General features: G+C 32.8%; 2 protein-coding genes across 2 annotated transcripts; one reads left to right on the top strand and one right to left on the bottom strand.

The window, feature by feature from the left end:
* Positions 1–14,419: 14,419 nt before the first annotated feature.
* LOC142632286 (SKP1-like protein 1A) lies at positions 14,420–16,856 on the bottom strand. Its single transcript, XM_075806720.1, has 2 exons — positions 16,526–16,856; positions 14,420–14,674 (listed from the first exon to the last, which is right to left on the bottom strand). Exons 1-2 carry the CDS (start codon positions 16,844–16,846, stop codon positions 14,501–14,503), a joined length of 495 nt encoding a protein of 164 aa, XP_075662835.1. The 5' UTR covers positions 16,847–16,856; the 3' UTR covers positions 14,420–14,500.
* Positions 16,857–24,994: 8,138 nt separating this feature from the next.
* LOC142631666 (pre-mRNA-splicing factor ATP-dependent RNA helicase DEAH1-like) lies at positions 24,995–49,171 on the top strand. The gene is made up of 28 exons (XM_075805897.1): positions 24,995–25,265; positions 26,310–26,414; positions 26,502–26,632; positions 26,857–27,072; positions 27,201–27,272; positions 28,007–28,093; positions 28,617–28,650; positions 28,798–28,852; positions 31,455–31,514; positions 31,672–31,743; positions 33,413–33,476; positions 38,191–38,270; positions 38,477–38,544; positions 38,638–38,695; positions 38,887–38,944; positions 39,234–39,302; positions 39,568–39,636; positions 39,813–39,902; positions 40,276–40,362; positions 40,639–40,754; positions 41,359–41,425; positions 41,897–42,937; positions 43,277–43,339; positions 43,966–44,089; positions 44,220–44,320; positions 46,668–46,730; positions 46,836–46,908; positions 48,690–49,171. Exons 2-28 carry the CDS (start codon positions 26,315–26,317, stop codon positions 48,734–48,736), a joined length of 3,165 nt encoding a protein of 1,054 aa, XP_075662012.1. The 5' UTR covers positions 24,995–25,265; positions 26,310–26,314; the 3' UTR covers positions 48,737–49,171.
* The last annotated feature ends 1,978 nt before the right edge of the window (positions 49,172–51,149 follow it).

The following is a 51,149-nucleotide window of genomic DNA, read 5'->3' as shown; positions in this document are numbered from 1 at the left end:
AAAAAGTGTTTGGGGGAGGTGAAGAGACAGTTTCTGTCAAGAGAGAACGAGAGAAATGAAATCTAATTTCGTACTGAAGCTATTTAAAGAAAACGTGTCTCGATGGATTGATAGGTACTGAGAATCTGTCAAGCACTAATTCTCGACAGATACATTTGTCGAGCACTAATTCTCGACAGATATATTTGTCAAGGTACTATCGAGAATTTGTTGGCGACAAAAGTACCTCGATGGATCGAATAGCTGTCGAGAAGCTATTGGCCAGACAGAAACTTTCTCGATGGATCAAGAATCTATCAAGAAGCTATTGAGACAAATTCTAAATAGCTTGATGGATCGAAGATGCGATAGGATCTATCGAGAAAAAGAAGTTCAGGGGTCTCGATGGATAGCTAGCTGTCAAGAGGTGTCGAGAAGCTGTCGAGCTTGATAAAAATAGATTTTTTCAAGAAGGAGAAAAGCACGCAAATGAATGTAATCAAGCAAACTACTCAACCAAAGATCCAACCAACATGTTAAGCTCTTAAAAAAACTCTCAACAAGAAGAACGTAAAGCATTTAAGATCCAAACACACACACACACACACACACACACACACACTAAACAAGTCTAACCAATTTTTATATTTTAAAAATAAGTCAAGATAGTTTAATGAGCATACATTAACATATGTATTCCTTGTGATGCCTAAATCACATTGTACCTGTACATGTATCAGAAGTAGCAATGAATTTTTGCGTGTTGTGTGTGAAAAATATCGCAAGATTGCACAAATTTCTCATGTTATGACGATTTGAGATATGAGAAAATCAATTTAGCTCACACACAATCATAATTGCTTGATGGGGACTATCACCTTCGAGGTACATCCTATAACTCTCATATCCCTTAGAAACAAGCTTGCAACTATATTTAAAAGCATTTTGATTCTTTTTGCTTTTGAATTTCTTTGCATATTTTTTTCTTTAGAGCTTGTCATGCATGGGCATATTTAGAGAGAGAAGAAAATACTCAATTATGTTAAACTTTTGACATTGCACTTTTGCTATACCGAAGCATACAGATGTCATTTCATGATTGGCGGACAATAGTGGTGAGATGATTATTTATGCATTTCTCTTAGGATTTTCTATTCATTCTCGTCAAAAAGAGTGATATGAGTGTTAAGTACAAGAGATTACTTAATATTACTCATCACAAACATGAGTCACAAAACTCACTTGCTTAATTGTGCTTTGAGATGCTCATCTAAGTTACAAATGATACAAAGTTTATAAAATTTTATTTCAATGGTCATCCAAGGTACACAAGTATCAATGTACACAAAACACACATTATTTTTGTATTTTTCTGATTTTTCAAATCTTTTTTATTTTTTTTGAAAAAAAAAACTGAAACAAACAAACAAAAACATATTAACACAAAGCATAGAATAAAACTAGACTGACTCAAAAAAACAAGAAAGCAAAACACACAAGTAATGCATAAAAAAAATAGAGGGAGAGAGAAAAAGTGACTACATCACTTTGAGCATTTTTCCTTCCATATCTTGGAAGAACTTTTCCTTTGTGCAAACCCTTGAATCGGAGGTGAGGGGGAAGAATTGAAATCGTTCAAGTTCGAAAGGAACATGAGAGCCTTGAACAGATCTCCAAGAGAAGCAAAAGAGGATAAAAACTTATTCTGGTTTCCAGATAAGATCATATTGTTGCTTTGTTGAGTGGCTAACCACTTGTAGCAATTATGTCGAGTATGTCTTGTAGCTCTACAATGATGACAGAGTTGCTGCTTCTTTTGTTTAGACTTTTGGTTATTACCCTTCTTAGTCCTAGAGTTTTTAGTCTATTTCTTTTCAAGTTTAGGGGGTGCTCCTAAGATAGATTTATCTTTGTCTATGATCTCACTAGCTAAAACAGTTTTAACATCATTGTTCTTAGAATCAACATTATTAGCGGGTGAAGTAAACACAATAGTGCTAGAAGAAGCAATATTAGGAGAAGAGAAATCCTACCCCAAATCGGATTTATCAGAAGCAGATTTTTAAACACGAAGCATCTTATCAAGCTTTGCACTAGAAGTCCTCTCCAATTGAGCTCTAACTTAAAACAGCTCTGCTTCAAGTTTTTTGGCCCTCTCAGCTAGTAAATTGTTCTCAAATCATAACGCTCCAATGGTCTGATTAGCTTTATCAACCTTTGTGGAGAGCTCTTCTCGATCAAGTTCCACATCACTTAGCTTCTTGGTGGCCAGCCTATACAATTTCTCGCGCTTTTCGGAGACCTTGTATAGTTTTGCATAGGCTGTATGGATGTTGTCCTGCTCATCCATCTTCTCAAACTTAGGCTCTATCAAGTCCTCTTTTTCATCTACCTCTTCAATAATCCATTCAGTAGAATTTACTGTGACAGTGAAAGCATTAAAGATTCTCTCGTCATCATTATCTAAATCATCCTCAGGTTCGGTGTAACTCAAGGTAGCAGCAAGGGCTTTGCTTTTTCCAATGGTTTTGAGATAAGTTGGACATTTTTGTTTCATGTGTCCAAAACCTTGACAATTTGAAACACTTTGGTCTGGAGGGAACAGTGTACTACTGACCGCCATCCCTAGCATCTTTCTTCCCTTTATCTTGGCTCTTGAATTGTGAAGAACTGGATTGCTTTCAGTCCTTATCAAATCCTTTCGCGTTGGCATTCTTCATAAACTTTTTGAATTGGCTCGTGATGTAGGATTTTATCTTAGAATTTTCATCATCAGAAGACTCATCCATGTCACTATTTTTGACCTTCAGTGTCATGCTCTTGCTCTTGCTCGATTTCCCAATCTTGAACAAACCCAATTCATAGGTTTGTAAGTTAACAACCAGTTCTGTCAAAGGAATTTGGTCAATTTCTTTGATTCCTCAATGGCGGTTATCTTGGCATGGAATCTCTCCGGAAGAGATTTTAGCACATTTCTCACAATCTTGGGTTCAGGAATGGTTTTCCTAAGATTAAAGGCAGAATTCACTATGTTTTTGAGCTTGGCATAGATCTTATCAAATGACTCATCCTCCTCCATTTTAATCTCTTCAAAACTCATGGTAAACCTTTGAAGTTTTGAATTCTTGACAGCCTTAGTTCCTTCATAGGTTGTTTGGTGGATGGTCCATGTTTCCTTAGCAGTTTCAATAGAGGATATCTTCTTGAACTCCTCATTTATGACCGCACTGAATAAAACATTCAATGCTCTACTGTTAAAGTTTTCTGTTTTAATCTTAACATCATCCCAATCAAATGGTCCTTCTTTAAGCTTGGTCTAACCTATCTCCACAACTTGACACACATTCTCATCTAAAGACTACAAGAAAGCTCTCATGTTACTTTCTAGTATGTATAGTTAGTGTCATCAAATAAAAGAGATATAATCAAATATTGTCCTCTATCCATTACAAAAATGGGTCAATGGATCACACAGTAAAGATTAAACCTAATCAGAGTGTGCTTGCTCTAACACCACTTGATAGGCCAAGAATGTATTGACCCTTTTGGTAAATTAACCAATTAATTAGCTAAGTAAATTAATTAAGTCAATTTAATAGCGTGGTAGCACAAACAAATCATCAAATAACTAAATGCAATGGAAATTAAATTTGATATGGGTGATTTGTTCATGAATGGGGGAAACCATCAAGGCAAAACCCTACCGGGTGAATTTAAGGTTACCACTCTTGAGAATCCATTATTATCAAAACAAGTGATTATAAGTAAAAGAATTTCAGTACCTTATACCAACCTACAGTTGAACCCTTACCCCAATACACAATTGAACTTGTAATGTAGTGACAATCTCTCATTTCAATGCACAAATCCCACTACGTGACTAACCAATCGATGCGCGGATCGCAGTACGCGGCTTACACACCAACTTGAAAAAAAATGTTGGCTGCAAAATTCTTCAGTTCATCCACACGACAAAGATCAAGATGCTCTTTGGTTACAAGACCCTATGGCGTACAAACGCATCAGCTTCTTCAAGAGAAAGATGAACTATGACAACTTTTGTTTTCGGTCACAATGCATGTAACAACAAGTGCAACAACCCCAAGACGGCCCTTAAAATAATCCTTATATATGTCTAGGGTTGTGAGAAAAGAAACCCTACACAAATAGCTTGGATATGTGTGAAAAATAGATTTGAAAATTTGATTTTCGTAAATCTCGATAGATAGGCTATCTGTCGAGCTGCTATCAAGATTCGGACAAAAAGCTTCTTTTAAATCTCTATAGATTCAATCTGTCGAGCTATCTGTCAAGCTTTAAAATACAACATTTCTTCACTTGTTTCTTGAACAAATTTGCATGGCTCTAACTCTTGACTTGAACACAAAGTTGCTTGAAGATATAAACCATCCTAGATCTACCCAATTGCAAGTAAAATACGTTTTGTCAAAGGATTAACTAATTCTAAATGACATATGTACATAACAATTTCCACATATGTTCTAACAACCCACTCCATTTTTCTTGCATGCTTGGTTTTTTGGTATACGAAATGTGTTTGTTTCAAAAGTTATATGTCGAAGGATTTGTCAGTAGTTTTGTAGCAATTGTTTTCTATTTGGTTGGTTTAGAATTGATAATAGTAGTTGTATTCCCTCGTTATTTGATTTGCATAACAACGCAATTGTCAATCCATACTTTGCATTTTTTTCTCCTTCTAGTTTGCTTAAAGAAGGATTTCTTTTCCCGCTTTAGTTTGATCTTGTACAAAATATTTGTGAGCTTTAACCCAAAATAGTGCTTGTTTGTTTCCAGCCCTAAAGCATTGATGAATGAGTTTTTTTTCATCGTTTCAAAGGAATAAAGGATTTTGGAGTAGTCTTGTTAGATTGATGTGGTGAAAAACTTTTTTTCTTTTTGGTTAGCCGATTGAATCTCTTGCAGCTGTTTTTTAAAAACAAAAACACATATTAAGAAATTAATGTGTTAAAAAAAATTATCTGGTGACAAAACATTATAATAATCATACTAAGGATTACATGTGAATATTATTATCATCACAAATGCAATATTGGATTGATGAAGCTAATTTTTTTTTTCTTTCAAAAATATAACGACTGTAGAATTGTACACGACTTCATAGTATAAAGTTAATATAAGAGAAAATATAGGACTACAATATTTTGTGCCACAATTTTGAACGTGGTAGATTGTGATTAGTAGAGAAAAAGTGGGGAGTTCATGTGAAAGTAATAAAATTGAGATGTGAATTTAAATTTGTGTACCTCATTTTGATGTTGCCTAAAAATTTTGGCAATTGTCTGCCAACATTGCAAAATATTTTGAGCAATAATTCTATTGGTAATTCATGTTGCATGCTCATTTTTGTGATTGTAGAGAGAGTATTTTTATGATATTATTAGTGTGTATTTTTGAAGTTGTTTTGTTTTGTAATTTATAGTGTTTTGATTGTTGTATGGATGAGTGATTGTTTAATTTATTAGCAATTATTTTTCATTGTTTTTTTTTCTTGTGAATAGAAGCCTTTCATATACTCTTCTCTATAAATCTTAAATCTTATGGTATTGAATATATATATATATATATATATATATACAAAAATTGTAAATTATGTTTGACTGTTCAGTGTTCATTTGGTTTAATTTATCTTTTGTGGCATATATATACATATATATGTGTGTGTGTATATATATGTGTGTGTGTGTGTGTGTGTATAAAATTTATTTGTTGTGTTGAATTGATGAATTTATTATTTTCTTAAGGTTAAACATTTCGACAATATTTTTCAATAAGAAAGAGATATATTAACAACTTCACTCATTCCACATGATAAAACAATTGATTTTGAAAGATATAAGGAATAACTTGATGCAAAAGATTTATTGAAAATGAACACGACATTTTGGTGATAGGTTTAGGAATAACTGCACATGAGCATTCCTAGCAACTGCTTGATTAAGTTGTATTTCCAATCACATTATGCGAAGCATAGTCTTGTTAGGAAATTAAGAAAACTCTTGTCCGTCACTTTTATTAAATAAAATAATAGTTGTGGACATATAACCTATTCCATAAATAGTCGTATGTTTATGTTAACAAACCTGTGCCATACAACTGCAAGCTTGCTTTTCAGTTGTTTAAACTAGTGTAGAGAATGTGAGAAGATAGAAGTTCATCTGCAACATATGTATTGATGACAGTCCAATCATTAAATATTGCAAGCAAAAACCAAAAGAGAGCTATCCAAAAACAAAAGCGGCATAAGTTGTATCAATATATAAATTAATTATTAATAACTTTGAAATAGCTGGAAAATTTTTGGTATCCATTTTAGTTACTGAAAAAAAAAGTTATTAACTTTGGTGATGGTCATGGCAAAATAGATTGATATTCCCCTTTCAATTCCGTAGAAAGCATTGATATTCCCCTTTTAAAGAAGGGTAAAGGGAGGCCAAGAGAGCTAATTTAGGCGTCATTATACAGTGTAATACCATAAACACATGGTTCCTCAATTTAATGTGCATTTTATTATATGGTAAATGTATCCTGTACTTCAACTAGTACAAATTTTATATGCTAGATGGCCTGGCACTGAACTAATTTTCTATGTTTTGAATTAATCTGCTATCTTATATAAAGATTGTAGTAGGAATAACATTTATATATATATATATATATATATATATATATATATATATATATATATATTATATGCTGGATACAAACTTTTATAACCTTAAGAATGTTCTATATGACAAGAGAGAACATTCAAAGCATTTGAATAGGATTTCAATCAATGTTTTCTACTAGTGGGTGGCTTAAGATTCATAAATCACATAAAAATTAAAACAAAAACAAAAACTTTGAACAAATAGTCAGCTCTTGGGATCAGAAGAAAGAAGACTAAACATCACCATGTCTCTAGTTTTCCCCTTCAAAATCATATACTTCCTTAGAACACCTTCCCTTTGGAGCCCATCCTTGTCTAGCACCCTTTGGGAGCCCACATTTTCTACATCAACTATAGCTTCAAGCCTTTTCAAGTGTGGTTATTCAACAAATATAGTATTAGCCATCTGCTTAATTGCTTTAGTTGCAATACCTTTGCCTCAATACTTGGAGCCCAAAACATAGCCAAGTTGACCTCTACACTTATCATTGTCTAAATTTTTGGTCACTGAAATGGCACTAATGGGCTGACCATTAAGGCAAATTGCCCTGAACCATGGTTGAGGAATAACTTTGGTATTGATAAAGTTGATTGCATCTTCTTTGTTAGTGTAAGGTTCCCATGTGCAAAAGCAATGAAGATAAAGTTACCACTGAAAGGTTGAGTTGAACATGTGTTAGTTAGAAAATTCTTATCTCAATCAGCAAACAGAGCTTCCAATACTTATAAATGCTTTGGCAGAGTCAAACATGGCAGACAGTAACACATGGATCAAAATAATAAATTTTCAATTAAGGGAAAATAATTCTTAAGAGACACCATTCGTCTTATTAGCAAGTAACCTTTTTTTTTTTTTTAACAAAACAAAGCATTCCTAGATCCAAGATGCTATTTAACATCAAGAAAACTTCAAATTAAAAAACTTCCCAAATTGAAATATAAGAATTGCTACATCTCATAGCACAACCAACAAAAAATAAATTCCAATCAACATTGAGATCAAATATTTGATACAGTTTGTTTAGATTTAAATATATACACAGAGGAGTTTTGCTACAATATTTGGCATTGTAATAAATACATAGAAAATTGTTTCAACTGCAACAATATTGCCTTATTTTGCATAGACTACACGAACTAATCTGAGTCGCATCACAAACTCAAAAGGCAACAGGTGGTAACAAAATTTAAGAAGGTAATAAAAAACATCAAGCAATCAAGCCAAAAGAATAGAGTAGCAAGTATTTAGAGATACTTGAACTAAAGTATCCAGCTTCTATCAGTATTCATATACTGTGAGGAGAGGAGTAAGGAAGACAGAGAGGCTGCCGTTAGAAGGTGGGGAAGGGGAAAGAACACGTGAGAAACAAAAGGGGTGTGAGGATTCTGCCGTTGGAAGATAGGAAGGGGAAGGAACACATGAGAAACAAAAGGGAAGGAAATCAAGAGGTTGTAACTGTGGGTTTCTTAGGGTTTCAGCTTAGAAGGCTTGGATTTGGGCTTTATGTTAGAATTAAATTTAGAAGAGGTGGGCTGGTGGAATTAAATTTAAAAATGGGCTTTATGCTGGAGATAGGTTGGAAATAATTTTAGTTTTATTAGTCTTTTAAAATTGAGAAAAACTATTTTAAAATTGTAGGATAAATTTAGGAAAGAGGATGGAAATGACATGGCTGCTGACGTGGCTCAATGTGAGTGTAGCAATATTAAATGTTACGCTTCAGCTTTTAATAATAAATAGAATATAGATATAGATATAGATAGGAATAGGAATTACAAGGAATACAAGAAGTTGTAATGTAATTCTTATTAGTTATGACTATTCATTGGTTTGGTGACAACACAATAATAGAACCCTGAAAACAATAGAATGAAAGAATTTTAAATCAAATTTAAGATATATTTTAGGAAATATTTTACTCATATAATTATATTTTGTAAAAATAACATTTTTTAAATTTCGAAGAGAAATTAGTTTTTTTATGATTTTTTATTTTCATACTTATTATGTGTACATGAAAAGTTTTTTTATTTGAAAATATATTAATGTTAGAAACTAATACACCTACTAAGGAATATCTATTACAACCCCTTTTAGTGATAAAATAGTTATTTCTCATTTTAAAAAATAGTTATTCATAAGTAATGACTATTCCTGTAATATAAACATAACAAAACTACTAAATAGCTAAACTATAGGAATAATTATTACATTACAGTACCTATTACAATCTACCAAACATACCCTTCATTGGTATCAAAGCCAAAGGCTAACGTTTTTGGCCCCCCATGACCTTATGAAGCCATACGAGGCGTTTTACACATTTTTTGGGTAATGCCCATAAACCGATTCAAAGATTACATTCCCAACCCTTCACTACTGAGACCATAGGTGTTATAACAAAAATAACACAGCTTGAATAAGTATAATAGTTTGAGTGCTAAGCATCTCTTATTTTGACATAACCGATTCCTGTTCAAGCATATGTTATTCACTAAGGCTGTAGTTTTAGCTCTTACTTAACTTAAGAGCCCTATAGTAGGCAAACCCAGATGAATTATAATTACCAATATATAAAATTGAGAGACCAATATACAAAGTTCTTGGTGATTTTACAAGCCACTCATCAAGAATATAATGGTTTATTCATGATTCCTCAACACAATTTCTTCTAAAAGCCTTTCTTTCTCCTTTCTGCTGGATGCTTCTTTATCCTTATAAATCTTTTGACACTTGAGGAATTTAGGCCAAGCAATAAAAATAACCTGATTGGTAGCATTCATGACTAATCTTGTCTGTATAGGTGTTTTTCTAAAATTGACTGTCCTGGTGCAGGACACTAAAATAATTCATTGAGATTGTGTTGTAACAAATTACTCTTTTCAGGGACACTGATGAAAGACATTCATAGATCAACACCCTCATCAAGGCCTTCTGACCCAATCATCACATTTGAATAAATTTGCTAGTCAAACTTCTTTCTTCTTGCTTCAAAATCTTGAAATCCTTCCATCTAGAAGAATTTAAGGCTCAGTTGGGTTGAAATATACATGTTAATTTTGCTCAAATATAAAAAATAAATAAATTACACTGAATTTGGTGACTATGACATACCTGCTGAAATTGAACCATTAAAATAGGATTGCTATGCAGGGAGATATTCTGCAGAACTTTGCAGTCTTTCAGTAGATTTAGAGGTACCTGTCCAGAAATAAATACTAAATATCAATACAGGCATGTCCAGCTTGCATAACCAGACTAGAATGAAGGGATCAAAGAACCATTAATCCTATAACTACAGAATTCAAGTTTCTAACTTAATGATTAAATTTAAAGAGCATTCAGAAAATTGCTCAACTCTGCTTTTGACTGGCTATTACTGGCAAAAGTCCCGAAAGTATACACTATCACTGTCTTTAAGTGAAAAAGGTCCATCAAATGGTAGCCAGGAAGTTGCACTTTGGGGTGAATAGCATGTTCTGATTCTCTTCTTCAACCTACCCAATATATATTGTTTCTTTTAATTTCTTCGTCTGTGTTGACCTCAGGACAAAGTTAGCAAGTCCAACAGCTTTCAAGTTTGATAAAAGTAAAAGGGGTTTTATTGAAACTGTTTCGGGGAACTTTAGAGAAGATATACTTTGGGGTAGAAAGAAGAAGAGAAAACGACGAGTACAGCACCCAAGTAGATCAAGAAAGAAGGCGGGCTTCGGTATTAAGGAAGTTGGCCGGAGATCCACATGCATGTGTTAAAAGGGAGCGAGAGAGAGAGGTAAATACCTGGTTCACATTATTATTGTTTAAGCAAAATGACTTTACATGAATGAGATTGCAGATTGATGCAGGTAGATCTTCGATAAGATTATCTGAAAGGTCATCCAGAACATGAAGCTGTGAGCAGTGAAAAAAAAAATTACAACCATTGCACACAGCTGAAAAAGATAAAGGGATGTTTGGTACATGTACTTAAAAAAAATATGTTTTGTTGTTTGAAAATATGTGTGAAAATTCGTGTGGGTGAAAAAGTGTATGAAAATACATGTAATGTTGTTTAAAAACATGTTTTTTTTTTTAATGGCGTACCAAATACCCCTAAATTTCTCAGAACTCTTCAAATGACAATGAAAGATGACATGTGAAACACAGAAAGTAGAATCATTCCTACGAAAATGACGCTCTAACCTATAGACAGCTTGACAAATTCATTAGTTTCACAACACTTTGGCGAAGATAAAAGTAGCATGGCATAGAACAAGAAAAGTATTGAAATATGTAAAGCAAATTTAGGTCAATATGTCATGTGAAAAAAATGGCAGATGCCATTAGTTGAAGATTTAGCAGATTTATTCATCAGTAAGCTAAAAGTCTATGCACATGCAAAAATTATGACTTCAAATCTCAGAAATCTAGTGTTCAGATACACATTTATTCTAGTGCCTTAGTATATGCAATAGATTTAAAAAAAAAAAATTTGATAAGTAAAATTTTATTAATGAAAAGAAAACAAATCAGCGACTAGTCCTCAGGCAGTGTACTAGTCATGTACCAATTTTACAAAAAATTACAGAAATCCAAGAAATCTAAGAGATTAGAAAATTAATGACCACTCAATATGGCCATCCACTCATATAAAGTACATAAAAAGACCATCTTCACCGCCATCATAGGTCGTCCAATGCCTTCAAAAGTCCAATGATCCCTCTCCTTCCCAATGCTCCCCATAATTCAGAGAGGGATTGCATTCCAGATACCTCCATTCGGATGTATAGCAAACTGCTCCTTCAAACTTGCCAATAAATTTACCACTCTCTACCTTCCTTTTTACAATTATGTTCATTCTTGTAATTTAACGGACCTAGTACATTGCTTGACTTAAAAAATCGTTGTAAAGTGTGTTGCAACTTTGAAAGTAAATTTTTATATGTTGTCAATTCGAACAAATAACAGTTTATCCTGTAATCTTTGATTCAAAACAGAAGCACTGTTTCCATCAGAAATTGAAAAGCTCCCTCAGCACCAAGCAGTTGAGGTTTTATTGCTTATTTAAATGACAACTGTAATTAAAACTTATTTCATGGAAAGGGACTACAGTTCACATACACAACTGAATTTAACAATTCTTACCAGGCGCTGCTTGTTATTTAATTTTCTTGTATCCATAGGTATGTCAAACTGCAAAAATAAATTGAACTTAGTAGAAGACAGGTGTTAACTGTTTACAGCATGAATACTTCATTCTTTAGGGTTCATAAAAATTGTAGAAGAAGAAGAGGAACTCCTCACTTCTAAATCAAGTGCAGAAAACTGCGAGAACAAGCGCTGAAAGAGTCTCTTTCACCAAACTTAACTCAATGACTTGGGTACTTCATAGGAAACAAAGCATTACTATTTAATTGTGGGTTAAATCAAGAGTTTGTACAGATCTCTCTAGATCAAAAACTTCATTTGGGAATGCCTGTTGAAGAGATAAAAAGTATCCATGAGTAAAGTTGGTAACTCTTCAACAGGTATCATAGTCTTATAATCCACAAGTTCTATTTATAATTTTTCACAAATTGACAAGTATCAGTTTATGATGCTGTTTTTCTTATTATCATGCATAAACCAGTTCACCTTAGGATTGAACATATATCCATGTTGGTATTTATGCGTCTCTATGTTGTAACAATCGAAACATGCATTGACTACTTCAATTGCTAACACTATTGCATAAATCAAGCCACTGTATCCAATCATTTCTGTGTTGTCCAAGTTATGAAACCAAACTGAAAAGTTTAACCAATGACAACTTTGTATTCTCAACAATACGAGAACCCAATTCACTTCAATTAGAACTATCTTATACTTTAAATTACATACAATCCACACTAAATCAGAACCGTTAGAGCAATACCGAGTGACCTCCACTAAAAGAAACAAAACTTTTACAGTTTAAAACTCCACAACAGAGAACAAAACAAATACTTTGTCTGGTTCCACATGGCACACAAATATACATTTTTTTATAAGTAAAATACATAACAAACTCATTGCAATTTTTCTATATGAACATGGGCAGTGAGATGTGCAACAAGCATCAGCCAAGTTCGTTTTAGTAGTAGGCCAAGAATTGCAACAGCAGCCTGATTTAAGAGGCTTGATAGGAGTTGTTAGTAGTTTAGATCAGCAATAATTGGCTAGTGCACCTGTATGTAACTAGTTGAGCTGCTAGGTAGTATAGCAGCTTCTTGAATGTAACTGATTGGCTGTAACAGATTCTATTTCAAGTTAATTACTGGTTGTTGCAATAGGCGCAGCCTCTTAAGAAGTTATCAGCATAATAGACCATTGATCCATTGTATTTTACATTGAGTTTAGTGAATGAAATGCCAGCTGTTATGCTACTTTCAGAGAATAAACACACTGTGCACAGGTGTGTCCACCAATAAGCTACTCTAAGCAAACTCTTAATTCTTCATAAATCTTAGCATGGGCATGCCTGTTAACCTGCATCAGTGTTATACTTGATATCAAACTAAAACCCATTAATGGTAACAGAAATTTTGTCTTGCCGAAACAAATTTTGCATAATCATTCAATTAAAATTGATTTCTGTCATATCATTGAAAATCTCATTCGGATGAGCTTTACTTTCCTTTTAATCGTTCTCTTTATTTTTACATATTATTAATTGTCATAAGGTTGTCACTTCATAAGATTTCTACTGCTAGTTGATAATTTGTTTGTGGTTTTCTGTTTATTGACATGCATCCGAATTTACTTAGCTAATTGTTACACATTGTAGCCTGTTTAGTGAAATATTTTGGGATTGGGTAATATTGTTGTATAATTCCAGTAATTGATAATTTGTTTGTGGTATTCTGTTCACTGAGATGTCTGCTAGGTATAAATATTTTTGGCACACACATTGCTATAACTTACTTTGATGTGTGATAATTCAATTACCAATAAACACTTCAACAAGTTATGTCAAAATGTGTGCCAAATAGTTTATTCCTAAATTTTTTGAATCACAAAAGAAAGAGTGACCGAAAAATTCTGTGAAAATTTGTGTCAAATTTATGTGGCATCAAAATTTTTATTGAATTTTTCACTTTCTTTTCCTTTCGATGTTAGTGGTAAAGTCCATTTGATGTTAGTGGTAAAGTCCATTTGAGTGAAATTTTTTGTGCGTTTTAGTGTTGGTCTTGGATTGGGTTGTTTTTTTATACTGGTAATTCCCTTGGGCATAGCTAGACAGTATAACGAGAAAAAATAATTCTCTTGTATAAGAGGCCGATGCGGAAAGCTTTAGGAAGAGAAAGGAATTCTCTCGTTTGGTATTATGTTAGTTGGCTCAATTAAAAGGAATTTTACTGCTTGAGATATTGATTTAACTTTACACTTTTTTCCTAGGAACCAAACAGAACATGTGGGTTACTTTTCCCCTTTGATCCAAATGGTTTTGGCTAATGTACTTACATGTAGATTTTTCCAAAATTAGCGATTCATACTTGAAAAAAATTGATGTTGTAGTGGTGTCTAAGTTTATTGTTTGTAGTTAATCCAAAGTGAAAACGGTTGACTCAAGTATTTTAAAGGACCATGCAAACAGCAAACAACAAACACCAAAACCTATATTATAATAATGTTGATAATAAATCTTAACGCATTTCGACCACAAAGTTAACTAAGCTATGTTATAAAAGTTAATTAAAAGCATAGCAAAATAAACTTTAGCTGAACCCTAGCTATCATTGTATCAACATTCGAAACAAAAGTTAAACCCTATCACTGTATCAACATTCTTAAAACTAAATGCAGCTAGCTGTGAACAATTCTTTATTATGTCACTCAAATGCCCACTGGTTCTCCCTCCGAACTGCCTCTTCTTCTTCTGGGGTGTAATCATTCTTGATGTGAAATACATGGCGAATCTCTTCTATAGTCTTTCCCCTCATCATGTCTGCCACAGTCTTGCAGGTTAAATCCAACAACCCCTTAATATTCAAATAGTTAGCCGCCTGAAAATTGAAACAAATGGAAAGAAAAAAACTGGTCAATACAGCACAAAGTGCAAGCAATGCATACCATAATTATAAAAAAGATACTCAAGTGTGTAAACTACATCACAAACTATAAAAGACGAGAGTTCTAAGTTATAACCATATAGCAACCCTATCTATAAAACTAGAAATCAGAAATTGCCTTTTTAACTTCTTAGCAATTATCAAAGATTGTAATGGACTTATAAGCTTTAAGGTTCTAAATAGTAAATACAATTTCGTCAACCATCAAGAGAAAGATTACATATTTTCTCCTGATGAAACTAATTAAATTCATACAATACCCAGGAAATAACCACAAATTAAAACAAAAGGCAATAAGAACTGCAATTGTTACCCATTGTATCAAGCAATCTTTTGCAAATACTGTGACATCCAACTCGGAAAAGCAGCTTACAAAACATCAACCTCTCAATCAATGTTTATTTTATTTATCAATTAAGACAAAAAAAAAAAAAAATCATGAGCTCAACAACACCTAAACCAATAAGTAATAACAACCCCATTCAATTGCAATGAACCATATTGAAACACAAAACCACATTGATTAATATATTCTAACAATTTCTCTCTACTCCCCAAAAAAGAAAAAAGAAATTCAACTCAACCAAGCAAACAATACATGAAACACTAATACCACAAAATCATTACCTACAGAACCAACCAAACCCTAATTACATAACAAATTAACATAACAAAATCGTAGAGGCAGAGCTTAAGATAATCAACATATATCATCGAACAGAATATTATCTACCTTTTTAACTAAAAACAATAAAACATAACCCAATATTTTTCCTTCTCACCTCTTATTTTCTCAACATCAAAACACAAACTCAATGTTTTTTTTTTTTTTTAACGTAAGCAAAAAAAGACACATGCTAATCAAAGAAGACTGCAAAATATAATTAAAGAAAGACAAAATTTAACTACAAAATTAGTTTTAGCCTTAGGCTATAATCATACTCAATATCTTTTTATTGAAATTAAATTTTGATAAATTCACTATTAGATTACATCTTCTTCTTATATTCTTCATACTTGCAAACTTTTTAGAAAATTAAAAATTAATAGTTATGTTATCAATAAATTGTTTAAACTGCAAGTTTTTATAGTTTAAAATTATATGTGAAACATAAGCTTATAGATCATATAATAAATAATATCCGATTGACCCAAAATTTGTCATGTGTATTAAGAGCCTAAAAAATCATGCAATACAACAGTTAGATTTTCAAAATATGTAGTAATGTCTATTTTATTAAGTAAGGTTATAACCTTAGACCATAACCAATTTTATAACTAAACTTTGTCCATTAAAAAATAAAAAAATTTCAGCTCATTGGAAAAAAAAAAAAAAAAAAACCCTTTTAAGGCAAAGGAAAATAACATTATTATTATTTCAACTGAAATTCCTCGTGTTTTTTCTTGTCACCCTTTTGATTTCTAAAAATATGTATATTAAAGAAAACCACAAACAAATTTTGGATAACTACACGAAGCACAAAACAATCTATGAAAACAGTAAATGAATAAAAGTTTTTTTATCAACTCAAATTCCCCACGTTTTTCCTTATACCTAAAAAAAAAAAAAAACTTTTTTATCAACTACTCAACAAGTTCCTCACGTTTTTTCTTATACTTCTGTTCTCTCAGCTTCCAAACAAAAATCCAAAAAAAAAAAAAATCTTAAACAACAAGAATTGCACAACAACCCAAAAACACAACACAGTGAATGAAAACAGTAAAACAAAAGGTGAAACTGAAAGCAAGATATATAAAAGGGCAAAAGGGTTTGTTTTTACAGACCACTATGAGGTCGAAGAGGGTGTTCTGGTCGACCTTGACGAACTCGGCGTCCCAGGCAGCGAGCGGATCGTCACTTTTTTCATTCCCAGAACAGTAAGAAGTCTCGGGGTTGCCGGCCTCGACGTGCTTCTTGCAGTACTCGATAACGAGCGTGAGGATGTTGCTTGTCACGTTCGGCAATGGTATCTCCCTGTAGTCGTCTTCGAGCATGTGCTTTATCGTCTGTGACTCTGTCGCCACCTTCTCTTCCACCTCGAACGCCTCGCCGTCTGAGCTCCTCAGCGTTATTTTCTTCTCGGCACTCGTTGAAGAAGAAGACATTGTTGCTTTGTTTCACAGTTCACAAAGACGAGAGAGAAAGAGTTTGAGAGAGAGAGAGAGAGTTTGGAAGTTGTGGGTGAAAAGCGTGAAGGTGGTGAGGTCTTTATTTATAGGACTCCTATGTAATTTAATTTTGATAGGAATAGAACTCTCTTTTGATTGGCTGGATAAAAAAAAATTTGGAATTTCCGAGTCCGAGTAATATTAGAGTTTGTATGAATCATGGTAATTGGTAAAAAGGATTCCCATGAATTTTTTTTTGATAAGGACCTGATTGGTAATGAGATTTTTGTTTCTGTTTTTAAAACAGTATAAAAACAATTTTCAAAAACTTGAATTTAAAATTAGTTTTCAGATAATAATTTTTATATTATGGGTCCGTTTGAATAGAACTTATTGCTGAAAACTGAAAACTGAAAATACTGTAGCAAAATAATTTTAAAATGTGTGAATAGTACCGCGGGACCCATTTTTAATGAAAAAGTGGCTGAAAAGTAAAATTTGTGGGTCCGTGAACAGTGCACAAATGCACTGTTCATAGAAGACTTGGTTAACAACTGCGGCTGGGAAGGAAAAAAAAAAAAACTAAAGTCTGGACGCTAGACGCAGGACGCTGGACGCAACCTCCCAATCCAAACACACGCTATATGTGTTTGGCTCCCATTTTTAAGATCAATTTTCAAATACTAAAAACAAAAAATAATTGTTTAGAGGACTATTTCTATATCTGAGATTTTAAAAAAAAATTACAAAAAGTAATGTGTAGAAACTATAGATTACTTTTTTTTTTTTTTTTATAGTGATAAGGGAATATAGCTCATCATTTTTTTTAATGATAAGTTTCAAATTTGAAGTGTATAATTTCTTTTTATGATAAATATAAGCTATTTAATTTAAGAGATAAAAGAGTTTGAAAAAATATGTGGGGTCTACTGTTTTCAATTTATTTACAACTATGTCATTAAAAATATTTTTTGTATCCTAAAAACACCCTTTAGCGGTATTTAAAATACTGTTCAAAATTAGGAAAATATGATACAATTTTTTGAAAACTATATTTAGAAAATATTAGCTAAATAATAAATTCAAAAATGGGACCCACCATTTTATGGATTGCAAAATAAAAATATATATTTAAATACTCTTACGGTCTTACCAAACAAACATGCCCTAAATAACTCTAATTTTTATAAGGTTATTTTTTTTTCAAAGGTTTTTTTAATAAACATGAAATTAAATAGAGTAAAAATTTTGAGTCAATTGACAAAAACACATTAGTTTTTAGATAAATTATAAATTATATTTAACATAAAATAAATTATAAATAATTACCATAAAAAAACAAATTTTATTTAAACTTCTAAGTGATGCCAAAAAAATTTTATTGGAACATTAATTTGTAGATAAATTATAAATAATTATTTTATTTACAAAAATAAAATAATGAATGAATTTATATTAAATTTCTAAGTTACACCAATATATGTATATATAATAGCAACTACTCCTTAAGCCAACACGTGAAATTTGTTAAAACTTTCATATCATAATGGACACATGATATATGTTGAACTTCTTTCAGTTTCAAAAGAACAAAATTATTATTTTGCGAAAAAAAAATTATTAAAGATAATGTTTATAATTTTTTTTCCGATAGTGTTCACAATTTTTTTATATTATGTGTAAAATGTAAATAGATGTAAAAGTGTAGACATTGTGTTTAACATTTCACTTTCAAGAATGTATGATAAAACAATAATGGGTATACTACAAAGTGCATGGCCAAATAGTGTTCTTGGCTATTATTTTTTTTGGCTTTTGTGTCTTTTATAGAAAGCTAAAACCTTTATTATTGGTATTAATAGATTACTCAAAGTTTTATTGTTTTGAGTTAATTAAAAGCTATACCCCTTTTTTTTACATGTTTTCAATTAAATTATTTAAGGGTCTTTTTTTATTCTTCTTTTCATTTCAATCATTTTAATTTTATTCAAGTAGAACCGACCTTAGGCCTAGGCCATGGCCTAAGACCTCCTAACATAGAAAAGCCCCTAGATATGAGGTAGTAAGGTTTTTTTTTAGAATAAAAAAAATGCAAGTTAGGTGTACATTTTTCTTCCCACTCTTAAGAAGGCCTACAAAATTAGAGTTGATGATGTAGAAAATTATCAGTTGTGCATTCGTTTATATAGATGGATGATGACAAATTGTTCTGCCAATCAATTTGCAAGGAAGGACCACAAGAAGATAGAACACTAGTGTGGTGTTAGCCAAGGTCCTTCTGATGATTAAGTCAGATCAAGGTAACATGATTCACTTGCTTAAATTAAAGAGTTATAATGACTACTAGTTGTGAGTATGAAGTTGTGTACTTTTGTTTCTTCTAGTTGTGTGGGTTTTATTTATAGATCTAGTATTCATTATTTGAATGAATATCTACATTTATGGGTTTTCGTGTCGTTGGTCATGGATATTAGGCTTTTATTTCCTTTCAATGTTCATTCGTCTGTTGATACTCATATGTTACTCCTTGGTTGTTTCCTGCATTTAATGTCATTTATGGGTTCGTTCATCTGCCTAATAACCGATCGTTACGACCTACATTAAATAGCAAATGGATGGACAAATTCGTCTATTGATACCCATACGTTACTCCTCAGTTGTTTCCTGCATTTAATGTCATTTATGGGTTCGTTCGTCTGCCTGATGACTGACGGTTACGACCTGCATTAAATAGCATTTATGAATTCATCCATTGATTTGATGGATGATCTTGATGAATTTGCACTCATCAAGAATTATGCTAATATATTACTAGTTTTATTATATAGGTATTATAAATTGATATATCATCATTCTCAACAAAAAAAAAAAAAATGATGTCATTAATTACAAAAAGTAGTTCAATACTCATTTATTCTTTTGTTAAAGTGTCACTCATTGCCACATCAATTTGTAATATTTTGTAGTAAAATTTATAGTAACTTTAGTATTTTCTCCAAAACAAAAACTATGAATTAATATAAATACAACCCTATCACCATTAAGTAAATAAAAAATGTTAAAGCTAGTACAAATTTTACAACAACAATTTACAAACTGATGTGGCAAGAATATGATTAGTGTCACTTAAGCAATATAATAAATGAATGCTTAAATAATTTTTTTTATTGGTGACATGCCAATTTGTAAAACCTATATAGTAAGTATTACTAGCTCATTTTGGATGAATTGGTCATATTAATTAATAAGAATTAATAATTTATTTGAAATAAAAAATTATAATATAAAAAATAAACTAAATATTATTTAAGCGATATTTAGATATAAAAAGGTCTCTTTAAAATTTTAGCCGTAGGCCTCAAACTATGGGTAATTATTGAATACTTTCGGAGTACCATAAATGCGTATTCCCCTCTCTCACATAATTGTGGGTCCTACTAATTAAATTTATGATGTGACACACAATTTATGTGAGAGGAGGGAGTACGCATTTATGGTACTCCCGAAGTATTCAATAATTTTCCTCAAACTATTATGGGTTGACCATGCATTCAATATGGTTCCATCTAAAACCTCCATTATTTTTAGGAAAAATGTATTGTTTACATTTCAAAACGTTGCCATATTGGTTGGACTTACTTTTTTTTTTTTAAGGGAAAGAGTCAAAGTAGTATTATTCAAATAATTGGATGATCAAAAACAACAAAATGAGAAATGTCTGGTGGAACAAATTCCATCAACACTAACAAATGGGAAAATAACCTAGTTCTCCTGGCCAAGGCATAGGCTACAAAATTACCCAACCTCTTAGTATGAGAAAATGAATGAGTTTGTAGTGAACTCACAATAGACACTGAGTCTTTTACAATATGACCAATAGTTAAAAAGGAAAAGATAGCGGCTAAGAGAGCCTTACATACAACCTTTAAATCCCCTTCAAATATAGGATGATGGATACCTAGTTCAACAATGAATTTGGTAGCTCTTCGCACCACTAGAGCCTCTAGAACTTCTACTAATGAGGGTTGGCATATTTTCTAGGATAATGTAGCTATTACTTCACCTCTATCATTTTGGACAATCACCCCAATCTCGACTTTAGATGAGTCTTCGAAGATTGCCTCGGGTTGGGCTTACTTAATGATACAAATTATATTAGAAACAAATGAAAATTAAAGGATTGAAAGGGGGAAAAAGCCTCCAAGAATTAAATTGAAAATGTTTATTTTATAAATTGAAAAATTCTTAGTTTACTCTATAGACTAACACAAATGTATATAATATCGAACACTTTTATGCAAATATGTACAATATCATAAACTTTTGCATAAAATTGTATGATATTATATACATTTGTTTAGTCTACATTGTAAGACTTACATTGATAGTAAAATGTAAACCTATAATTACCCCAATAAATTTTAATTTCCATGATAAATGATGATTAATTGGCATGATTGTGAGCTACATTCAATAGCCAATGGGTTATAGTAAGATTGTATTTTAACTTACGTCGCTAGATTCATGAAGATGACAATTTTTTCCTACTGTGCAAAGGTGGTGGGGTGGGAGTAAGGCAAGATTTTTCTCCCACACCTTGGGGTGAGATGGGGTGGATTTAGGCTTTTTAGCCCCACCCCATGCCCATTCTATTAGTGGTACATATTTAGCTTGTATTATTACTAAGTATTTAAATGCATGAACATTAAAACCTTGTAGCTAAATTGGCACCTTCCCATGTACAGAGTGCTTAGGGGTTTAGGGGGAAAAGGGTTCCAGTTGTAATTATTTCTCAATAAAAAAAAAACATTGTCTTGTTAAATACTTTTGATAATAATATTCAATCCTTAGTAAAAATAGTTTGATTAAAATAAAAAATTTAATTTTAATCTGAAGTATATTTATATTAATGAAATAGTTTGGTTTTATATTAAAAAAATTGTAATAGGTTTGGGGCAGGATGTGATAGATTAACATGATGTAAAGATTTACGAGGCGAGGCCCTGTGAAACCCTAAGGGACGGGGATGGGGCTAGGCAGTTTGCCTTGCTATGCGGGGCTGGTTGGAATGAGGCAAGATAAAACCATGCAGGGTAGGGGTGAAGACCCCATCCTTTGGCTCCGCCTCGCCCCATTGCTATCCTTGAATTGCAATGAGTGTTCTTTATTCTTATTTGACAAACTTTTTAAATATAGATAAAATTTTATTCTTATTTCAACTTCACGACAAGTGTTCTTTATTCTTTTTTGAAAATAAGATACTTTTGTCTGATAAAAAGCAAAAAGAAAAATAAGAGACTTTAACTATTATGTTAATCCCAATTCTTTTTATCATTTGTCCAAGATATCATTTAGCTTTTTTCTAAGTGAAATTGAACCAAAGATCTCATATTCAAGAGACAGTTAAAAAAGGCAAAACTACACTATTAGTCCATGAAGTTTACCTTGTGTGCACAATTGGTTCCTCAAGTTTTCAGAATGAGCAATATAAGTCCTTCTGTTAACTTTCGTTAGTAGTTTTGCTTACGTGACTAATAGAATGATTGCTTATCATTTTTTAATAACGTGACATTTATTTTTATTTAAAAATTACAAAATGAATTTACATGTAAGAAACAATCTGACCTGTTTCAATCCAAATCTTAATCCTAATCTGGTACCAAAATAAAACTCATTTGCAATCTGATTTACAAACCCACGAGAGATATAAGGAGAGAGAGTGATTGAACAAGCCCAAGCCCTAGCCATTGTTGGCGATGTCACTGCCCCCCACCAAATAAGAGGTTAGATTAAGCCTAAACGTGATAAATCAAATACTTTCTAATAAACTTCTTGCAAAGGCTTATAGCTTATACTCTGGTTGTTGGGTAGTATATATTCCATCTCAGTGAACTAACTATTCAAGGGAATTTTATTAAAAAAAAAAAAAAAACTATTCAAGGGAAAAAAAGAAGAAATAAATAGCATGAAAGACATTTTAGAGAACGCTTACTATGTTATCAGAGATGCAGCCATTGGACATTTGGAAGCGTAAGGGTAAAAAGATTGAAGAAGAAATACACCACGATTGGCGGATCAACAATAACAACGGTGGATGTCAAAGAAGAAATAGGCTACCGTCTCCAACGGAGGGCAGCAACGTCGTAGGTGGTGGCTAGGGCTTGGGTTTGTTCAATCACTCTCTCTCCCCTTATCTCTCTCGTGGGTTTGTGAATCAGATTGCAAATGAGTTATATGTTCGTCTTAGGTTAGGATTAAGATTTGAATTGAAACGGGTCAAATTGTTTCTTATGTGTTAATGAGAATAATTTTATAATTAGCTCGTGATGGAATGAAAGGGAATGGATACAACGCTCCCATCAGTTTTATGGGTATTAAACCCCTCCTTGTAAACGTTTGCAGCCCCATCTCATACGTTGACGACGTTAGGCTAAAGGGAAGAAATTGACGACATTAGGCTGAAGGGAGATAGCTGACGACATGAAGCTAAAGGTTGTAAGTCGACGACCTTACTAGGAACAATGACATATGCTGACGACCTTATGAAAAAGACTACTCAGCAGGCTGACAGGAATAAAGGCTAAAGAAGACAAGCAAACCCGTCCATAACCTTGCTTGGTTTCCACGCATGCGTGTATAGGGAGAATTCTTGCGCCATACGCTTAACCTTAACTAAAAAGACTCCTATAAGGAAAATAGTTCTAAGAGATATGTAAAATCCACGAGTTACTCTCCTAGAAGGAGAGTACTTCTTGGCCAAGGCGCAGATTTCGGCCCTACACCACTATAAATACCCCAAAGCCCTCATAAATCAAGGTACGCATAATTCACCTCAGCTCTAGTATTTTAGAGTTGCGAATAAGAGATTTTCTCTAATTTGACCGTCGGAGTGTATTTGGCCAGTACCAGACCGATATTCCTCTTAAGGTCTTCAGCTTTCGTGTTGTGCAGGTTCTTCATCGGGAGTACGTGAGGACCGTGTGGCTTACTGACGATTTTCGGCATCATCATGTGTAAATTCATTTTGTAATTTTTAGATAAAAAGAAATGCCACATCATGAACAGAAGGACTTATATTACTTATTCTAAAAACTTGAGGGACCAATTGTGTTCACTTGAAATTTGAGGGACCAATTGTCCACGCATGGTAAACTTGAGGGACCAATATTGTAGTTTCGCCATTAAAAAAATACTTAACTATTAGAACTAACCAAACCTTGTGAACAATTAGAAAAATGACAAAATTTGTTATAGTCTAAGGCTGCAACCTTACTCAATATCTTTTTATTTGAGATGAATTTTAACAAATCTACCATTAAAGTACATCTTCTTATATCTTCCATGCTTGTAAAATTTCTAAAAAATTAATGATCAATAGTTATGTTATCAATAAATTGATTAAATTTAAAGTTTTCGTAATTTAAAATTATGCATAAAATATAAGTTTATAGATCATATAGTAAATAATATTCAGTTGACACAAAATTTGGTATGTGTATTAAAAGTATAAAGAACATGTAATTTAACAGTTATATTTTCAAAATATGTAGTGATATTTGTTTTATTGAAGAAAGTTGTAGCCTAAGACTACAATTAATTTTATAGCTAAAATTTGTTCATAAAATAAATATTACTACATATTTTGAAAATCTAATAATTGAATTGCATGTTTTTTATACTCTTAATACATATGTCAAATTTTATATTATTTACTAGATGATATATATTCTTAGAGAGATACTACGTTCACAACATTTTTACAACAAATCATAGGTGGTTAGTTGTTATTGGTTCAAATTTGAACCTAACATGAAGATTACTTTTTTGCCCCAACAATAACAACCCGTAACAATTTGCCACTTAGGATTTGTTGTAAAAATGTTATAGATATATCATTTCTCATATTCTTATATTTTATATATAATTTTAAACTACAAAAAATTACAATTTAAACAATTTATTAATAACATAGCTATTGATTTTTAATTTTATAAAATTTTGCAAATATAAGAATATAAAAACTAAAAAGAAAATGTAATAGTAAATTTGTCAAAATTTATCCCAATAAACAAAAAAAAATACAGGTTAAAAAAATACTTTAAAACCCATTTAAAAAAAAAAATTCAAAAAAAAAAAAAAAGAGTTTTTTTGTTTTGGTTTGAAAAAAGGTCGGTTCCCAAATCACAGAAACGGTAATACTAAAACCCTCCTTCCCCTGCGCTGTCTCTCTCAGAAACTCACAATCTTCGGCTCTTGGTCTCCTCCGGTGGTCTCTCTCTCTCTCTCTCGCATTCACACTTCGTTTGCTTCACACGCTCGAACACCTCCCACGTGCGAGACACAGCGCCATAGCCAAACTTTCTCAGAACCCAAACTCTCTCTCTGTCTCTCTCTCTTCCTCGCCGAACAAACCCTAGTAATAATCTCTCTCTCTCTTTGATTAGTTTCCTTAACTTTTATTGTTTTGCTTTTGAAATTGAACTTCAATTCTAACTTCTGTGTTTGGTTGCTTGGAATATAAGAACCCAGTAATTTCTTGTTTGGTTGCTCAGAAACTCACAGTTTCCAATTCTAATACCTGTGCTGTGTATTTATTTACTTATGAATTAGTCAAACTTATATATAGTTAATATAAATATATAGTTTCATTGAATTTAATTTTCCTTGGAAAATATTAACACTGTTTTAATTAAATTGGGAGACTTAATGTACTGCACAAAAGAAATTTTTTTTAGTAATGAAAACAATGGAAATGTAGCTTAAACCAAGTCAGAGAGTGTTATTGTGACATGTTGAAAGTTAATTTACTGTTTGGTTGCTGAGAAAACTGAGGATATGGCAAAGAAAAAGGGAAAAGTTAATGGATGCCCTAAGGGCATTGGTCTAGGAAATATTTCAGAATTTTTTTATGGGAAAAGAAAAAAGTAACTGAATTGCCCAAAGGGCACATGTTAATGGGACCCAAGAAAAAAAAGCCATGAAATGGTTATTGAATATTTTGGCTTTTTATTTTATGCTCTGGGTTTTGAAAGTGATGTGAAATTTACATTGATTATTGTGATGATTCAGCTGAATAAGTGGAGGTTTTCTTCTTCTCAAGTCCATAGCAAATCAACAACTTATTCATTTTTATTGTTCTTTTATAATTGAAAGTTTCAGCAACCAGATGACCCTAGGAGGAATTATTAATCTTTTGGTTCATTTGATCGTCTGTACTTTGATCAGCACTAGCCAATGACCTCTAGGTCAAATGGAAATTCCAATAAAAATATTCAGGGTTCAAATCCGGAAAGCCCCTTCCCCTAATTAAAATGCTAAAAAATAAAAAAATTTCCATTGGCACTACTATATTTGGCCACATTTAATTTTAATAGTTTGTCGCCTACGTTATTTATACCCAATATTAGAAGGGGGAACCTCTGGTTTGATTTGGTTGTTTGGTTACGTTATTTGATGCCAGGGAAAATGGCGAGCGATGGGAATTTGAAGACATGGGTATCTGATAAGTTGATGTCGATACTGGGATATTCTCAGCCCACATTAGTTCAATATATAATTGGACTAGGTAAAGCATGATATGGTGTACTTAACGTATTTCACTTTGTGATTATGGTTAGCACTTTGTTTAATGGAGATGTTGCATTTGTTGTAGCTAAGAAAGCGACATCACCTGCTGATGTGGTGAATAATCTAGTCGAGTGTGGATTGTCTTTATCAAGTGACACCCATGCATTTGCTGAAGAAATCTTCACTAGAGTACCCCGTAAATCATCTGGTGTAAATGTGAGTTTTTTTACTTGATATTTTGTCAATGCATATACTTCCATCTTTAATGAGCATCTGCTAGATTACCTTTGCCATTTTAATTTTTTTTTCTTCACATAAATGAATAAAAAATTTCCTGCCTTCTCTCACTTTAAGTGGTGTCTGTAACAGCTTTATCATGTTTTTTTTTTACATGAAGTAGTCTTTTCTATTGATATCTTATCTACCTATAAAAAAAACAGCTTTATCAGAAACAAGAGAGGGAAGCTGCGATGTTGGCAAGAAAACAGAAGACCTATGCACTTTTGGATGCAGATGATGAAGAAGAAGATAATGTTGTTGGGGATGATGCTGAGCATCGATCTTCCATTGCAGCTGCTCCTGAAACCAGAAAAGCAGATACCAATAGAAAACGTTTCAGGAAGAAGATTGAAAGTCCAGATGATGAAGACGATGAGGCATTGTGTTTATAATCTAATATATATATATATATATATATATTTTTTTTTTTTTTCCCCCATAAGCTAATGGGCAATACTTGTTCTAATGGCACATCACTTTTGTTTTCCTTAATGCAATGCCACAGGTAATTGGATGGGGGGAAGGAAAAGGACAGGTTAAAAGACAAACATCCGAAGATGAAGATGATGGTTCAGAGGTATCTTACTATTCTTAAGCCAAGTTGTTTTATTTGTCTTAGATGTTCTCTCTCTGTTACACCACAATGTTTTTTTTATTTTTGTGGATAAGTAAGAAGAAAATATAATTAATAAAGGAATAGCAAGAAAAATACAAAGAGTTCACGGTAGTGAACAAAGAAAAATAAGGAAGCAAAAAGACACAAGCAGCCACTAAGCTATATGTTACACCACAATGATCATTGAAAAAAATAATTCTTCTTTGTTTGGTAAGTTACACATGCCCATAGTGGGTCTTGAACCCTTGTCCTCATCCTCCATCTCATTAATATGTGAGGAGGAAATGGCATTTGAGCTATATTTCATTGGCTCATTGAAAAAAATGGCTGAGTTATAATGCACGACCAACCTTAAATAATTGACTTCTTTCATTGATTCAGTTTAATACTTTTAAGGCATTTAGCTGGTATTCTGATTGGCTGGTTCGTTTGCTTGTTATATTATATAACCACATCGTACTTGGCAATGCTGGGTGAGGACATTTAAACAGTATCCTATCTAATTTTTTTTTTTTTTTTGAATACCTACCTGGTTTCATTGATTTTACTATTGTTTGCCTTGTTAAAATTTGTAACTTGTGTTTCCCGAAACATCAATTCTATCAGGGAAAAACATTATTTTTATTTTCATTATTTAGTTCTTTTTTCCCCTTTCCCAAACCTAACATATGATTTGTGCTTCGAATGTTATGCAGTCAGAAGAAGAAAGACTGCGTGACCAAAGAGAGAGGGAGCAATTAGAGCAAAATATAAGGGAACGGGATGCAATAGGGACACGGAAGGTACACATTTATTTATATCAAAATTGTTATTTTGATCTGTTACTTTTAGTTGTTAGAAGATATATTTGTAACTTGTTGGGCTAAGTCTTGTTATTTCAAAGCATCATGGTTGATGTTCCCTGTAGATCCTTACATGATTGATACCTCTATGCATAAAGAGGCAGCTAAAGAGTGGCCACATATTTGAGCCTGCCAGCAGATGCAAATTAATTTGGCAGGTCCATGTAACATATATAGGTGTATATACAGGCTTGGATTCATTGTCCCTACATCTATGTAGATGTATTTACACTAAACAAAATTTAGTACTTTTGCTTTGATATAGCACGATAGACTCTGCTGTGTCTTCCTATATGTGTGAATGATTAGTATTAAATGTCATTTTCGTACATACAAGATACATATATGCACAAACAGATAATCTTTTACGACATGCTTTATTTGTTAACTTTCATGTTACTTATATTCTATCTCTTTTATTTATTTATTTATTTCTTCTTTTTGGTTGTTGATTTTTTAACAGCTAACAGAGTCAAAGTTAACACGAAGGGAGGAAGGTATGGTATTCTAGAGTCCTGCTTAAGTACATCAACACTCATTACATCCCACAAATAAATGCATAATTGCTCATACAAATACATATTGTAGATTTATATACATTTAGATGTAAATGTGGTTCAGCTATGTATTTTATTGCACAACAGAAGAGGCAATAAGGAGATCTAATGCTCTGGAGCAAGATGGCATTGGAACTTTAAGGTTGGTCATTATATATATATATATATATGGTTGTGTTTTCATTTATTCATTTTTATTAACATGATATTACATCTTTGTTTGAAATGAGAACTTCATTCTTTTTATTAAAAATATTATTAAGAGCATGATGTTTACTTGATGTGACTAAAAGGATTCTTTAAAGTTAATCCTCTAGCTAGCACAGAATGGCACAAAGGAGTCATTTAGTCAACCTTATAAAGCTGGATAGAGTCTTGCTTGAGTTGTTTTGATGATAACAAAATTGAGAGACACATTGTGAGAAAAAATAGGCTTGTTGAGATAATTTAGTTATGCAGTTTGTGACTTGCTGATTAATATGAAAGACAGTGCTTGACAGCCTACTGAAATCTCCTTTATTACACCAAGAACCTTGTAGTTCAACTAGCACCTCCTGATGTTTCCAATGGAGGCAAGGTTCAAATCTAGGAAGCACATACACATTATTATCAAAAAATAAATAAAAAACCTTCTTTATCACATTCGATTGTATCGATTTTATCATTTAACAGTGTTAAATGAGCTTGAACATGACAAATATGATCTTAAGAAGTGATTTTCATAAATTTTTAGCTGTCTATGAAACACCTAGATGAAAATTATTGGGAGTTACTAATATACAAAACACTGAGTTGATGTGTAGAAGCATAAACAAGTGTGCTTAGCAGACTAAGAACTATTTTTTAACGAAGTAGGTTCCTTCGTCATATTTGAGCAAAGCAGACACTGATTTGGGCATAACACATCTTACACCAAAAACTGCAAAGACAGAAGTCCTTAACTAAATTTTTATAAGCTCCTGATTTTTGCCCCTACAGTACATTCCCAATCTACTTGGGTTGGCTATGATTTTTAATAATATTTTACGTTACTTTTATTTATTTATTTTTTTACAATTAATAAAAATTTATTGAAATAGAGGAGAAGCCTCATGTGCATAGGATGTGTATGCAAAGTTTCCCTAAAGAAATACATGAATCATAGAGTTACAAGCAAAAAGAGAGAGAATGAAGAAAACTCCAATAGATTTTGTGTCTTCTTAGGCATCATCCAATGAATCCCAAACACAGTAAAAAACCAAAAATAAACAAACCCCAGTTTTATGGGCTACTTTGCAATGAGGCAGCAAATGATCTGTAGTATGAAGAAAGCCACTTTCCTCGGTACCATTGTACACCGTATACCTCATACCACTAGAACCTCTTATCTGCAGGGCCTCCTAAAAGGAGTTAATCAAACTTTCCTTCAATGCTTAGCCTCCATTTCAACCAATTAAGATGTTAACGTAGAATCAACTCCCTCTTTCACAATCATTGAAAGCTTGTTAAAATCTAGTATTCCATGAGAAATTCCGCCTTTATTCAAAGGTCTTGGGCAAGAGTGCTCTGAAACACTCTTATTTGCCGCAATAGAGTCCATGTAACTAAGCAATATAACTCCTTTATTGCATAATTCCTACACTATTTTTAATGCCAAAGCCTCACTCTTCTACCATCCCCAACCTCATAAGTCAGCCTTCAGAAGTAAAGATCTATCCACTTGCCCTTATGCTTCTCCAAGGGCTACATCCATGCCTATTTCTAACACCATAGGACTTAAGCAATGAAGTAGCAAAGATCCGTAGATTTTTCATTTCATTTTTATATATAATAATAACAACACCAATCACAACCCCCCCTTCCCTTTATATGAAAATCAATGTAGAAAATTTCCCCAAAGTTGCTTTCCAAACAAAAAATGCAACCTTTGTAGGTGCTTTCAACTCCACTTAGCCTTTCAAGAGGAATCTAAACTAATAACCCCTCTCAGAGCCTCGTAATAGGCTCATTTCCATACAACTTCCAACATTTTTTAATCATATTTTCCAATATTTATCCTGACCAAGTAGAGCCAGTAAAAAAAAGTGTTAATTGGCAGCATCTATTACTTATAGATACTCATTCACTGTAGCAGATTTATTCACAGCTAGCGTAAATAGCTCTAGAAGTAACACCTTTAGAGGTTCATCAGCACAGCAGACATCATTCCAAAATCTGATGCTTCTACAATTACTAACCTGAAATTTAATAAAACATGAAAAAGAGTCCAACTGACTTTGATACCCTTCCCAACTCCCACTCCATCTGTATCTGTATCTCCCACTGAATTCAATGTCCAACCCCTTCCCCTCACCCATTTTTCCTATGTCTGATTGCCATGACCTCCATCCACAAATGATGTTGATGTCTCAATTCCCCATGCTGTTCTGAAGTCTTGCTATTTGTCATTTGTGTTGCTAGATTGGATGAAGATTCTGCAAAAAAAAAAAAAAAAAAAAATCATTCTCATATTACCTTAAATATTGTGTAAGTAAAGGCTTTATTGATAAAGAAAAAATGGTGAAGCCCTAGCACAGTGGAACTATTCAAGAGAAACTAAAAAACTAGGTTCGAGAAATACAAAGATCTAAAAATTCCAAAAATGCCAAAGAATAAAGTGAAGTGAAGGATTTTATGTATATTCTATCTGTTGCACCATTTGGTGTTCCAATTTTATGTGGTGGATTAATATTGATACTAATCATCTCTTTCTTGCCTTGTTTCAGAAAAGTTTCCAGACAAGAGTACTTAAAGAAAAGGGAGCAAAAGAAACTAGAGGAATTAAGGTATGATGGATGTACATTTTGCTCTTACGTTAGTTCAGCTGCATGCTGCAGCTTCTGGTTTTTGATGACTTTCGACCTGAAAAAAAGAATAATGGAAATAGTGGTCGGTGCTCTTTCTTAATAATTTTTTATTTTATTTTATTTGGCTTCACCTCAGAGACGATATAGAAGATGAGCAATATCTATTTGATGGTGTGAAGCTTACTGAAGCAGAATATCGTGAGTTAAGGTAATTTGTCTCTTACTGCTTGTGTATTCTTATATTATTCGTTTTCCTTCTCCATATTATGAGTCTATGAGTACTCACTTTGCATTAAATTATCTATCTTTTAAATAGTATGTCAAACTAATATTATGTTCTATGCGATTGGTTGGTATACATAATTTTTCAAAGAGTATATGTGTGCTGGATATCGAACCTTTATGATGTGATGTTATATTACTATGCGTGATTAAAGCCTTCTTCTTCCGTGCTTTGTTGGATTGGAGTGCTGCATCTCTCTCCCCCCCTTGTTTTTTTGTCTTGCACTTGTTTGATCATTCTTTTTTGAATTGTTTGTACTTCTTTCATAGTACTGCCAATGTACTAGGTTTGCTTTTTTCTAATAAAATTTTTTGTTACTTATCAAAAAAAAAAATCCTTGCACGATTAAAAAAAAAAAAAACTTGGTGCTTGCAAACTTTGTTAATTTTTTTTAGTGTTTCAAGGTTTTATTTCACATTAATTTGATATGCAGATGCCGAATATCTTCCCCACCCCCCAAATCTTTTGTCATTTTGGAAAAAGAACAAAAATCTTTGGTTGTCCTAGTGGATGCCCTCTCCTTTTGCAATGTGGACAGTTCTTTTGTCCATTTGTCCATTTATTTTACACTCATAAGACTTTTTTCCTAGACTAATGAAGAAGTCCTTTATTAGGTCTTGCATGTTGTGTTTGCATGTGTGATGATGTCTCTTGGGAACTCCATCTTACACCTTTTCTTTGCCACATAACTGAAATTAATTTTTCTTCTTTCATATTTACTATTTTTTTAATTGTTCAATTTCAATAGTATTTGTTAAAATAATGGCTAAATGGTTAAATTCACAATTTTTTAATAGCTTTAAGTTTTTGAGATAAGTGGTAGTTTATTATAGTATCAGAGCAAGTGGTCCTAATACCACCCTACCTTCTATTTAGTAAGTTAAAAATCCTACATGTTAGGCCCCGCTTATTAAGGGGGAGTTTAGTCTGACATGTGAGAGAGAGTGTTAGAATAATGGTTAAATGATTAAATCAACCATTCCTAATAGCTTCCAAATAGTATAAGCTTTTTGGACAAATGGTAGTTTATCATATTATTAAAACATTTCTTTAGTTTACATTGCTTATAACTAGCAGAGGGCTGGCTTACCTAGTGGCTAATGTTTCTACTTAGTTTGGGAGAGGGGGCTAGTAGGCACTCTTTCCTTAAATTTTTTAAGAGACTGATTGCCAGAGACTTGAGCTTATGACACATTGCTTGAGTATAGTACTAGTCAATAAAATTTCAAAATTGTTGGCATCTGTTTCTTAGACTGAAAAAAAGAAAAAGAAAAAAAGAAGCTTTAGAATGGCCACCCTGGTGGCATGCAGCAGAAAGATGTTAGAATGACTTAAAACATTCTGGGTGTTCTTCTTTATACACATGGTGCATTTTTGAACCATGTCTGTGAAAATCAACTATAGTCACCCTGTGGTTGAGTACTCACGTGAGATATGTTTTGAACTTATTCATTTTGCATCCGTAATTAATAGTTCAAAGGTCAGAATCCCTGTCATGGTCTCCAAGCATGCCTCTCTCCTCCCCCTGCCCCTTTTTCTCAAATTTCTGGAATTTTGATTGATGACAAAATGCATGGATTTTATGTTTGTTTAGGTACAAGAAGGAAATATATGAGATTGTGAAGAAGCGGTCAGAGGAGGATGACGATACAAATGAGGTAATCAACAGTTTCTTTTTTCGATAAGTAAATAAATTCATTCTAACCAAAAATAGTGCATCCCCATTACACAAGCTGTGTATAGAAGAAGGCACATAAAGGATACAAAAGAAAGACAAAACAGAACACATGGCAATAGTTAGTGTACAATGAGTCCATGAACTCTAATAACCTTCCAAAAAAAAAACTCTAATAACCTTCCACTACAAAATATAAAGTCTGCAAAGTCCACTCAAATAAAGTCTTAAAGAAAAAATACTTCAACTTCACCACACTAAGTTCTTGACCCTCATTATGTTCCCTCCAAACACACCACATAAGACACAAAGGAATTGTTTTCCAAAACTCCCCACTACCTCTCCTGCCAAACCTCCCCTTAAACACTCCAACGTCTCCAACACCATGACATCACCCAAGAAACACCAAACAAACAAAATACCATACACCATAACTCCCAAGCCACATCACAATGGTGAAATAGGTGATTTACATCCTCCTTGTTCCGTTTACGCATAAAGCACCACTCCATAACAATGATACCTCATCTCTTGAAATTATCTGCTGTTAAAGTCCTCCTCAACACACACCGTGAAATGAAAGCAACCCCTGGAGGGATACAGTTTTCCAAAGTACTCTTCCAAGGAAAGTCTGCACCCCCTAGCAATGTGTTGTAGTAGCTCTTCACTTGAAAAGCCTTTTGAGGCGAAGGGGTCCACACCAATGTATCATCCTCCCCATGTCTAAATTTTGTGTTGTAGAGCTCTGCCAATAACTGGGCCACATCATCTACTTCTAAGTCCTGCACTGCACGAAGAAGCAAAGGATTCCTATGCAACTGGTCATCCTTATACTCTATATAATTAACCATCATAGCTTCACTATCTTGTGCCATAAGAAACAATGTAGGATACCTTTCCTTGAGGGAAGTCTCTCCTTGCCACAGATCATGCCGGAATCTAATTTTAGAGCGATTGCCAACATCAAAACAAATGAAGTGTTTGAATATATCAGAATAAATGGTTGTGGCGGTTTGGGGTGGAAACTGATGCTCTCTGGAGGCAAGTTATGGGGATAAAATATGGTATTTCTAGGGGTGGCTGGTGTACTGATTTGGTGGTAGGGCCCTATGGTGTTAGTTTGTGCCGTATATAAGCAAGGGTTGGCCTGATCTTCTGAATAACAGCTCTTTTGAAGTGGGAACAGGTCATAAGATTCATTTTTGGTTGGATATCTGGTGGAGTAATGAGTCCTTTTTGGACAGATTCCTGGACCTTTTTGAAATTGCAAAAAATAAAGAGGCTTTTGTAGCTGAATATTTGGATGGTTCCAATGCTTGTATCCATTGGAATCACATTCATTCAGCCTCTTCATGATTGGAAGCTAGAGAGCGTGGACTTATTCCTAATGGAGTTATATTCTGTAAAGATTAATTTTCCTCAGGAGGATATACTAATCTGGAATCCTTCTTAGTCTTGAGGATTTTCAGTAAGTTATTTTTATCAGCTTTTGAGGAGAGGTGGGGGATGCATTTTTTTTTTTTTCCTTTGAGGACGGTGTGGCGTGTGAGAGTTCCTCCTCGGGTTGGTTTCTGTCTGGTCCACTGTGAAAGGGAAGATCTTAACAACTGACAACCTGCAGAAGAGGGGTTTGATAATTTCGGATTGTTGTGTTATGTGTAGATCTGATGGGGAGGATATTGATGATTTATTTTTGCATTGTGGCATTGCATGTGAATTATGGGTTTTTATTTTCTCTCTTTTGGGTCTTTACTTGGGTCATGCCAAAGAAGGTGCCAGACCTGCTCATTATTTGGTCTGGACTTTGTGGTAAAAAAACTTAATCTACTACGTGGGGAGCTATTCTAGCTTGTCTTTTATGGACCATTTGGAGGGAAAGAAATCTGAGAGTGTTTGAAGGATCAAAATGTTCAACTGAAATCTCAAATTTGGAGTACTCTGTTTGAGTGGCAGAAGGTGTTTTGCTCTAATGTCGGTTCAGGTTTAGACTTTCTGACCTTTTTGGACAGTTTGGCTCTTTCCTGAATCTTGGGGTTGTTTTGTTTTATTCTTTTTCTTTTATGTATTCTTGCTTTTCTTTTCCTTTGGAGTGTCCTTAATATACTCCCTGTTTACTTTGGCCTCGGCCTTTCTTCTTCTTTTTTGATTGAATAAAGCTTCTTTTCTTTTATATATATATATATATCCCAACCACTTCTAATTTACTTTTACAAATGCAATCCATATGCTCCCCTAGCCACCCCTGAGCACCAGAACTCACTGCTGGATCTGTACTTTAACTCAATGAACTGTCTCCAAAGTGCCATTTCTTCATGCACATGACTCCACAAGCACTACCCACAAAGCTTGATTAAAGATTAACAGCTTATTAAATCCTAAACCCTCATTGCAGACTGGATTGCAACAAATATTCCGGTTAACCAAATGAAATTTAAATTCTTCACCCATACTACCCCATAGAAAATCTCTCTTAATTTTCTCCAATCTAGGTAACCAACCATTTCATCAAGGCATTGTTGTCAGATTTATTTATTCATTTATTTTTCTGGTTAAATATTTATGATAATGTTAATTGTGTTTGTAGTTACTTTGCATAGTCCCTGGTAGCACATGACAATTTTGCAAATGTTTCATAACATTAATATTTGAGGAATTGGTTGTTATTGCCAAGCTATAAAATTAAGCTGATGATCATCTACATTGCAATGTAGTGGGTTGGAAGGGATTTTTGCAAACCGGTTTAGATGAAAACTTTATTGCCTTTTCTGAAGAAAAAAATAATTAATTTTTGTAATTTAAACTTTTTTATATATTTTATAAGCAGTATTTCTGGGAAAAAAAGAAGAAAGATAAGAAATGTGAAACCAAAAAATGAATTTTCTGCCTCTCAATCAGTTAAAGATGGCAAATATTTTTGAAAGGTGATCATTGAACAAATTAGGAACCTAGATGATGATATGTACACAATTGAGTGGATTGCAGAAGTGTTTGAACCATCAAATACAGTATTTCCATTCCTCTTGTTCCTTTTCATTCTTAAGTCTGATTATGGTTGGGCAGTCCACTGACTTGTGGTCAAATAATTTTCAATGTTAGGGTTGCTTTCTGTTCCTTAATCTACTTTCTAGATGGGAAAAGACAAGTTCAGTTAGTTGCATTTTTACCTATCGATATAAAAAAAAAAAAAACTAAATAATCTTTTCCATGCTCAGTATCTCAGATCTGGATGGGAGCTACATTAAATTTAAAACTTCCATTCAATTTAAAAAAACATTAGTTTTAGAAATATCCCCCCAAAACTTATATCAATGTTTTAATTTTTTGAAGAGTTTCTCTCTGCAATTATCAAAAAAATGAAAAAATAAATGGTTCTTTCTGTCACATACTGACACACAGATTGTGTCTATATTATATGTATTTAACTTTCAAAAAAATATTTATATGTATTTATGCACGTTCGTTTGTCTGCACATCTGAATACACATACTAATGCAAGTATATGGCATGTATCTTTACGCTTACAGAAGGTCAGATTGGTTTGTTCTTGAGTTTAGTTACAATCACCATGCATTATGCAAATGATATTGGTGTTCAACCTCAACATCAAACATATATGCACCACAGTAGGACGGCAGAAATTGCCAGGGGATATGATCCTTTATTATTTCTATGAAAATGTTTTGTGTCACAGGCGTGGGATAGGATTGGGATAGGCGTGATATTTGTGTCTTTTTCTTTGTTTGGACAGCGGCTTGGTATAGGATTCTCACAGGAGATAACTTGAGGCTTAAGGGCTTTAACTCTGTTGATTGGTGTATTATGTGTCGTTTTTGTGGGGAGACAGTGGATCGCTTGTTGTTACATTGTGGAAAGGTTTATCGGATGTGGTGCTTTGTCTATAGAACCTTTGGGATTTCATGGTTCCCCTCTGGTACGGTGTCAGATCTTCTTTTTGGCTGGTGGAATTGGTTAGGGAAGTATTCATCGCACATTTGGAATTTAGTTCCATTGTGTTTGATGTGGTGTATTTGGAAGGAGCGCAATCGGCGGACATTTGAGGATTTGGATAGATCCGATGACCACATGCTCGCTCTCTTTTCTGGTTCCTTTTTGATTGGGCTAAGACTTGGGGACTCACATCTAGTGATTCTCTTCCTTTATTTCTTAGCCCTCTTCTACTTTGTTCTTAGTGTTTTTCCTCTTTTATGTTTGCACTTTTCTTCTTTTCTTGTACAGTTGATTTGCTAGTGCTTCTTTGCATTTAGCAGTTTTTTGAATATATATGTTTCTTACTTATAAAAAAATATTTTAGTTTTAAGAATAATTTAATACCAAATCCAACACACAAGTTGAAATATAGAGTTGACAGTATGCAAAAGACGATTACATTAAAATAAGTCAGATATATTTTTCCTCAAATGTAGGTCACAAGTAGACATCTATGCAGTGTTGGAATATCAAAATTTAAATAATGAATTATTTTTTCCCCTTCATACCATATTGCCATTGCGCACATACTTGATTTTGGCTAGGTGACACGTTTGAAGACCTTTCTATTAAGAAATTATCCTCTTGCTTCAAATAAACTTCAAAAAATTTAAGATAATGAGTGAATGAATTCTGTCCTATCTTCTGCCTATATATGTTTCTTGTTCTTATTAACTAATTATGTGCCCTTACATTCTTTGGAAGTGCAGTACAGGATGCCAGAGGCCTATGATGAGGACGGGGGTGTCAATCAGGAAAAGAGATTTGCTGTGGCTATGCAACGTTACAGGTCAGGTTACACTGGAAAGAAAGGATGCTGAGATGTTTACAATCATCGCATCTCTCTCTCTCTCTCTCACACACACACACAGTACAGTAGCCACATTTCGTTTAGGAGCTCTATCCACCACAGCATGGTTATGATTCTATTTTCTGGAAATGCATCTTGTTCAGTCTTGTTAAGCCTTTTTTTTTTTTACTTATTGTGCCTTATAGAGACCAAGGTGCTGCGGATAAAATGAATCCATTTGCCGAACAAGAGGCCTGGGAGGAGCATCAAATTGGTGAGTTGAAGATAAGCATTCTTTTTGTTCACCATCTAATCAAAATTCTCCTCTGTGATCAGTATTCTAATTCTGAAATCATTGCCTTTGCAGGAAAGGCAACGATGAAATATGGTTCAAAAAATAAAAAGCAAATATCTGATGACTATCAGTATGTTTATTCAATTTCCACTCTATTGCATCATTTTGGTGAATCTTGTTTACATGCTTTTAGGATGTTCATTGACATTCTCTTTTTTTCTTTTGTGAAATATAATGATTACACTTGGTTGTTGTCATAGTTTCCTTTGTTTTATGTGAGCATGGATATGACTAGCATGTGTTGTTTCTTTTCATATACAGGTTCGTGTTTGAGGATCAGATTGATTTTATCAAAGCATCAGTTATGGGTGGCGAAAATGTATGTATTTTAACTTTGCATGCGTTTGACATTGCATAATAAGCTGGCTTTTTACTTATTTTATGTACTGTTTTAGCTTTATTTCAAATAATCTAACTTTCAGCTTTTTGGAAATAAGCTTGCTTTTAGTTTTTTGTCTCACATTATGCAAATAAGCTACCGTAAATAAGCAATGGATAATATGGATCAAATTCTTCTGTTTTGTGCTAAATTTCTATCTGCTTCTGTGGCAGTTCCTCCCTAATTTTGTGCTAAATTTCTATCTGCTTGTCACTTTCTTCACTTGCAGATTGATAATGAGGAGGCCACTGAGTTGCTTGAGAAGTCTATGGCAAAATCAGCTTTGGAAAAGCTTCAGGTCAATTTGTAGTCAAAATCACTTTTGTGGGGGGGTTTGAAATACTTATTATTAGGATCAAATTCTTCTTTCTCTGTTTTTTTTAACTTTGCCTTATGACTTTTTGCATGAGGTAGTGTTCTTGAATATACATCTTTATTACTTATCAAAAAAAAAAAAAAATATTCTCAAGTGAAACAACACATATTTTGGAAATTTCAAAAAATTGAGGGAAGTTAATAAATAAATAAAATTTTGATTATCATTTTTCTTTATGCTCATTCAGGAGGATAGAAAATCTTTACCCATTTATCCATATCGAGAACAATTGCTTCAAGCCATTGAGGATCATCAGGTTTTGAATTTCTTCACACTTTTCGCCTATTAAAGTATTTTATATTTATGCTTATGTTTTGTATTATCAATTTGAGAAATGTCATGTATTATATGTCTGCATAGATGCACACAAATCTAAATGCATGTCTTTTAAGGTGTAAACTTCTTTATGATTACCTTTTATTTTTTTGATAGATTCTTGTTATTGTTGGTGAAACTGGTTCTGGAAAGACTACGCAAATACCCCAATATCTTCACGAAGTTGGATACACAAAGCGTGGAAAGGTATCAAGTTTTTGGTTATACTTATAAGTTATGGTGTTTTTTTTTTTTTGAATGAGATTTAGTGGAAATCTTCTGGTGATTTCCTCAATACAATTGCTGTTACCTTTTGTTGATTCCCTTGTGAAAAATTCAGAGAAAAATTTGAGATGATGTTACTGAGTTTATGTTACACACACACATTCTGACACATCCTCCCCCTTCAAATAAAGTGTGTTACCATTTTCTACATTCTGATGTAAATTGTATCCTTCCTAGTTGCCTTTGCAAACTAAAATTAAGAAGAGGTCTTTGTGATTGATGGAGTAGGTTGGTTAATTGAAAATATTTGGAATTCAGCCTAGGTTTAAATCATGATTTTGGCCTTTCTTTACAGATTGGATGTACACAGCCACGACGGGTTGCTGCTATGAGTGTTGCTGCTCGAGTTTCTCAAGAAATGGGTGTCAAACTTGGGCATGAGGTACGCCATCTTAATTTCTGTACTCTGGTTTGTTTTTAGATAGCCCACTGTTATTAAGTTCTTAGTACCGATTAAGCCCTGTGTGAAATAATGTATATTTTTGTGTTGGATTGTATGCCTTTTCATGTATGATGTATGTTGTACTTGTACGCACACTTTGATTCAAATATGTGATCTGATGTTATAGATGTACATGTGCTGGAAAAAAAAGAAAAAGAACAGCCAGATATGGAGGGATTGGAATTTTTGTCTTGAATTTTGCTTTATCTTTTGCAGGTTGGTTATTCTATCCGTTTTGAAGATTGCACTTCAGAAAAGACTGTTCTGAAATATATGACAGATGGGATGTTGTTGCGAGAGTTTCTTGGTGAACCAGATCTGGAAAGCTACAGGTGAGCTATATTGTTCTGTGTTTGGTTGGGGTGAGAAGGGATAGGAAATAAAATGGGTGTTCCCACCATTTTTTTCCCATCCAAATGGAAGAAAATGAGATGGGAAATGGGATTGAGAATAAAATACAAAATTACCCCTCCACTTTTTCATGTTTATACCTTTATATATTAAGGGAATATAAGTAATTCTCTCCATTCTCCCACTTTTCCATCTTCTGTACCAAACACATATGGTGGAAAACACAAATCTTTTCTATCCTCCCAACCCAACAGAGTCTTATGATTTAGTTAGATTGGTTTTGCTGATTTGCCTATTGATATTTCTACAAGCAGTATTTTATTAAAGACTCAAAGTTATTACTCAGCAAATAATTATTTCTTAATTATTAATTAAATAAAGGATAAGATCAATTCAGACGTCGTTTTTTTAGTTATTATAGAACATACAGAATTTAAGTGGTCGAATTCGGGGCCGTTTACTCGATTTTGAACCCATTTATCTTATAAATAAAAATAAATAATACGGACTCGGTCCTTAGATTTATTTATGGCCGTAAAGGAGCCGTATGAAGCGAAAATCTCATGATGTTTGCAAAATTTTCAGTGTGGTGATGGTGGATGAGGCCCATGAAAGAACTCTCTCAACTGATATTCTATTTGGATTAGTGAAGGTGTGTAAAACCTTTAATTTAAAGCGGTTAGTGTTTTATGGTTTTTATTTTTTCAATTGAAGTTCATTTATTGGACTGTTGGGTCATTTTTACAATCACAAGTGGCAATCCTGCAATTAGGTGTGTAGATCAGTCTGCCAATGTTTTGGTGAGTCTTACAGTTTAATATTGGCAAGGTGTATTGAAGTTTCGGTTGTTTGTTTTCCTGGAAATAATGGAAAATATTTCAAGTGATTCATGAAATGCCTTTGGCATGTAAATTTTCAGTATTGCCATCTGAAAGGTATTAGAATTGAAGAATGCTTAATATGGAACCAATCAGACAGCTTACTTGTCCCAGTTAGATGTACAGGGAGCACATTCTTCTCTTTGGAATTGTCGACTACCTTTGGCTTCAGGACTCTGTTTGGCATTTAATATTATTTTTAATCATTTGTTTACTATCTAACTACTGGTGCTCTTGTGTAACAGGATATTGCTCGATTTCGCCCCGATCTTAAGTTGCTAATCTCAAGTGCAACGCTTGATGCAGAGAAATTTAGTGATTATTTTGATTCAGCTCCAATATTTAAATTTCCAGGGAGGCGCTATCCTGTTGAAATACACTACACAAAAGCTCCAGAAGCTGATTATTTGGATGCAGCTATAGTTACTGTTCTTCAAATTCATGTGACACAAGAACTGGGAGATATTTTGGTTTTCTTCACTGGTCAAGAAGAGATTGAAACAGCAGAAGAAATTATAAAGCACAGAATAAGGGGCCTAGGGACAAAGATTGCTGAGCTGATTATATGTCCTATTTATGCAAACCTACCGACTGAGCTCCAAGCAAAAATATTTGAAGCCACTCCTGAAGGAGCACGGAAGGTTGTTCTTGCTACAAATATAGCTGAAACCTCCTTGACTATTGATGGGATCAAGTACGTAATTGACCCAGGCTTTTGTAAAATGAAATCTTATAATCCGAGGACTGGAATGGAGTCATTGCTAATTGCTCCAGTCTCCAAAGCATCAGCTAACCAGAGGGCAGGTCGAGCGGGAAGAACAGGTCCTGGAAAATGCTTCCGGTTATATACTGCCTACAACTATTACAATGATATGGAAGATAATACCATACCAGAAATACAAAGGACTAACCTTGCAAATGTTGTCCTTAGTCTTAAGAGCCTCGGGATCCATGACTTGATCAATTTTGATTTTATGGACCCACCTCCATCTGAAGCATTATTAAAAGCCCTAGAATTACTCTTTGCTCTGAGTGCATTGAACAAACTGGGCGAGTTAACTAAAGTGGGTAGACGGATGGCTGAGTTCCCTCTTGATCCTATGCTATCCAAAGCAATAGTTGCTTCTGACAATTACAAATGCTCAGATGAAATGATTTCCATTGCTGCTATGCTTTCTGTTGGAAATTCGATATTTTATCGTCCAAAGGACAAACAAGTCCATGCTGACAATGCGCGAATGAATTTTCACACTGGAAATGTAGGGGACCACATCGCATTGCTAAAGGTTCGGTTAATAATGGTCTTGGGTGTTATTTTGTGGATACACATTTTCCAGTTCTACATGTTCACTGACATGACATGCTCAATAAATTTGAATGGTTTAAGTTTCTTTTAGGTGAGATCTTTAAAATTTTATGATGTGACTGGATTTCCATGTGTGGCTGGATAGTAATGTCCTTTGTACTAATGTACAATAGGCTGTTCTGGCTGCATTTTCAGTAATAACCAAAAGAATAGTGATGTGGCTGTAGTGTTTTATTATACTTAATGATTTATGGGCATTGCAATGAATAGCCATGTTTGAGAAATTGGTATTGACCTCGTCTGTTGTTTTCTCATTCAGGTCTACAATTCTTGGAAGGAGACAAATTACTCAACACAATGGTGCTATGAAAATTATATACAGGTATGGTTTGGGCACAACTCCTCTTGGTTGTAACAACCTTAATTGTGCCAATGTTTTTATAGAAGCCTATGAATTTGTTAGAATTATGTAGTTAAATGATTAAATCTACCATCTTCTAATAGCTTAAGCTTTTGGGACAATCAGTAATTTAATAGTGTTAATTGCATACATGTCACCAGGTGCAAAGGCCTTGAGATGAATTGGTTTTAGAAACTGCTAATAGCTAAAAAACCTTCTTCTGGAGCTTAGTTCAGTCAGAATTAATATGTACTATATTGTATGTATAATTCTTGTTTACAACTAAAATAAGGATTTGACACAGCTAAGTGGCAATGGTGTAACAATACAAGTGCTCTTCCCCCCCCCCCCCCCCCCTCCCCCAACACTAAAATTTTTATTTTAAAATCCATAAATTTATAAATTTTACTCTTTATTCTTTATTTTGTCTTTAAATTAATGAGTTTGATGAAGATTGTAAACTTCCTTAGCATTAGCTTTATTGTTTATGTTGACTGTACGGCAATTTAGACATTCTTATGCTGGCTTAAAGGGTTAATTGTTGTGCTAGTTGTTTGTAATCATAAGTGTTCTTGATTTTTTTGTAATTTCAATTTCAATGTTTACAGGTTAGGAGTATGAAACGTGCAAGGGACATACGTGATCAACTTGAGGGGCTCTTGGAAAGGGTTGAAATTGAAGTAACCTCAAATGCCAGTGATTTAGAACCTATAAAAAAAGCTATAACATCAGGTAATTACTTTGCTTGCAATGACGAGGAAGTCAAAATGATTCCTTATATATATATATATATATATATATATATATATATAATACCTGTGTGTGTTCATTGTTGAAATTAATGCTAAATGGTCCCTTTTAGGCTTTTTCCCACACTCTGCAAGGCTACAAAAGAATGGGTCTTATCGGACAGTTAAACATCCACAGACTGTTCACATACATCCAAGCTCAGGGCTGGCACAAGTAAGTAATTCATGCTTTTATTAATCATTGATTATGTTGGGATGTGGAGACCTATAAAAAAAATGATGTTGGGTTGTGGAGCTTATGATTAAAGCACAATATATTCAATCAAAGTGATAGGTGGAGTTACACGTATAATGCTATTAGACGTGTATCCTTCTTATTGTCTAGTTTAATCAAGTGATACGTGGTTTGAAGCATGTTGATCCATTAAATGGTTTCTAGGATGTAAAGACCTGAGGTTATTTGTAGAATAAATTATGAAATTTGTCTACGTGTGGTCACATCCACCCATGTGGATGTGGTGGATTTAGGGTGTTGATAGGAAAGCTGAAGGGTTTAATTTGAGTTTGTAAAGGAAAATGAAAAAAGAGAGAATTATATGGTGTTTTGTGACTGTGTAAAGAGTATTCAAGAATAGTACCACGAGAAAGAGAAAGATAATAGAGGGAAGAAAGGAAAAAAGAAGAAAGATACTAGGACCTATGAAACATGAACACGGATACGGCATGAGTAAGACACGATATAACACGGAAATTTTTGAAAAATTAGGACATGAATACGGTGGGAATACATATATTAATTAATTATTTAGTATATTTTTAAATGTTGTTAAGCATCTATTTTTTCATATAATATTAAATATATCAAGTTGAGAGCAATAAAGGATGATAAAATGAATTCATGACTTACATATGATGTCTAATAGAGAAAATAAAAGATAACTAGATAAGTGTTCAAGATTAAAACTAAAAAGAAATGAAAGATAAGTGTTGCTCCTATGACCTAAATTAAAAAAAAAAAAATTAAAAGGACACAGTCGGGACATGGGTGCAACAGTGTCCTAGGTGTGTCGTGTGTCTGACACAGGTACAACACGGCCCTGTCACAACCGAATTCTCAATTCTTATTATTCAACACCATCTATTTGTTTAGTACATCAAGGATAAATATATATATATATATATATATAAAATATTTATTTATTTATAAGGACTCATTCTTGTACTATTAGTATTATGATTGCTAGTTCATAAATAAAAAATGTATTAGGATTGCTAGTTTGACTAGTGGACTTATTTTATTTTATAAAATGGTTTGACATTACTAAAACGCAGCCCCTTGGACCCCCTGAACTTGGTGCATGGGTAGGTACCACTTGGACCAACAAGTCTGGTGTTTGACTAGTGAAGAAAAAGCTAATAAAGTAGTAATAACTAACAAAAGAACTAACTTAGACTCTAAGAAAATAAAACCTAAGATACTTAGGATCTCCTAGAAAGTTATAGATTCAACCAAAATACCCATAAGTCACAGGATTTGGAGAAATAATGGTATTGCGTATGATTAAAAAATTGATAATAATTTGTTAAATAAAAACCCTAATTAAAAACTGTTTCCACCCTATAAAACATATAACTAAATCTTTAAAACCACAGTCTATCACTTTGATTAGACTTCACAATTAGTCTTGAATAGATGAATTTGCAAAGCAGTAACAAATTAATCTCAAGTGTAGTGATTTCATACTGCCGTTCTTAGATTCTCTTCTTATTTGTACATAGTTTGTTTTTTTGTATATATTTTTGTTACTTCATGCTCCTTGCATGAAGTAGCCTTGATTAATAAATTTTATCTTACTTTTAAAAAAAAAAAAGGCTTGTTGTTGGACTTGAAGTTGGAGTAGTTCCAGTTTGGCCTGTTTCTGATTTTAAAATAATTATTTTGAATGCAAAATTGTAAAAATATGATACTTATCAGAAAAAGTAAAATGAAAAAAATGAAACTAAGGGAAATTGGTAATAATATTCACACAAAGATTTTGATGCTTCTCAGTGGGATTGGTGCTTTGTGTTAGATTTGTAGGTGCATTTTTTATGCACTAATATTTTTTTTTTTGTCTACTGCCCTATGATGAGCCAGTTGAACTGTCTTGCTCCTGGTTTTCATTTTTCAAACTGTGTGTTTGGGCTTCCAAATTCATATAAACCAATGTCTTAGGCTTTCTCGTTATAAATAAAATGTGCTGGCACACTTTTCCCTCTTCCCTATGGAGCAAGGTGTTCCTTAACATGAAAAGCCGCGATTAAATCTTAGTAAAGGAGATTTTTTAATAGGGCTAGTATGAATGAGGATTGATTATGCCAACTTGGTTGATAATGATCTATTTTATATTTTTCGGTCTGATGTTCCATCTAGAATACCTTAACATTCTCTTCTTTAGTATATGCAAAAATAAAACTTATTCCCACTTGGCTGGACTGTTACGGTAGTAATTATATAATAACTGATATCCTAAGAGAAATGACTTGTGAATGACATTATTTTCTATCTTTTTCACCTTCAGATCCTTCCAAGATGGGTTGTATACCATGAATTGGTACTCACAACCAAGGAATATATGAGACAGGTATTTGTCATCTGCCCTCGAAGCATTTGATTTTAGTTGGCTTTTCAGTCTTTTCCAATTTGGAATATTTGCCATCATAACAAAAAATGAAAATTTGAATTACAGGTAACAGAACTAAAGCCGGAGTGGTTGGTGGAAATAGCCCCACACTATTACCAGCTTAAGGATGTCGAAGATTGTATGTTCTCTTTCTCTCTTTCTGTGTGTGTGTTTGGGGGTGTGTATCCTGTCTGAAGTAGGGATAAAGTGGCTTCCCCTCTTCAACACTATCAATATTGTTTAGGGCCTTTAACATAACTTCTCCTTATATTTTAATATTGTTAGGGATAGAAAGAATAATAAATTAAGTTTCCCTTTTCTCACAAGGCCTGCTGATTAAATATTGGAATAATTAGTTTCTTTTTGATTGTTTAGACCTTTTACAATATTGATGAGGCCTTAGTCCAAAAGTATGAAATTGACTATGGATCCTTAACAAACTAATTGGGGTCATTCACATGTATTCTTTTCCTCTATTCTAACTAAATTCAAAATCATACTCCCTTTGACCTCTTTAATTAATATGTAATTTTTTACTACTTCTGTTACTATTTATTTAGGTTTTCCTCCACCTGTCATCATTCTTTTGACTTAAATCAAATCATTCTTCCTTAATATTCATTAATCACTCTCTCTTTCCTATATTGACTACTTGTTAGTGGATTGAAATAAAATGTATTGGTTATATATTCCATGAAATTCCAAGCATGCCCAAAATCATTCTTCTTGGTAGAAAACCTACCAAACCACCATTATTGTTAGAAAATATTGGTTAAGTGATTAAATTCATACTTTCCTATCAAATATTGTGTTTGAGATAAGTAGTCTCCTAAGTTTGATTCCAGTCTCTATTTTACATTTTATTAAAAAATTAAGGGTGTTCTCCTTTTTGATATGGGGCCCCACTTGTTAAGGGGGAGTGTGGACTTGTGAGTGGGAGCTTTGGAAAATAATGGTTAAGTAATTGGTCACCATTTTTTTTTAATCAAGTTAAGCTTTTGAAACAAGTGGTAAATTTTTAATGTCTATGCCATCTTTTAAGAATAGTCTGTGAGAAAGAACATTGTTTAGGAGGAAACCATGCACCTCTTCTGAATGCTGTGGGTAGCATAAATGGGCTCTATTTGCTGTAAAAGTGATGGTTTCATGTTTTCTATTTTTTTTTTGGACAATTATCTGTTGAAATTTTACTTGAGTTGTCAGATGTCTTCTCCAATATGCTTGTAAGGTTTAAAAGTCTGGCATTATTCAAGAATTTCAAAATGCAAACTTCTATCTTCCCCCTTTTATTTTTTCCTCAAAATTGAAAATAGATGTTTGCAAGTTATACAGTAATGTGGCTTCTAACTAATTGTGGCTACTGTACTTGAAAACAAAATCAGAATTTTTAAGAATAGAAAACTAGAAGTAAATAGAGGAATACTAATCACTTAATGAAAAAGATGAAAATACTGCATGCACAACAGAATCTTTAAGGGTGGCATATATAACTATATTTGTGTGAATGAAAGAATGGACCATTCTTTTTTCTGTCCATTTTTTCTCCCTAGTCAGCTTTTTCAGTTTTAAGTTATTGTGGAAGCAGATGCATAGCTGCAGTGCTAACTCGTGTAATTTAAGTTAAAAAATGCATCTACTTTTGTGAGAGTGGATGTATTCACATGTTGAAAGAAGACTAAATTCTACTGGGAAATATTCTGTTGTAGCATTTTATAAACAGCATTAGTAACTGGCTCTCATTTTGAATGTTGGCATTTACGCTTTTGGTTGATTTATGGTAAATATTAGTAAAACTACTTGATTTATGGTGTTAAAGTTATGGCTCCTTTTCATGTTTAATGTTTAGATAACATATAGCAACACTGACTTTCTTATATCATTTGGTTGCCTGGATTGCTAAATTATGTTTATCCGTGACAGCGGGTATGAAGAAAAAGCCACGTGCAGAAGAAGGGCAAGGATTGTAGGGCTGGCAAACTGGCCACAAGTATCAGGAAAGCATATTGCAGATGATTTAGCAGAGAAGATGACTGTACATATCGGACACACTTCAGTAGAGGAAATGTAAATACCATTTTGTATATCTAGAATACTAAAAATCTCTGGGTAAAATCACACTCATGCATGCTGCAACTTAGCAATTTGGAGAAGCTGTTTTTTTGAAAGCTTAATATTCTTTTCAAAGAAATTCTAGTGTATTGGTCCCTTAATCTTGGGGTAGAGCATAACCTGAGTCAACAGTGTAGATAAAAAATACCTGCTTGTAAAATGTTGAACATATCAAGATTAACTAGCCACTGTCTTGCTCATTTTGAAATATTTTTCCCAAAAAAAAAGACATTTTTATTACTCATTTATAAATACTCATTAATAATATTTTGGTGATTGTTAAGATTGTATTATTAAGAAATTGCTTGAGTTAATACTATGTCATTACAAAGAAAGGAAATGTAAATTGTTAAGATTGTATTATTAAGAAATTGCTTGAGTGAATTGACATATATTCAATCATTTCTACTGATTTAAGTGCATGGTTAATTATATATTCTCTTAAATATTTTTGATAGCTTGTTATTAATTTTGCTTTTGCCTTCTGCTGGATTTTGTTTCAATTATTGCCAAACAACTTTATTTGTGCAAGAGTGTCATTTTCAAGTCAATTATTTCTTATGCAAAATTTAGAAAAATAACCATAAAAATTCTTTTTACATTAATAATTAGTGCACTATGTATACATAATTAATATATGGAAGTAAACAATTTACCTTATTAATATTATTTTAATGGCCACAAATTTAGGCTAGTACTGCCCTGATATAGAAGTATATATTCTGTCACTAAAAGGAATGTTAATAAAATGAGTTAAGGTAATATAAATTGTTAATTTTTAAGCTTATTATTATTATTATTATTATTATTAATAATTTGATAGTTAAAATGGGGAAATAAGAACACTTGTAGTAGTGGAGCTAAAAAAGGACCATCCAGCGGTGGAGCTATAGCTATTTTTTTTTAGCTTCATTTCTACAATGCACATCTATCTATAGATGTGCACTATAGCTTAAAGCTAAAAAAAAAACAATTTTTTATTCCTTGCCCGGTTGTGTGTGTGGCTGTGATAGTTGTGTGTAGTGTATATATTTTTTTATTGCAGTAGATATCTTATTTTATTGTGATGTTTATATTATTTTATTGTGTTAAAAGTTAAAATAGATCCACTGCTACAGCATGTGTGTAGGTAAAACAGATAAAGTAACTTTTTGTTGTGCCAAATAATTAAATTTTTAGCTCCACTGCTGTGGATACTCTAATGATTTTAATTCTAAATGATTTCATTGAAAATATTAAGAGATGTCAACCAGTTTAATTAGTTAGAAAGCTCTTGGCGCACTTAAGGTTTATATAATTATATATGCCGTTTATCCTTAAAAATAAGAAGATTTATATAATTTTAAATGTTAACATTTTTTTTTCTTGAATTTAAAAATATTTGATTATTTTGACTAATTTGTGCTTACAGTTTTTTTTTTCCTTGAATTTACAAATATTTGATTATTTTGACTAATTTGTGCTTACAGTTATTTTGGATGTTCTTGATTGCATGTTTTTTTTTTCTTGATTGCATGTATTACTAAATTTGCTTTTACTTTTTAATATTTTTTGTTTCAATTGGTACCAAAAAAATTAGACATAAGCAAGGATGTCATATTTCAAATAAAATGTTTTTGATATAATTAAAAAAACAACCATATTATTATTTATAAGTAATTAGTGCAAACCTATAAATACTTAATACATATAATCCTACTTTTATATTTAGTTATTAACTCTATTGTATGTGTTTAAGGTACGAATTCACTAAAAAAAAAAAATTGTTAATAATTATAATTATATAAATCTTAAGAATTATTCAATCTCTCTCTCTCTTTCTCTCTCTCAACAATACTAAGAGTCTTCTAACTCATCTAGTTGGCACCTCTTTATGTTTCAAGGGAGACATTTGGGATTCAAATCTTTGTGGGCAGCATTATCTCTGTCTAATACTAACAAATATAAAATGATCAATAGTGTAAAATTTTGTAGTTTGAATCTAACCAAATTTTGTAAAATCCTTGCTTATACAACTCAGTTGAGTGAACAATTTTCTTATCAATAATTAATTAAACATCGTAAAATTATTCCAATAACATCATTTCTTAATAATAGTGATTACACATCCTCTTAAAAATTGAAAATCATTTAAATAAATAAAATTGAAATCTGGAATCAACTAAAGATTCAAGTTTGTTAAGAGCAATCTCAAATAAATCCATTCCATGTCCTTGAAATAAACATTGCCACTAGGTTTTTCTTCCAATTACCCTGAACTTTCTGTGATAT

The sequence above is a fragment of the Castanea sativa genome, chromosome 4 (assembly GCF_040712315.1).
Source record: "Castanea sativa cultivar Marrone di Chiusa Pesio chromosome 4, ASM4071231v1".
Lineage (NCBI taxonomy): Eukaryota > Viridiplantae > Streptophyta > Magnoliopsida > Fagales > Fagaceae > Castanea > Castanea sativa.
The sequence above is the reverse complement of the archived record's forward strand: the minus strand, read 5'-3'. Positions and strand labels throughout refer to the sequence as shown.

What these genes read in the sequence shown, in the direction of transcription:
- LOC142632286 (XM_075806720.1), bottom strand. Translation starts at nt 16,846, where the DNA reads ATGTCTTCTTCTTCAACGAGTGCCGAGAAGAAAATAACGCTGAGGAGC. An exon ending in CCCTCTTCGACCTCATAGTG is followed by an intron (nt 14,675 to 16,525) that starts GTCTGTAAAAAC and finishes TTCAATTTTCAG; the next exon opens with GCGGCTAACTATTTGAATAT.
- LOC142631666 (XM_075805897.1), top strand. Translation starts at nt 26,315, where the DNA reads ATGGCGAGCGATGGGAATTTGAAGACATGGGTATCTGATAAGTTGATG. An exon ending in CAGATGATGAAGACGATGAG is followed by an intron (nt 27,073 to 27,200) that starts GCATTGTGTTTA and finishes GCAATGCCACAG; the next exon opens with GTAATTGGATGGGGGGAAGG. An exon ending in ATGCAATAGGGACACGGAAG is followed by an intron (nt 28,094 to 28,616) that starts GTACACATTTAT and finishes ATTTTTTAACAG; the next exon opens with CTAACAGAGTCAAAGTTAAC.